The 72,089-nt window shown below is 46.4% G+C and overlaps 1 protein-coding gene across 1 annotated transcript; it reads right to left on the bottom strand.

Moving 5' to 3' along the window:
* Positions 1-23,674: 23,674 nt before the first annotated feature.
* On the bottom strand, positions 23,675-39,837 carry LOC146868251 (keratin, type I cytoskeletal 12-like). The gene is made up of 8 exons (XM_085609567.1): positions 39,138-39,837; positions 35,579-35,661; positions 34,275-34,431; positions 33,613-33,774; positions 33,404-33,529; positions 28,311-28,528; positions 26,284-26,393; positions 23,675-24,285 (listed from the first exon to the last, which is right to left on the bottom strand). Exons 1-8 carry the CDS (start codon positions 39,702-39,704, stop codon positions 24,194-24,196), a joined length of 1,515 nt encoding a protein of 504 aa, XP_085465693.1. The 5' UTR covers positions 39,705-39,837; the 3' UTR covers positions 23,675-24,193.
* Between the last annotated feature and the right edge of the window lie 32,252 nt (positions 39,838-72,089).

The raw sequence follows: 72,089 nt of genomic DNA, 5'->3' as shown, positions 1-72,089 counted from the left end.
TGAGTTGTCATTGTAATGAGAAATACCTTAGGTACAATAGAGATTTCTCCTTAAAATGACCACAAATTCCCTGATAAATTATGACTTTGTCCAAAATGCTGTAACAAAATGCTGTAGAGAAAAAATGTCTATATCAGGCGTTTTATATTTGAAAATGTAGATATAGTACCCTTGAGAAAATGTAGAACATACTGTTCAACACGCTGAATAATATCTGGAGACTGTGCCAAATAACAAAAAGGTGTGCGTGTCACCAACAACTTTAAAGTACTGGATTCCTTTGCCGAATGTGTATTTCTGAAGTTCCACTGAAGTTAAGAAATAAAAGCAAATTCAAAACTAAAATGCTCTTACTGTAAAAAAAAAACACTGTATGAGCTTGACTATGGAAATTTCTATCTGAATGCACTATGTGAACCAAACAGGAAATAGTATCAAATGACAAGATCCAGCAGATTCTTCACTTACTGGTTGCTCAAAGCTGGAAATCCTGTAAAATGTCAAAAGGTGTGCGTGTCACTGGTGCAGAACGTGTAGACAAATTCTACAAACACGCTTTAAATGAAGGAAGCATGATCTACAGATGTGCGTGTTACCGGTGCAAAGCGTGTAGTCAATTCCTCAGACATGCTTTGAATAAAAGAAAAAAAACGGCTATAACAACACTTGACTGGAAAAGAATAGACACAAAACTTTTCGCCGGAGATAATACCCTCAATATGGCGGCACGCTGCAATATGATTATACGTAAATTCTTGGTGTGCGTGTCACCGAAGAATTCACCTTCAAGATGGCGGCACGCTTCATACTTGCGTAACGTGCGTGCTGTGTGAGCGCCAAGACGTCCGCCTGACTTCAAAATGGCAGAACGACTATGGCAGAGTGTTGGCAACAGAACTCCCAGCAGCAATATTCATATGGCAGCAATTCGAGGAGCAAGCGGTGCGCGAGCCTTCCAACAGTTGCTCTCCACAGGTAAGCTTTCCAATTTTTTCAAATAGTCGAAAATTTAGTGGCTGTAATCACGGGCTGGTTGGACACTAGGCGATCCTTCAGTGTCAAACAAAATCTTCTTCCACCAAGGCAAAAGATTTTCCTGGGGTCGTGTACCATCCCACAATGGTTCTAGCGATAATAAAATGTCCTCCTCAGTAGGTCTCCTCTTTTTGTTAAAGGCATCCCACACTCGTCGCCAGTTTTGAAGAGGCAGGACCCTTATAAATGAATTAAAGTGGGTTCAGATACACGAAACGACCCCAGAAAACCCAGCCACTCTCCACAGTAACTGCTATCTCCTCTGCTGTCTACATTCCAGAACAGCATCAGAGAGGACAGGTAGCTAGGGAGCGGACAACATTCCAAGGCAATACATAGAAATGCACAGAAAACATGTTAATTAAATAGAAGAATACAACAACTTCGTTTTCGCTTCCGATCTCGGGTTGAGTTTACCTGCAGGCAAAACAATAACGCTTGTAATAATAAATGCCCCCCGAAACGATAATAACCGTTTGCTTGCGTTCGACCATTACCACCAAGCACTGCAATACTACCCATGAACACACATCACGTGCCTCTCCAGTGAGCTCCGGCATGCTGACCGTCAAAACTAGGTGCTCAATGGGTAAAGGGGAGCAAATACGACCATACTATTCTCCCGGCACCAGACTGCCAGCAACAAGCTAATCAAAATTCACTTCCGGATTCACCGCACCCACACCGGAAGCCATTTCCTAAACCATGGGCGTAACCATTTTAGCGAACAAACAGAAGAGGCCCGGGTTGCTAACCAATCATGCGTGCCCCTGTAGTAATGGTGGAAGTGTCACCCCTAGCCGTTGAAACATCTCATTATTACACTTAAATTTGGAGCATGTCACACATAGCAGTCTGCCTTGGCAGCTGTGTTAAATCATTGTAACTAACACGCAGTACACTCGTTCTGCTCGATGTAAAGCCCTCTGATGCCTTCAGGCCAAGTCCGCGCTATATAAGACTGCAAATAACTTAAATAAATTAAACAATTGTTGTAATGCTTTCCCGGGCACTCCGGAGCAGGACAGAGCAAGTCGAGAAACACTCCTTCAAGGGTAACCACTCAGGTAGTAGTTGCCCAGCTGCAACTGGCGCTAGCAGCGCAGATACGCATTCCGGGTTTTACCGGGCCAGTTTGTGCAGAGAACCTGCGACTAACCTTCTGGACCTCGTCCCCCTGCAAATGCATTGTAACTGGATGGAAGCAAATTCTTGATGTCAGATGACGGAATGCGTTTGAGGTATGCGGGAGTAGTTGTCCATGGACATGGTTAGTTTCAAATTGAAAGGTTACAAGGCCGTGGCCCCAACTAAGCTTACCAGCCCACAAGCGCTTCATGAGCCTGGCCGGGAGCGCTGAACAACGCACCTCTCTCCGAGCCGAGAGCGAGTTCGGGCTGCCTTGGCTGCCGCCCGAGTCTTGGCACCCACCAAGCCCTCCGAGGCCGCGCACCGAAACACGGGCCAAAATTAAACATGAACCAATCTCACCACTATCTCCTCGTAGCACCGACTTTCTGTTCTCTGCATCAAGCAGTGAGATTGTGAACGTCTGGAGGTGAGTCCTGGGCTAGGTGCGAAACACTGGCCTCAGAAAGGCATTCTAACCTTCAACATTAGGAAATATTTCAACCCAGAACACAATGGAGAGAAGCAATTAACCCCAGAAAACCTTGTCGGAACATTTGTGTCCTCTTAGCACCTTTGCCCCACGCACAGTACCCTACGAAGTTCCGAATATGACCCAAATGTGAAATTTACCTTATTTTTTATGTAGGGCATGTAAGTATTCCTATTGTGAGGTACCAATCAAACCGACCTACTCGATCCGATTGACCTGCTCTGGGTGACAAGTTATAGTTCGCAACGTGCAGGGAGAGAGGTGGAGGTATGAAATTAAATAAATAGCCCCGGCCACCCTGACCGCTGCGAGGGTTCTGCCAGGCAAAAGGAGCAGACTTGCTTTAACATTGCTGACGAAGTCTACCGAGGCCTCATCCTACACCATTAACTAGGCCCTGCCTCGGAGATGCCTCTCCCGGGCAACAAGCACACGGCTCGAGTTGTCCCCAGCCACCGCAGACTACGGGCACCGCTCGACAAAGTGCAGCGAGGCCCTACCGAAAAGCTCAATTGTTCGCCCCGATGTTGCCAGGCCCCAAGGAGCCCAGAGGCATAGCCCTCAGCCCCAAAAAGGGGGGGGCGCCAGGAGGCTAAAAGAAATTGCCCCGATGGGCACCGGACTCCCCTCCTAATACACTGACGCTGCCTGCACCTCGAAAGTGCAGTGCCTCGAGGACTGCGTTACCAGGCGGGTGGCGAAGCCTTCACAACCCGCCAATGGGCTCACCTGTACGGCCCTAGAAGCATCACAACCGGAGCACCATAGCCACACAGCAGGGGAGGTGCACAGGCAACACTGCAACATCCCTACCCCAAAACGCCGAGGCAAAAGGTGCGCCTGGCCCGACCACCACAGAATCCCAAGGGGTAGCAATTGCCCGCACACTCCCCAACCAATAGGCAGGCCCCCACAACAGACGCACGCAGCGCACCAAACCAGGCCCAGCCTCGTCCGCTCACCTCCTAGCTATGGTGATTTGCTCAAACTCCTCTGCGGCAAGGATCAAAGAGCGGAGACAAGATCCAAAACCCGTCAAGGCCCCGACAGATCGTGACCACCAAGACGACAGCGAGAAAGTAGGGGGCTGACTCCCCGCAGCCAGAGAGGCCGACCCCGACTGAAATCTGGCCCCTTAGACCGGGGAACCCTACTCCGCTGACTCGTGTGCCTTCCTGTGGCACTAAGCCGGCCGCCCTCTTAGGAGGGTCCCCTTCGTGGACCACGGGCAGCCCACAGAGTCACATGGTGCCGAGTTCCGGCATCACTTGCCCCGGCCGCTGTGCCACACCTCTTCCTTTTTTTTAATTATTTTTTTTATTTGATTAAGGAGATCTCAGACATGGTTTTAACATTGTGATAAATATTTTACAATAAAAGAAAGAAAATTCATTTAGCATGAAAACTTAATACATCACAATCACAATCATAATTGATAATTTATACACATTACCAAGTTTCTGTTTGTCTTTGTAGCCATTGCATTAGTGAGTCCCATATTGTAAGTCCCTTTTTACGTTTATTACGGCCCTTTCCTTTATATATGGCAGTCTCTAAATTATAAATAGCTAATAATCGGGATCTCCACTGTCATTATATATTGCACCATGTATAAAATTGCACTTTACAAGTTAATCTTTGCCTTCTGTGATTATTTCTGAAAGATAAAGGACTCCCCATGCATGTTTAAATTCAAAACAGTGAGGCCTCAGTGTTAATTTTCATTCTCGAAAGTACGAGTTACTACACTGAGTGTGATCGTGGAAAATCTTTCTGAAACTGAGGTTTATTTTTAATGAGGGACCTTCATACATCACTAGTAACCACGAGTCACTCAACAACGTTTTAAAGTTTTAAGTTTAACTCGGATGCCTTGTCAAGCCCTTTATATGTGGAGCACACCGAAAATGAGCGCGCCCCAGGTGACAGATCAGGCCAGCTCAGTTGGACGATATAAGAAATGAGGCCGGCAGCTTTGGTCGATGACGCTGGCAGGGAATTGGGCTTCGGAAAGTACCAGATTTTTGAGTAGCTGCAACGGTTTTGTGGAGGTTGGGAGGGCAAGTTAACCCAACGGTTTCCCACAGCGTCATAGGGTGGAGTCCATGATGCTTATAAACCCCACCCCTTCCCTATGACGACTTTGGGAGGGGTGGGGTGGAAAGGTAATAATGATTGGCATTCAGCCACACCCCGAGCTCATGCTCATGCCGCCCAGGACTCCTGCAAAACGTGACGCTACTGCGCGTCATTTATGGGTGGAAACTAAAGGCCCCAGATAATGGCAGGCCAAGGCTGTAATGACTTAAGCCCTTGGACCTCCACGGTGGCTGGCACATGCTCACAAGCGCATGTGTCATAGTGCCTGCCTGCCTGACCCTAACGTCATGATGCCAGCACCATAAGCAGTCAGCAGTCACTGACAATATGACATCTTGTAGACAACCGACGCCCATAAGTGTTCCTGTTTTATGTGGCATCCACACCAATAATTAAATAATCACAATACACAGCGTGCAATGCGATTATTATTTTACCAATGTGGATGGCACATAAAGCAGCAAAATTAGGAGGGTGCAGCCCCTCAGCCCAAAGGGAGCCGCCGCTGCTGCCTATAAGCGGCTGTGTTGGGTGTACACTGCGACAATGCACCATATAACAACAAATGCACTGTTCCTAGTCTAGGAGTTAACCTGCACCTACCCTGGGTACAGTGCATTAATGAACAGCGGGCTGGCTCTTTGAAGCCTCCGGGATGCATTTCATTGGAGGCAGTAAGCCAGCTTTTATTTTAAAGAGGAACAGAGATCCTTCTGCAGGTGGGTGCAATGAATGACTGCACGTGCCTCCAGGGGTATGCCTATTAGTCCCCGGGACCCATGGGTACAGTTGCAAGAGGTGCTCAGAGGCTGGACACCTCTACGTGGTGCACAATCAGTGCACCTCCTGATGGCCTCTTTACATCTGCGTCCACGTCTCTAATAATGTGCAGATGCAAAGGTTAAGGATTCTCATATTTGCAAGGTGTTGCACCTATAAGGGCTGTGCCTTATGGAATTACGCCAGCATGATCCACGTTACAGAAGGGGCTGTTCAAATGCCTGCAGCCTCTTCTACATTACCTCCTCGTCCTGTCTTCCCGTCCCATTCCTTACCAGTGAGCAGCTGGTCTGCTCCCGAGAACCCTATACCTAGCAGAACGTTTTTAGCACTTCCCCCAATATGGCGCCACCAATCAAGCGAGCATATAGGGGGAAGTGCATCACACAAACTTCCTGAGAATACCAAAGAAAACTCAAAAAGAAAAACAATCACCTCCAAGAAAAAACACCGGGAGGGAGGGAAGGGATCAGGAATGGGATGGGAAGACCAGGACTCGGAGTAATGAATATTACCGGTGAGTAACCGGGCATTACTATAGTACCCCGGGGGAGGAAGAAGCATGCAAAAATGCCCTTTTCACCACCAGGGTACTATGTATAATAATGGCCTCTAGTTCAACTGAACTGGAATTGCTAGTAACACGTCCTACTCCAAGCAGAGTGGAAGGCAATGTCCAGGTCGTTTTTTGGTTAGTAATACGACCGAGAAGAGGCACAGCAACTTAGTCACGACTCACTAGCCGGAACAGGTCAACAGGGGATCCTGATTAATTCTTTAACAGGGCTGCGAGGGCACTTAGCAGCTGGATATTTAAGACACTTAGACCCTTTCAAGGATATAAAGAGATTGGCTCTGTGCCAATAGAAGATACAGGCACTGATTATAAAAGGATAACTTAGATGTGAGAGGTGTCATAATGGTTGCCTCAGATATGATCTTCCGTATGCCTTCATTTATGCAAGTTGAGAGTAAGGACTTTGTGTTTTGTTTGGAGGAGGCCTTTCCAATAATTTCAAATGACACAAAACTGAGACAAAAATCCTGAAGGGAATGAAATTATAAAAGAACATGATGTCTATGAGGATCACCAGTAGATAATTCCTTCTTAGAGTAATAAAAATGGAGCACCTAAATCTGGAATGAAATCTTCGCCTGCAGCGTAGGTAAATTAAAAATGAGTGAGTTAGAATGAGTGTATGAATGGTAGCAGGTGAGTGAGAATGAATGATTAAGAATAAATGTGTGCGAGTGTTAGGTAGTCTGAGTCAGAATGAATAAGAATGAGTGACTAAGTGAGTGTAACTGTGAGTGAGAATGAGTGAGTCATAATGAGCAAGAATAAGTTAAAGGGAATGAGTGTGACTGAATGAGTGAGACTAAATGTGAGTATTTGAGAATAACAGATTGAAAGTGACAGTGAATACAAGATAGGATGAATGAATCAGAAAGAATGATTGAGTCAGAGTAAGAATGAGCTAGAGTTGGTGTGAAAGAGTGAGCTAGTGTAAGAAAGCAAGTGAGAGTGAATGAGTTCATGTGAAGTCAAATAAATGAGTGAGTCTCAGTGAGTGCAAATGAGGGTGAGTGATTGAATGTAAGTTTGAGGAGGTGGTTCGAACCATCTAAGCCGCCCAGATTTTTTGCATTTTGATCTCCTGATTTTTTTCTTTTTACTGTGTGAGAGCCTCATAACCTGGGACTCACCCACGGTAAACTCATGGTAAAATGGACTGCATGTGTTTTCTGCCAGTGTTCGCCTTGTGATATAAGGCCACTGCAATATAGCCAGGGTAAGGAGCACCAGACTGTTTACATGCGGACATGTGTGCACACATGTGTGCACCTGTGTAAGGGCTGTGCAGGGGAGATTCCTGTTGTGCACGACCCAGGAGCTGGGTACAGATAGACTGGCGCAGAAGGGACTATGGGTGGTGGCCTGGAGTAGGCCTTATAAGGTGGGGGTACACATGTAAGGGATAGTCAGTGTTCTTTACTGTATCACTGTAGGAACACACCATTAAACTCTTAAGGAAAAGGAGACCACACAGGGTATTTTCAGTTCCCTTGGGCCTAAAAACTCCAGACATGTATGAAAGTACCCTGTAAGTTGTGTGAAAAGAACCATTCTACTATGTCCAAAAGCATATCGGTACCGCTTGTGGGTCATCAAGAAATGTCATAATTCTCTGACTCAGCTCAGAACCAGAGCCCAGGCCTTGTGTGTCAAGCTGGATTAATTACCTTCCTTCCCAAGCTGAAGCATCAAAAGCCTAGCCATTCACTGCAAGCATTCCCTAGGGTGGAGGTCTTCTCTCCAGGAGCGAGAGATGGGGTGAAGCTGCAGGGCATTAATCAGCAGCTGTAACCCGGTGCCAGGCACCAGGCCTGTTCCAGGCCCTGGCTGTGATGTCAGTGAGTGGGGTAAGTGGGCTTTTCAGAGACATGGGACCCCTGGACGATGCCATATTGAAGTATCCAAGAGGCTGGTGCAAGAAAGTGGGAACAGGGGCAGAGAGGTGATGTGGCACTGCAGGATAGGCTGGGGTGCATTCCTGCCAGCATCCTCCACCCCTCCTTAAAAGGTCTGGTACAGTAAGAAGAGGTCTCTCTTGGATGTGCTTTGGCTGAAGAACACTGGGACTGGTGGCTGACACCATGGGCAGTTGGAAGGTGGACTCCACTGACTGTCCTCAGGACTCTGGACTGTGCCTGAGGGAGTACAGGACCAGTGAGAGAAATCCTGGGTTTCTGCGCAAGGAGAGAAGCCCAGAGGAGGAAAGCAGGTGAGAGGCTGGAGCAGGGAGCCAGTGAAACCTACTCTCTGCTGAGTACATCCTCTGGGAGGCAAGGAGGCAGAAGGAGACTGCTCCTGGTGGCTAGGGCTGGCCACCAGGAGCGAAAAGAAGCCAAGATCCTCAAAATCGGCCCAATGGGGCGAGATATGCCCCCCAGAAGATAGGTGATCTTTGACCTCTACTAAACTGACAACGAAGCTCGTGATGCTCTGCCGCCAGTCTCCAATGGGCCTCTGGGGTGGGACAGGTCATGGGGGGCTGCCCCCAGAAGAAGACAGAGCCGGGAAGAGTCCCAAAGAAAAGTCGGGCGCAACAAAGGTGCCCAAGGGGCCAAGAATCCCATCCCTAGGCCCGACAAAGTGAAGATGGGAAACGCCGTTGCACCCTCCATGAAGGTGCCCAAGGGGTCCTGGATCCCATCCTTGGGCCCCGAAAAACAAAAAGTCAGGGTTCGCAGTCACGACTGCCGTGAAGGTGCCTAAAGGGCCCAGGATCGCATCCATAGGCCCCAGAGAGGTGGAAGAAGCAGGGGAGCCTGGTCGCACTCCCCGCAAAGTAGTCCATGCGGCTGATGACCCGGCTACCCAGCACGTGTCAGAAGAGCAGAGCCCACAGCACGTCTGCCTGCAGGTGCGGTCAGACCGGAGGAGTAGGGGCTGGCTCCCGCTGCAGCAGCAGCACACAGATATGCTGGCTGCCAGGGAAGCCAACGAGAGCAGCCGAGGGTTGGCTCCCCGAGCTGCTCTCCAGTGTCCTACCTGCCTGCGGGGTGTCCGGGTGGGACCGGGCCCCCCGAGAAAACATGTAGCATGGCGCAAGGTCACCAGCAAACCTGGCGCAGCTCTACCCGGAGCAGCGGGGCAGCGGTCTCTCAAGTATGCACGCTCCAGAGGGAGCACCCCATAATGCCCATACCCATAGAGGAAACTGCACTTTTGTGGCCTGTGGTCACCCCTGGAGGAGGTGATCACCACTGATGTGAAGCAAATGTGTGAGGGGAGCTGCAGGAGCAGCACAGAATCCTCCAACAAAGAATTGGAAAATCTCCACACTAAGTCTCTGATGACTGTGAGGAAATAACCCCTTAAGGGTTTTTGGATGGTTACAAGCCTATCTAATGAACAAACGCTTGTTCTATAGCTTGGACAGTTGAAGATTAGGACTACACCCAGATGCGAGAGGCTTAATATGAGTTATCATATTGGTGACATCCTCTAGGGGTTTAAGGAGGTAATTGCAGAGATGTGCATTTACACCAATGATGTCCTTTAGGGACAAAGTTACACATGCTTTGTTTTATACATAATGTGATTATTGAATGTATGTTGCTACCATGCTTGACAGGGTGTCTGATTATAATTGCATAGTCATGTAATTATAATTGTGATGCCCTTTAGGGGCTGGGATTGAATTGCGTTTTTCAGGCCAGCAGTTATTATAAGTACACTGCACTCCCAGTCATGCTTAGACATTTATTCTTGCAAATGCTTTAGTTGAATAAGGAGACTGTCAGACACTGTGATTAAAGTTTGTATGCTTTATTGTCAGTATTCGGTGCTCTCGGTCAGGGTTATATGTAAGTCTTGCAGGTGTTCTCATCATGGAATGCTTGTTGAAATAATGCGGTGGGCAGCTACTTGCTTGGTGCCAGTGGTAAGGGCCCTCACTCCAGGTTATGGTCAACCCATGCATTTAGGGATCGGATAATGTCTATACATGTGAGTTGGTGTACTAGACCCCCTTCCTGTGGACGGAGTGTGACTGCTTATGCAATGTTATCAAGGAGTGTTTCCGTCAGCTTATGTATATTTGTAAATTGTTGCATAGTATTGAGGAGTGTGTGTGTAATAAATGTACTTTTCTTTTTTCTAATAATAAGCACAGACTGGACAGTCATTTATTGAGTGTTATTATTGCATATCTGTGAATGGTGATTACTAGCCCACCTCTATAGATTAGGACTTGGATTGCTCTGCAACACTACCATATGAGAGTCAAGCGTTACAATGTGGTGTTTGGTTCCCAGTGGAGGACAAATGTAGACTCATTACTTGTGCGGGCCACACAACTAATGCCTCATTTTCCAACAGTAAGTTGTTTTTAAAAAAACATTTTTTATTGAGTTTTATCGATTCAGCGAGGACACATTACATTATTGACAGAACGTAATATAAGAAAAAGAAAATATAGAGAGCCAAAATATACACATCTGAGATTGCTCAACAAAATAACAATAATAAAGATTACTAGATAACATTACTGTACCCAGTTTCTTATCGGCTCCCATATCGAGGCCCCTAATTTTTTCTTTGACATACCTTTCAATTTATACAATGCAGATTCCATATTATATATTGAGATAACCTTAGCCCTCCAATTAGCAAAAGACGGGGGCTTCGGATCAAGCCACTGAGACGTTATACATAACCTCAAGACCGACATACAAATAAACTTAAAACCTCTATGAGGTACCGCTTGCCTGCCCACCTCTGTACCAAATTCCATACCAAACAAAACCAGGGTTGTTGTTACAGATATAGGTATACCCAAAGATTGCAACATAAAACGTTCGATATCCAACAAAAGTGGCTGAAGTACAGGACATGAAAAAAACATATGGAGCGAATCTGCCGCATAAAACCCACATCTTGAACAGTTATCCCCCCTCCCCGCCTTCCATTTTGCAATCTTTGCAGGTGTATAGTACAGATTAAACATAGCCATATATGATTGACTTTTAAGACTACCAGAGAGCAAAATAGAGCTGGCGGTTTGCATTACCAGCTGTAAATCCAGGTTAGTTACCAACAGTTTCTCCTCCCATATTGCTTCCTGTCTAGACAAATCATCAGGTTGTGTTAGAATAAGTTCCATATATATTTGCCCTATTTTACAATTCCCTTTTATTAAATCCAGAACTCGAATCTGTCGGACCTGGCATCTCCCCCCCGTAATTGCAGCCTGCAGGACACTTCTCAGCTGTAAGTATTTTAAAAAATCAGCCTTTGCAACCCTAAATCTCCCTTGCAATGCTGAGAAGGAAACCATCTCACCCTGCTCCACCAAGTCCCCGATTAATCTAATACCGTACTGTGACCACCTCCGCATGATCGAGTCCTGAAATACAGCAGTTAATAGGGCAGTCGCATCCAAAGGTGTATACCATGTAATACTAGGGATATGAAGCTGCTTACGTAGCCTCTTCCAGACTGAATATGCTGCCTGGATAATTTTGAACCTAGTCTTTTTGTAGTAGCTTGGCTCCACAACTTTTAAAAGTAACCCTTGCGCCGATTCTCCCAAACACCACTCATATATAGAGGGAGAGAAAGCAGGATCCAAAGCCGCCATCTTACCACAAACCAAAACACCCATGAATTGAAGTAACGTGGCACAGTAATATAAATAAAAGTTTGGAAGAGCCAGGCCTCCCATTCTCTTGGCAAATAGAGCCATTTAATTGCCCTTCTAGAGCGACGGTAGCCCCACAGAAAACGTGAACACATTTGTTCTATTTTATTAAATATAAAGTTAGGAAAAAAGATTGGGATGGCCCGAAACAGATATAAGAACTTTGGGGAAATCGACATTTTCAAGACATTGCCCCTTCCAAATAAAGAAAGGTGCAACCGATTCAATCGCTCCAAGGTTTTATTTGAGGATGCGAGCATCGGCTCCACATTAATCCTTGGAATATTTTGGATTTGGGGTGAGATAATTATGCCTAAATACGTTGCCTCTGTGACTACCTCCACCTCCAATGGTAATCCAACCTCTGTATGCAACACTTGTGTCTTCCCTAAATTTAATTTATAACCAGACACTGCTCCAAAGTTCTTAGTGATAGCCTCGATTCTCTGCAATGCCTTTTTCATATCTATAGACAGAACCGCAAGGTCATCGGCATAAGCTAGAACTTTAACTGAGTATGACTGCGCAGTTACCGGTCGAATTTTCATATCAGTCTCTAGTCTAGCAATAAGAGGATCTATAAATAGGGCAAACAGAAGTGGGGAACGGGGGCACCCCTGCCGGGTGCCCCTGTTAACCAAAAACCTCTGTGACTCTTCTCCCCGCAGCCGAACCACTGCACTCGGGGTGGAATACATTGACTGTATTGCCCGTATAAAGCCATTAGGAAATGACTTCCACCTCAACACTGCCCATAGAAACTCCCAGGAGACCCTGTCGAATGCCTTTTCGGCATCCAACAGGGCCACCCCCACAGGAACACCCATCGCCTGGGCCCAATCAAATACGGAGATGAGTCGCCTAACGTGATCCGTAGTCCCCCTCCCGGCAATAAGCCTGTGTTGTTGTAATGAGACTAGTGGGGTAATAACTCTTCCTAATCTCCTTGCCAGGCATTTCGAGTAGATTTTATTATTAGCATTAATTAGAGAGATTGGTCGGTATGAGGAAAGCTCATAGGGATCCTTTCCCTTTTTTCTAAAAACTACTATTACTGTTTGCGACCAAGAAGCTGGGGGAACCCCATCAAACGCCCCTTGAAATACTGAGGTCATTATCCCCTCTAAGATCTTCCTAAACTTAATATAAAACTCTAAGGGGAGCGAATCCAAGCCCATCGCCTTCCCTGAGGCTAGCGACAGCATAGCAGTTTCGATCTCCTCCCAAGAGACCCCTTCAGACAATGCATCTTTATCCATCTCCTCTAACCCCAAACAAGACATTTCCCCAAGATACCTCTCAGGTCTTGCGACTGGCTCTGCCGTATACAGTTTTTCATAATACTTTTTAAAATAATCTTGGATTAAAGAAGGGGTCTCTACAAGATTCCCCTCCATATCTTTAATCTTAGCTATCCTAGAATGGACCTCTTTTTGGCGTAACCTATTAGCAAGAACGCTCCCGACCCTTTCTCCATATTCATAACATTCACTCCTCTGTACTTGATACTTGGCAGCTGCCACATCTGCATAGCCTTGATATATTTTCGATCGACAGGCAGCGACTTCCGCCTAGACCTCCTTAACCCTCCCCCCATACTTTATTTCTTGAACTAATTTTTGCTCGAGCCGAGAAAGAGCCGCTAAATCGTTTATAGACTTTAGGCGCTCAGTTTTACGCTTCCTTGCAACAAATCTTACTGTCTCACCTCTTACCCCAGCCTTCAGTGCGTCCCAAACAACATCTATCCTGGCCGATCCTATGTTCACCTGGATAAATTCGGGAATCCATTTCTTCATCCAGATACACTAATCTTCATTAAACAGAAGCTTTCTATCAAATGTCCATTTTGTAGTCCTAGCCATTAACCCAGTACACTCAAACTCCAATACCACCGGGTTATGATCCGATATAATTTTGGGAAGTATCTTAATAGAAGCCCTTGATAAAATAACATCGGAGACCAAAAAATAGTCTAACCGTGCCATCTTTCCATGTGGGGCAGAGAAATATGTATAGCCATCTTGACCTGAATTGAGCTCCACCCACACGTCATATAAGCCTTGATCTTGAACTAACGCCTGCAGGCCCCTAAAACCTTGCGGCTTCCTTCCCATATAGGATTCGGCTGATCTTAAATTAAACTGTGATTGAAGATGAATATTTAGATCACCACAAAGTATCATAGGCTGTGAATATAATGATAATTCTGTATTAATCACTTGGAAAATACTTGGGTCATCTAAATTTGGACCATATATTGAGCATAGTGTGATAACTTGCTGGGAGACCACTACCTCCAACATAACCCAGCGTCCCAGCTTATCGGCTTTGTGCTTCTTGACCTCCAATAATCCCTTCTTGGCAAGTATCGCAACTCCTTTGATATTAACTGACTGGGATGTACAGGCTAATAGTTCGAGCCCGAGGGAGCTAAGCCAGGCCCTATTAGACCATGCTATGTGCGTCTCCTGTAAAAAAGGCAGATCCCACGAGCTTGAATATATAATTCTAGCTAACACCCGTCTTTTCCTAAAGTTATTCAGACCACAAATATTAAGAGTGCAACATATTAATTTCCCCATCCAAGATCCTTATCAAATTCCAGATTTTGTCTTGCAGATTTAACATTGTGAGGTTTCTCCCGCCAAGTAGATTTAACCCAGCAGCTTGCTAGCCTTGTATACAACTGATATCTTTTAAAAACTGATCCGGTTTTTCTAATCCTACACTTTATAACTACTCGGTTTATCTGGAGCAGCCTAACATAAAACATGTAATCTTTACTCCTCGCTGAATCTGTTACACCCTCCACCAATACCTCCCCATCCCCACCCTCCCAACCCACCCCAAGCCCCCCCTACACTACCAACCCTTCCCCCCCCATTACACCCTTTACCCCCCTCATAGAGCATTGGGAAAATCTTCCCTAGGGATGGTTCCAACAGTAAGTGAGCGTGATATGAATGTGGTGTTATGCATCTGAATTTGTTTTTTGGCCTCGGTATACTTAAGGTAGTTTTGGGAAAATAGAGGCCCCCACAGAAAAATACTGACACTACCATAATACTGACACTACCATACTTTAGGCAATTCTTATGATCACAGGCACCTGTGACATAATACTGGCATACTGGAGTTTGTTTTAGCATGAAGGGTGCCCATGGTAAAGTACAGCTACTGGCATGAGAAGGAAATTCTAATCATAAGGGAGGACAACTGTAGTACATGTGAGGGTCAACCGTGATAAAATGGTGTCCCTGACATACTAGAGAGATTTTTTTACATAAGGGCAGCTCCTGATATATATGCATGGCATTAATAGCAAAATTCTGGCTCAGGCATATTGTACGTAATTTTGGCATTTGAGAATTCCAGTGAAAAAATGGTAGTCCAGGCACAATGAAGGTAATTTTTGACATTTTGAAAAAATGGTATCAACTCCTGGGGAGTGTCAGGTTTCATTGGCTTGGCACACATAAAAAGACAAATATTTAATGAGTAGACTTTCAAAACATCTAGATTTTTAGAAAATGTATGTCAATGTTGTTCATTATCCCCATATCTGGAAAATATTTTCAGGGGGAAGAGCCTCCGCAAAACTTACGTAAAAGAGCTTTGTCACTATTGCTTTACCCGTGCCCTACAATTCATGCACCACCACTTTCAAAGAACACGTCAGCACCCTAGTATGGGGGCTATCTAAAATAGACATTTGTGATGTGTTATTATCTTATTCATGCAGTGATTATGGAACTTCAGCTGTGTCAGTTAATATTCTCGGGTGTAAGGTAATGTGACATCACTTTCTGGGATGTTTCAAGGAATATTGGTCATATGATGTCACGTCCTATGATGTCATTAAGGTCAAAGTGTGTGTAATGTCACTTCCACTCCCTCTGGCATTTTGGTGAATCAACGTTCATTATCTGCACGCAAATTTAGCCCTAAATAGTGAGCAGATGAAATAGTTCAAGGAATTTTCCTCATTTGTTTTTTTGGACTAGATAATGAATGCTGTAAACAATATTTTAGTATATCATGTGGCATAGTTTCTGCTTAAAAATGTATTTGTGGTACTCAATACCTAGTGTATCTGTGCTTCCACATACAACTAAGCAATATATTTTTCTTATTAATTAGCTGGTTAAAAGTATTATGAATTGTGGTACCTGTACAATAGAGGCAGTAGAACGTTGAAAAAAGCTTCTTGAGTCAATCCCTCAAGAGACTCTATCTTTGGTACTGTTAGATCCCTGTCTCTCAGGGACACAGAGAGACCCTGCAGCTCACTACTAGATCTCTCAGCAGCAGTATCATTGAGACTAAAGGATGCTTCTGATGCAGCAGGTCACTGTGGGTGCGCTAGCAAGGCCTGAGTTACTGGAAGTCTCTCCTAAACTCGATCAGACATCAATGATGAGACAAAGTATAAAGATCTACAACACTATGTTGCTGAAATGGGGAACTGGATGAATGCCAGCTGGTTGTTTCATCCTAAAAATCAAACTCTCCAACACTATAATTAGAGGTACTCCGCCTGAACCGCTTGATCAGGCTCCACGCCTAAGCACAATGTTCACAACTAGGGGGTAAAATTAGATTGTGAATTGAAAATAAAAGTCCAGATAGGTGAAGCAGTACAAAGCTTTTTCTTTCAGCCTCCTTGTCTGCCGGTGATATTTCATACTATCCCCTCTCAGTATCAGCGGATTATAGTCAGTTCAAAGCGCATTATACAAACAGCCTCCATTGCCTGATCAACTGTGGACCCTGCTGAAATATCAGTTTTGGATGAAAATGTCTATGTTTTGCAGCAGTTACTGCATACTCTGCATTTTTCCAAAGGTAAATTTCAGGTCAGGGCTGCTGATGTTCCAACAGAGCCGCTAAAGTCAGCAGTTCTGCATGTCATTCCCCAGTTTCATGTTTAGAGGCAGTTGTTATTATTATTATTATTATTAGCTTTTGCAAAGCGCATAGCTACCCGAGGGCGTCCCAGCACTAACGTCTAGACAGAGGTTGAGGCAAGGGTTTATGAAGCTGATTGCTGGAATAGCCAGGTCTTGAGAAGTTCCCGGAGGGGAAGATGACGAGATTCAGCACGGATGTGTAGGGTCATTGTGTTCCAGAGTCTGGCCACATTGTAAGCAAATGATCTGCCTCCGCTTCTTGCCCTTTTTATTTTCAGTGTGATTGCCAGATGGAGATTAGTAGAGCGGAGGCATTTTTGGGGTGGTATGGGGTACTGAGAAGTCTATTGATCGCTGGCCCAATACCGCAGTAGGTCCTATGGGATATGCACAGAGCCTTAAATTTGATTCTGTGGGAGACAGGTAGCCAGTGAAGCATCTTTAGGGCTGGTTTGGCCGACTTGTTTTTAGGTACCCCCAGCAGTAGTCTAGCCGCACAGTTCTGTACCACTTGGAGTTTCCTTAAAGTTGCTTTGGGTGCTCAAAGGTAAAGAGAGTTTCCATAGTCCAAGCGTGATAGGACCAGGGCCTGTGTCAGAGTCTTCCTTGCACTCATTGGAAGGAGGGAGAGGACCTTGCAAAGCGGTCTAATGACGCCAAAGCATGCTCCGGTTACTCTTACTGCTTGGTTCTCAAACTTAAGGGAGCTGTCCAGCCATATGCCCAGGCTTTTTATCTTGGTCTTTGGAGATGGGACAGGCTCAAAGCAGTTAGGCCAGATCTGTTTGAGGTCTAAGCTGGAGGTGTTACCCAGAAGCATTAGCTCTGTCCTTCCACCATTCAGCTTAAGGCAGGAGTGTTCCATCCATGAAGCCACTTCCCCCAGGCAAGTTTCCAGGTCAGAGGGGTGGTTACATGCGCCATTGAGGGTGATTACCAGCTGGGTATCATCTGCGTAGGTGACAATTTTTATCCCGTAAGGCAGGATGATATCAGCGAGTGGCTGCATATATACATTAAATAACATGGGGCTCAAGGAGGATCCTTGAGGGACTCCGCAACTGTTCGCTAGGGCTACAGAGTTTGATTCCCCTGAGAAGACCTGGAAGGTTCTATTCTCTAAGTAGAATTGAATCCATTTAGGTGCCTCACCTGAGACACCTCTCCCCCTGAGTCTCTCCAATAGGATATTGAAATTCACAGTATCAAAGGCTGAGCTCAGAACTAGGAGGATGATGGCCACTGCTCCCCCTTGATTGAGGATCAATTTAGTTTCCTCCACTACTGCGAGCAAGGCAGTTTCAGTGCTGTGTAGAGGCCGGAAGCCTGTTTGTGAAGGATGTGAAAGGTCTTGGGTTTCCAGAAATTCTGAGATGTTTGAGTTCACATGCTTTTCTAGGGCCTTGATGATCACTGGGAGCAAGGATATTGGGCGGTAATTACCCAGGTCGTCCTGGTCCAGGGTTTTTTTTTTTAGGAGATACCTCACCATGGCATGCTTCCAGAGTGCTGGGGCTTAACCGATAGCCATAGACTGATTCATTATTTCGAGCATGTGGGGAAATATCACTTTTCCTGCGTTGCATAGTACGTGGGAGGGAGCTGGATCAAGAGGGGAGCCTGATTTTATTTGCAGGAGAATTTCAGGGGAGACCACAAGAGAGGCTTCTGGTCATGAGAGTTCTAAAGGGTCCTTTGCGACGCGGTAAATCTCTCTTGGGGTGTTAGCTGCTTAATTAATTCTCTCTTCATAGTACGCTGCCTGGGCGATTAGTTAGAAGTAATTATCACACTTGGTAATGTCTGAACTACGAGGTAATGGTTCTCACCCTTTTCGATCATTATTCTAAACACATCCTATCTATATATGTGTAGATATATGCATATATAAGATATATAGATGCATAAAGGAAGGTAGTATATGCATGAAGGAAGGTAGTATATGTAGATTAAAGATGCATTAATTAATCTCCGGCTTTCAAGTGTTGTACTTAAAATGACATATATATATAAATCGACATTCATGCCCATGATGCCCAAGGATGGATTGGACATTTTTGCTGAAAATGTCACCAAAGATCTCAAGGAACTGGCATACAGTAGTAGCAGAGACTTTGTGAGCAGTAATCACAATAAAATGACAAAGTACAACGAGTTAATCAACATAATCAAACAGAGACAAGATGTGGTGGTCCGTTGGTCAGATAAGGGAGGAAATGTTGTCCTTTAGCCCCTGGAGCAGTATAACAAAGAAGCCCTTAAACAATTATCAGACAAAGATTGTTACAGTCGTGTGAGCCCGAATATCATCGTAGGAATCAAAGAAAGATTTCACAAAGCTCTCTACAACTGAAAGAGTGCAGGTCTGCTCACAAAACAAGAGCTTGAATATCTCAAATGTGACTACCCCGTACTACCCCAACTCTACCTCATCCCTAAAATCCATAAAAACCCTGTGGAACCTCCAGGGAGACCCATAATTGCTGCAATAGGGGGACTTTTGGAAAACACCTCGAGATTCATAGACCACTTCTTACAGCCATCCGTCCGTTGTCTTCCAGCTTACATCAAAGACACGGGGGACTTCCTCAGAAAAATTTATGATGTAACATGGGAGAGTGATTTTCTGCTAATGACCCTAGATGTTAACACACATTACACAAGCATCAGACACACAGATGGGCTCAACGCATTACACTACTTCTTGGGCAAAAGACCTATATCTATGTTTCAGCATTCAATGAGGATTGTGCAGATGGCCGAGATGTGTCTTGACAACAATGTGTTTATTTTTGACAGTTTAACATACAAACAACTGCAAGGTACTGCCATGGGTACTTGCTTCGCCCCCAGCTATGCTAATTTGCATATGGGGTTGTGGGAGGAGCAAGTACTCATGGTAGTACATAGTGCCACTTTTTCGGAAAAAGTACGAATGTATGTCAGGTATATCGACGACATTTTTATATTGTGGAAAGGCTCTTCAGAGAGTGCTAAAACCTTCTCTGAAGAAATCAACAACAATACACTTAATCTCAGCTTTACCTGCAACATGAGTAGAGGTGTATGTTGAAGGAGGCAAACTGCAGTCCAAAACATTCAGAAAACCCACTGCAGGGAACGCTATATTACACGCACACAGCTTCCACCCCACTTCTCTGAAAGAAAGTATACCCTACGTCGAATGCCTCCGCATGAAGCGTAACTGCAGCACCATTAATAGCCTTGACAAAGCAACAGGAGAACTATGCGACAGACTGGCCCTCAGGGGTTACAGCCAAGAAACACTTACCAAAGCGAGAATAAAAGCAGCAACTAAAACCTGTAAAGAGCTTTTAGCCTCTGAGACAGGTACTACAGCTAAAACCACAGAGTGGAATGCCATCAACACTCCCAGACTAATTACAGGCTTCAATGCATATCATGCCCAAGTAAGGAAAATAGTATACAGACACTGGAACTCAGTCAGGAACGACCCTGTTATTGGAGCCATCTCAAGTAAAAAAAACCTCCAATCAACTTTAGGAGAGCTAAATCTATGAGGCAGGAGATAGTGAACAACGCTCCATGTAAAACCAAGAGTGGGGGCTCATGGCTTAAGTCACCCAAAGGTTTTTACAAATGTGCCAACTGTAAGGCTTGTAAGCACGGCATTAACACCAAAGAGGTCATATTACCATTTAGACAATCCCCCTACATCATTAGAGGATACTACACATGCAAATCAGATTTTGCTGTGTATGTCTTATCTTGCACATGTGGGAAAACATACGTGGGTAGCACCATCCACCCAGTGCACATACGCATCTTACAACACTTAAGAGCTATTACCAACAACGACCCTGCCTACCCTGTTGCTTCACATATTAACATGGCTCACAATGGCAAGGCGCAAGATCTTTCCTTCTATGTGGTGGACACCATCCCCCAAAACCCAAGGGGAGGCAATAGACAACTTGCCCTCAGGAGGCTTGAATCACGCTATATCTTCCTCTACAATTCCAAAATCCCCTATGGAATGAATGCGGATGAAGCGTTAACTGTACACCTTTGATTGGTCCCCCGCTGCTTGTCCGGTTTCTCTTTTTCCAAACCCTGCATCGTTTAGGACACATTACTTTTATCTTTGGCCATTTTCTAGCCTTTTTTTTACCTTCTTTTTACTCACGTCTTAGCAACTTCTTTTTTCACATTGACGCCCTATTCTTACCATGATCGACAACGCCCCCGGGGGCTCCCTCTGTAGTATATCTCTTACGTTTTCTACATAATTAGTAACCGGTTTTTCACCCTCAGCCCACTCGGGCAATATTTTCTACGTGTATTATTTTATTACATTACTGAGGCTTATTATTGTAGGGAATTCCCATCTTCTTTATTTCTACATCAGTCTGACAGACCTGCGTTTAGGTCGTTAATTAACACAATCTATTTCTGCATTTCTCCCCTTTGTCTATTTTTGGCCCAACCGCTTGCTTACTTAAGCAGCAAGATATACACTGGCTGTTGACGTGAGGCACATTTTTGCATCTTGGTTGTTATTTTTCAATTGTACATCATTTTACAGCACCATCGGTTCCGACGTACTCTAACCTGTGTTTACGTCTGGGCGGTAGTTACTTTCCAGTCTGTATCTACTATTCAGGGCAACTTCCACAGTAATCCCTACGTTAGATTTACATCACTCTTTAGGTTACTTTTCAACATCATGGTCTCACGTGTTCTCTCTATGTCTATACATGTGAATATGACGTTTTCATACACGGGCAATTGCCGGCCCCCTGTGTCATTTGTTTATTTTATTTTATCACACTACAATCAGGTAAATGTATGCCATTAATATATTTACATTATGCTTGTTCTTTATAATTTATCTCCTGTCTGACATTTACTTTTCACCTGTATATTTGTTTTCGCATTGTCATGATGAAACTAACACAGTAATTCTTTATGTCTATGATCGTCTCGGTGAGGTTGCCGTGACAACAAAGTGAAGTGTATATATGTGTCAAATCAGTGTTTACTAGACGTAGTGACCAAGGCGGTACGCCGCCGAAACGCGTCTAGCTTTTGTTGGATTAAATACCTTTTTGCCACGATTTCATGGAGACTGTGCCTGACTGTTCGCCGCCGCCAGGATTGGAGCTATATATATATATATATATATATATATATAAAATTAATTTTAAGTACAACATTTGAAAGCCGGAGTTTAATTAATGCATCTTTAATCTACATATACTACCTTCCTTTATGCATCTATATACCTTCCATGTACTATGGACCTATATATAACTTTTCTTCTAATTCAGCATGTCAAATGCACTACCCTATTTCTCAACCTATACCTCTCTCAATATATTCTCTACCTCAACTTTCTGACTCATCTCAAACCTTGTTTAAATTACTCTTTCAAATGCACTGTCCTATTTCTCACCCTATACCTCTAGCCCTATATCCTCTATCTTAACTCTCTCATTCACCCCAAGCCCCATACCACTACTATGATCACCAAAATACCCCTTTCTAGACTCTTCCTCACTCTACCCCTCCTTGCATCATCTCATACCTCTTTTACTATTCCAATCCTTCAAAACAAGCCTTTCTAAACCGTTTCCCCTGACTCTTTCCCCTACACCTCCCTTTTACTCATCTTTACTAATCCTTTATGGGTTCGGAAGTAGCGAGCTACTTGCTGAAAAAGCGATTCAACACCTCATCAGGGGTGACAAACTCTATATGAATGCAAACCTTTCCCCCTCTTCTATCTCTCTGCTATCCTTCTCAATCCAAATAACTAACTAACATATCCACCACTCAAATGACTTTCTCATCTCACTTCTTATTCATCACTAATACTGTATGGGTTCCGGAGTAGCGTGCTACTCACCGAAAAAACGCTTAAACACCACATCAGGGGTAACATGCGCTATTTAAATGCAAACCTTTTTTCCTCTATCCCTCCACTATCCTTCTCAATCCAAATAACTGACTAACATAACCACCACTCAAATTACTTTCATATGTCACTATACTAATTCACCACTAATACTTTATGGGTTCCAGCGTAGTGTGCTACTCGCCCAATAAGCGCTTCAACACAGCATCAGGGGTAGCAAGTGCTATTTATAAACAAACCTTTTTCCCTCTTCGATCCCTCCACTATCCTTCTTAATCTAAATAACTGACCAACATATCCACCACTCAAATTACTTTCATATTTCACTTTACTAATTCTCCACTAATCCTTTATAGGTTCCGGAGTAGCATGCCACTCGCCTAAAAAGTGCTTCAACGCCTCATCAGGCAATTACAATACAATACAATCTTGGCTACTCATAACGAGCACCTTCACAGAGATCTGTGTGCAAGACTCAAAATCTGGTGGTAAGGTTCATCCTTGCAATCCAAGGTGTCTGGAAGTTTGATCAAAATTTAAAAAAAGCAGAGGTCAGTCCTAGGTTCAAAATCCTATTTCTGAGACAAAAAATATGAGAAAAGAAGGGGCCAAGATTTATGATTCCCAAAATTCACCCTGTGGTCTATACCAGACAACTGCACTCTTGCTGAATAAAGTGTACAATTCACAATTAAGTGCCAGTGACGGAGAAAGGGAAGAAGGGCTTCCTCCTATGTAAGCCCCAGATACTGGAATAACTTTCTAAGGGATATTAGGCAGGAGGCCAACTATCTCACATCCCACTCTATCATCAAATCCCTCCTTTTAAAATAAATACTAGCATAATGAACTATTACACTTTCTGCTTTCTGGCTGCTATACAATAATGCACATCAGCACAGAGAGACACAATATTTATTGTGTGCTATATAAATGTATCCCAATCCCCCATCCATTTATTTATCCCTCCAAATGATCTCCTTATAACCCCGTCTGCCTCTGAAGCGAGAGATGGTCTAAATGTCCGACTTTGTTCATTGGTAAAGACGTTTGGAGCAAGAAATCTCAGACACCTGAAAAGAAGCTGGTAAAAGCAACACAAATACATGAAAAGACGTTGTGCATGTTGCATCAAAGAGAAAGTTTAATGAAATGAACAAACGAGGGAGCAGGTTTAAGAAGGAAAACTGTTCCCCCACCCTGAAAAAGAAATGTTCAGTAGTGGATAGAAAAGTAGCCACACAGCAAATATTTCAAGATTGAAGGCCCTTGAAACCTCTTTCACAATATGTTCCAGTGAAGTCACTGTACTTTCAAATGATATTACATTACACAGTAACTCTGTGTGTTTGACTATAAAACTTAATGGCATCCATGAACAGAGCGCCCTCTTTAGCAGCAAATGCTCATAATCCGTGATGCCACCAGCTCTGCACCATGCTCTTTTTCAAGCTGAAAATTGAAAAGAGCGCTCTAATTCAGAGAGTTGTATTCAAGGGCTCTGCAATGGTGTGTGGATGAAGGGCCAAGTAGTCCCGGGAAGTGTAGTATTTCTGACGCGCTCCATTGGCTGGAATCCTTTCCTCGCGTGTTCTATTGGCTGGGTCCGCAACCTTCCGCTCCTCCTCAAAATTCATTACACTTCATGTACCTGTCGTTTCGAACTGACCGTTTTGCCATCAACTATGTCCTCTGTAAACGTTATGACCCGTGTTTTCCTGATAGGGTCTGAAAAACAAAATATGGAACAAATAAAAGCTGTTCAATCTGAGCAGGGGCATTTGAAGGATTTTGGGGGCCCTGTCCAAACCTATATTGGGGGCCCCTGATAAAAACAGCTATGAATTTATGATCCAATTTCAGCTTTTTCATGCCCTCGTTGGCCAGGTGACTGACACTGCAGAGGCACTAAATTCCAAATTCTAAATGTGTGTCCTTCAAATATCATGGGGCAGAGATTTGTCTTTCCAATATTGTAATATCGCGGCAGCTGACTAATAATGCAAATAAACTCTGCGTCCCACTGCCATTTTTAATATGTGAGGTCCTGTTTTTATCTAAAAGATACATTTTTTAATATATGTTGCATGGCACTCAAAAACAAACACAACATTTCGCTATATTAAAAATAAATAAAATGACAATGGTATTTAAAACAATCTGTGTTTTAAAATACATCAAGGTCATAAGGGCAGGACTGTGTGGAGAACAAAGCCAGATCTATCAGGGACCCCCTTGAAATGCTGGGGCCCTGGGCCACAGCCCACTTTGCCCATGCCTTAAAAAGTCTCTGATTCTGAGATGCAGCGACCATAGTGTATGCGTCACACATGGGTTCAAATGTGACGTCTATTAGGGTTTGCTTCCTGTAATTTAAAGGGACCCGCCCTGCTGCCAGTGGGTTAGCTTTGCCTATTGTACTAACACGGCCTTGGGTAACGGAAAATGATGCCAGTAAAGTTTCCAAATTTTACGTTATGTGAAATCCCCCCAAATTCCTGAAGTTTGCATTGTGAGATTTTGTTAAGTTTTTTCCTTGCAAAAAAACGATTCCTGCAGAAAATGTCTGGTGTCAGCATCTCGACTTGCTTTTATTTATGTGAAAATAGTCCAACAACATGTTTCGCACTTAAAGCATATTTTTTTTAAAAAATTGACATGAACTGGAATGTTGGGACAAAGTTATGCAAATTCTCACTCTCCTAGAATGAATGTCCCCAAGTCACAGTTTGTGGCACTACTTGAAAAGTGAATTGAGTCTTGTACCTCAATGAGATGCGATCTGCCCTCTCGCTTGTCATTCCCAGGTCTTCAAAACAAAGAAATTAAAGCAAAGTAAAAGCTAACAAGACTTATTTTGACGTAGGCCAAATTTCCAGTGGATTGTTTAGCACTATCCAGTTTACTCTGTACAGAGCGGTCTCTTTGGGGGACGCCAACTAAAGCAGAGTCGTCACGAGGGGCAGCGGTCTACATGCCCTTCTGGCGATCAGTACCAGAGCATAAGAAGAATGGCTCAAATAAAACCATAACAATGCCTGCAGTGAAAGTGTGTTTCCAACTAATCACCTTGACGTTTCTATGTAAGAACAGATCATGACGGAGGTGTTTCGTGCGAACCGTGTGTCGGTTCTATGTGTGACAGAGTAGGGCTGCTGTAGGCAGCAGCGGCCCCTGCAGGTAAGAGCGGTGGGCCGGGTTGGGTGGAGTGGGGGAGGGTTTCGACAGAGGACGACAAGGGAAAATTAGTTATGTATTTAATTTTCCCTCGGGTCGTCTGTGGAATCGACCCCCCCCCCCCCCAATCCGGCCCCACCGTTCTTACCTGCAGGGGCCTCACCTGGCTGTAGGTCAGCACTTGGGTGCCTTTGCAGAGTTCAGAATTGTAATAGGGCTGCTGCAGGGCAGGGTTGATCTCCATTGGTAGAGTCAAGTGCGGGTCACACTACGGAGAGTGCAGCCGTCGAGAGCCGAGCTTCACATGTACAGCTGTTCAGTGCTTTAGAAATACAAGAGCTGTAGCTAAGAGCTCGGGTGCACTTGCAGAGCTGTTTGCAGATTTCAGCATCTGATAAGATAAGACAACAATTGCACTGCTGGATCTAGCCCAGCGCTGAGGCTGTTATGGCATAGACTACGTGGGATGCAGGTGATGGCGTCAGAGCCTGTTATTGTGACTGTGGGGTTCAAATGTATAGGCGCTGGGCGTCGCAAGAGAGCAGTTACCTTTGGAAGAGGAGCCGGTGCCAGAGCCGTAGCCTGTAGCCGCGGTGGACGCGCTGGTGCCGCCTGAGCGAGAGTCTTGCTGAGGTTTAGTTTGTGGGACCTGTGAGGACCTGAATCCAGAAACACAATTCATTCTATTATCCTGAGTAAAGAGCCTTATGACTGAATGAACGAGTTCTTTACTGCTTGATTAACATAAATCATTGCAATTAAAACATCTTAGTAATAGGACAGTATACAAAAACATTATCACATTCCTGAAGTTAATAAATACCTGTATAAGAGTAAAGAGCCTTATAACAATGTATTTCTTGAGGATAGAAGGAATGGCACATTTCACCACAGTGAGTAATGGCAAAAGGTTCCAAATTAGGTTGCGTGGTAGAAAAATGCTCCTGCAATGTCACTGACATAGCACAAAACACTTAGGGGACTGTTACAAGTACGGCGGTCATTAACCACCGTACTCGCGTTGGCACAGCAGTGGCGGTCCGGCATCCACCTCATTATGAGGCAGCTTTTAGGACTGGCCACCGCTACCCCAGGGAAGTGCCGTTCCCTGGCTGTGGTGCAGCGCATAGGGCCTATATATTATGAAAGCTGGACCGCCGCGGTCCGGCGAGCATATTATGAGTTTCCCCTCCGCTGCCCTTTTCATGGCAGGCTCACCACCATGAAAAAGCTGGCAGAGGGGAAACAAAGGATGCCCTACAGGGCCCCAGACCCCCGCCATCATGGGGGTGCATTTAGGGGGGCACTACATGTGCTTCCCTGTTTGCATGCACCCCAAGTTCCAGGGCGGCATGGACTTCACAGTACATACTGTTCTGGAACTTCTTTTGCGTTCCCATTGCGGCACCCGTTTTCAGGTCACTGCCATGGGAACAGCAAATGAAAAGACAGGGAAAGCCTTCCAGACATCTGGCAGGCAGTCCCTGCACGGCTTTGGCGGTGCTGAGCTGGCGCAGCACCGCCAAAGTCGGAATCAGTCCCTTGAACACTTCCATGACTTTAAAATCACTGTATACAAAATCACAAGATACTTTTCTTCTATTATGTGTGCATGTATACTAGTATGAAAATGATGAAATGCAATACGTCCTTAGCAAACATTTAACTCCCTAGCCATATATCGCACTTAACAAACTCACTAATGGGACAACAGGCACTAAGTTAGCCATAATTTAAAAAGATCACTTAAAAAGTCCTTCATTTCATCTATTAGCATTGTACCTGAGATGCTGTGTTGACCTCAATCAAGACAGTGATTTAAGCACTAATTATCTCCCACCTAGCCAATGCGAACACCTTATATTTTAGGCACCCCCAATACCTTGTACAGCTTCTTCAGGCATAAAATAGCAGCTAAGCTACTGCTCCGAATCCTAAAAACAATATCCATCAGCATCCTCTAAAAAAATGCACATTTGTTGGCAGTGCCTAAGTACATCATGTTTAAAGCAATCGGTCTAACACACAAACGTCAGACAAATGTAGGGTCAAGCTATATACGGAAAAAGTGACCTTCTACGCTCCTCACGCTTCATCTTCTTGGAATAACCAGAATCAAATGATCTAGACAAGGTAGAAAGGCTTTCTCTTGCAAGTCAGCTAAGATGTGTACCTCCCTCCCTCTGCAGATTAGGGAAAACCTCAATCACAATCTTTTAAGGAAACAACTTAAAGCCTGGCTCTATAATCTTCCATAATTCTTGGCAAGTTGCCACCTCTCCCTTATGCTATAATCGTTTTTTAGTGCCAGGACACACTTTGGGTAGTTGTTCACGCTCTAGAAATTGTCATTGATTCATTCACCTAGGAGCCTTTATTCAGGGACTTAGGGCCTGATTTACAGTTTGGCAGATGAGTTACTCCATCACAAATGTGACGGATATAACATACTCCTTCATAAAAGTGCATTATATCCTAAGGTACTTGTAATAATGCATATGGACTATCCGTTACTTTTGTGCTTAGCTAAGGGCAAAGAAGAAATTCTGTGGTGGAGCTTGCTGCCACCTCCTTACCCTCCTGAGCCTTCGAGCAGACGCTTGTAGGTCGCAATCTCCTGCTCCAGCCGGCTCTTGATGTCCAGCAGTTGGTTGTACTCATCACTCTGGTGCTCTGTCTGTGCCCTGAGCTCGACCAGCTGCTCCTCTACGATGCTGATCTTGGCTTGCAGCTCTGCCAGCTGAGAACAATAGCGTCCCTCTGTCTCGGCCAAGTCCATCTCCAGGGAACTTTTCTGTCAAATCAACAAAACACTGCACCGTTAGTAACTAGAAAACAATTCTCTGAACTAAGTCAACAAACATTGCTTTTTTTTGTTATTGCATATCATTGCTGGTTAGCCTACCCCTGACTTTGCCTTTTGCACCAGCTTTTTATAGTGAATTATCCCTGAAGCTGATGACATTTGGTGAATTGGAGTTGGGTTAATCCATTTCTTGGGTCTGTAGAAGCAATTTTGGAGAGTTTCAAAGGATAGTGATCCAACTACCATCCAATAGAATATGGTCAATGGACATTGACCTTGGCCTGGAAGAGATCCAACAAGAAGAAGGAGGAATAAAGGGAAAGATGGAGACCACAATGATACAAAAGTGCCTAAAAATGGAGGACAGGAGTTTGGATTAATGTTGGCTGTTGTTCTTATGTTCTCTATTCTTCTAAACACACTGGGCACAATTATTAAAGCCAAGTGTGTGTACAAACGGCAACATTTATTATTTAAAGGAATTCACAAAAGTGAGCTGGCACTCGAAAATCAATTAACCCAGGTATATGGTTACACCATTATGGTGCAATATTACACATGGATAAAGCTTATTCTTTGGGTGGGGAGTGATTTCAGATTATGGATACCATGTACAATTTGAGAACACTGACTAGCTGGCGAGTTTTGGATATTTGCACACTTTTCCCCCAGCCCATTCCCACCCTGAAAATGATTGTAGATGTATTTCTGTCAAGGGCAGAAGTTAATCCTTCTACAGAGTAGGAAAGGGGTGGTGAATAACAATTGATGGAGAAATAAATGTACAATTGCATCAATCAATATTTTGATTACATAACTGGAAATAGATTCCTATTGAGTTATCACACAACAATATTTGGGGGCATATTAACAAGGAACAGGGAAAATTAACGCTAAGGGCGCTTAGCGTTAATTTTTTTAACGCCCGCTATCGCTGTATAATATCTCCTGGTTATCGCGTTAGTAACAACGCTAACCGCCTAGGCGATAAAAAATCCAGCGATATCGGAATTTTAGGAGGTTATCGCTGGTAATGCAGCGATAAACCTACAAGGATAGGGATATCCCTGTTGATAGCCCATGGTGGATTTAGCAATGTAATCCACCTCCCATTGGATTACATGGCTTAGTCTGAAAATTAGCAGACGTAAAAAAGCAGCGTTAACCGTAGTTAGCGCTGCTTTTTTTGTCTCTAACAGGGTTAGCGTGAAGCTTGATAATAGGAGAAATGTCGCTTAGCGACATTTCTCCTATTATTTTGGTCTGGAACGCCCACTTTGCATCTCATTAGAGATGCAAAGGGAAGCGTAGTGAAAAAGGGTGCTAACATGCGATTTTGCATGTTAGCACCCTGTTGTTGATAGGGCGATATTTTTATCTCCTAATATGCCCCAAGGTTTCTTAAGAGTGGAGATTTGATTTTAATCTTTGTGACTTTGTGCAGTGTCCACTAATCTTTTACAAATCTGCTTTGCTCACCTGTTGGTCGCATTCTCTCCCCGTTCCACCGCAACTTGTGCTGTTTGTAAAGAGAGAGCCTTGTTATGACCAAGTTCTTCGCTCTTCCTCGCTTCCGGCGGCATACTTAGTGGTAGCCATCTTGGTGGAGTGCTGGGCTAGTCTTTCCCCTGTTCTTACGCAAATTAGTATAAAAATGGTAATGGGACCGATGGCTTGCCTTTGGCGTGCCGCCGGCCCGCCCGTCTGCTCCCGTCCGCCCCAGTTCGCCGCCAGACGCCAGACATGCTGTCCCTTGCACGAAAGATAGGCTAACTTACACGCGGAACGATCTGCTTAAAACTAGGAATGCGGTGAGCAGCTGCAGACAGGTCTGTGGGGACGCTGTGGAGGGCCCATTTTGTTGCCGACAGTGTGGCTTTGAGGCAGCACATATTCTGTCTCCACGTCGCTATTTCTCCCGGTCCAGGAAGCATATTATCATACTTAGTCTTAACTGTCGCTCCTTAGCTAAACACTATGCCGACGTCTACGACCTTTTAGAGGACACCTCTCCGGACGCCCTCTTTCTTACCGAGACGTGGCTCTCTGATGCCATGACAGCTGAGCCAGGCCTTGCGCTTCCTGCGGGCTATTGTATCCTCTCTCTTAACAGGGCGTCTAGAGGCGGGGGCATAGCGGTTATTTTTAAATCCTGCTACCCTCGTACCTTCATAAAACAGGTGGTAACCGGTTGTGAATGTGCATATTTTAAGATCTCACTGAGCCCAAATTATACGATCTCAGGGCTCTTAGTATACCGGCCCCCTGGGCCATCCTCAGATTCCAGGGAAGCCCTCGTGGAAACGGTTAGCACATTGGCGGTTAACACCGCCAATTTTACAGTCATGGGGGATTTGAACCTTCATCTGGACAATCTCGATGATACTGACATGGCGAATTTTGTAGCTGACCTTGCAGCATGCCAGCTGATGCAATTGGTCTCGGGTCCAACACATATTGCTGGGCACCTGTTAGACCCAGTTTTTACCAACATACCCTCGATTACAGTGCTAGCGCCCTTCCCTATGGGATGGATGGACCACTTCTTGGTCTCGATGTCACTACAGGGCTTAGCCTCCGCTCAGACTGAGGATCGGACCACCTCCCTCAAACGCCCCTGGCACAAATTGAACTGGGAGCAATTTGATGCCTGCCTCTCGGCTACCTGTCCGAGCTTGCCGGAGGACCCAAACGATGCATATAAGGCGTTTTCCGAGTGGATCAGCCAGCCGTTACTCAGCCTTATCCCCAAGAAATGGTCTGCTAACCGTAAAACTAAAACGCCACCATGGTATAAGAGGGAACTTGCCGATGTGCGCAAGGGCTGTAAGAGGCTGGAGCGGATATGGAGAAGGAACTTCAGTCCTGCTGCAAAGGATATCTATCGGGCGGCAATTAAGAGGTATCATAAGGCCATTCATTTGGCACAAGCTGCATTTTATATCAATCAAATCCGCGAGAGTGATAATCCAGCTAAGAGCATTTTCTCAATACTCTCCAGCCTGCAATCCCGGCAGACCATCAGTGGGTCGACTATTAAGTCCAATGAGCACTGTGAGGTCCTCGCCACCTTTTTTGATAAAATGGTGTCTGACATCTACAGGTCCTTTCTGACTGCACATAGTAACATGCAGGCGGCACGGTGCTGCAAAAAGGCTAATACTCTTGATACCTTTCAGCCAATCCCGGTCGCTCAGTTGCTAGCGCTTTGTAGTAGGATTAAGTCAGGATCCCCTGCAGATCTGCTTAAACCAGACCAATTTAGGAAAGTACGTCCCACAATCTTTCCCACCCTGAGTCAGGTGATAAACGGGTCCCTTGCCATGGCTACCGTGCCCAGTGCATGGAAACAGGCTAAGGTAATTCCCCTGCTTAAAAAACCTGCGCTCGATCTGGCTAAACCAGAGAACTACCGCCCTATTTCTTTGCTCCCTTGGACGGCAAAGATCACGGAGACATATGTGAACTCCCTTCTGACGGATTTCCTGACCTTGAATAACACACTGGACCCCTCCCAGAATGGCTTTTGACCAGGTCACAGCACGGAGTCTGGTCTCCTGGCCGTGACAGAACATCTATGGTCAGCACTGGATGCTGGGCGAACGTTGGCCCTGATCCCATTGGATCTAAGTGCCTCGTTTGACACTGTGTCTCGTGCCATACTACTGAGACGCCTGGAGGAAGTGGGAATTACTGGCTCGGTCCTGGAGTGGCTTGCCTCATTCCTCCATGAGAGGTCATTCATGGTAACAGCACCCCCGTTCACCTCTGGTGAACACTCTGTCAAACAAGGGGTGTCACAGGGTTCCTCCCGCAGTACCCTGCTATTTAATATCTATGTTCAACCTTTGGCTGCAGTAGCCTTGAGCAGAGGTCTGACCATGGTCTCCTACGCTGCCGATACACAGTTGGTGGTGGCACTCTCGAAAAACACCGAGCGGGACGCCCTTAAGTTTCAGGGCGACCTAGCGGTGTTTGCCGGGTGGATGTCTCCAGCTGAATGCTAGCAAGTCGGAGGTACTGTTAGTGGGAAAGGACCATGGTCAGTGGAGTGAACTCTCGTGGCCAGCTAGCCTTGGCAGCCCCCCCCCCCAAGTAGGTAGTGAAAAATCTGGGGGTATGGCTGGACTCATCCCTCAACTTTCGAGTTCAAACCAAAAAGGTGGCAGGGACCTGTTTTGGACTCCTACGGGGGCTTAGACCCCTGCTGGGCTTCTATGATGCATCCACGCATCAGGTTATCATTCAGGCATCTGTATTGTCTAGACTAGATTATGCCTGCTCTTTATATCTGGGGTCCAATAAGGCAGAGGTTTTGAGGCTGCAAAGGCCACAGAACGCGGCAGCAAGAACCCTTTTAGGGTTGCGCAGGTCTTGTTGCGTATCCAAGGCCATCTGTGGTCTCCACTGGTTGCCCGTGGCCAGGCAAATTAAATTTAAAGCCTTATGTATTTCCTTCAAAGCCTTGAAATTGACCACCCCCACTATTATAGCTAATCTCCTTTCGCCATATGTCCCCTCACAACATCTCCGCTCACAGGGTCAGCACCTGGTGGTGGTCCCCCGGACATGAAGAGTTCGTGCTGGAGGCCGCTCTTTTCGTATTTTCATAGTAGAGTGGCCATCCTTTGGAATGCTCTTCCTGCACATATCCGTGGCCTCAGTAATTATTTAGAATTCAGGAAGGCCACCAAGACTCACCTTTTCCCTGCACCATAGTCCTTCTGTCTGGTCCATCTGCATGTGTCAGTTTCTCTTGGTGTCAGCGCCGGGATGCCCCTTTGCTGGGGCAGCTGTAGCGCTTTATAAGTCGCAGTAACATAACATAACATGATGCCTTTTGAGAGGTGAATCTTTTCTTACCATTGTCATTTGTGACTGCAGCTCTATCTCTAGCGATTGCAAGGACCGTCGCAGTTCTGACACCTCGCTTTTGCTTGATTGCACTTGCTCTACCCCAGTTGAGATCTGTTGTTTCAGCTCAGAACTCTGAAAGACAAATGAGGGAGAGTTGATGGGGTCTTCTTGGTTTTGTTTTTTGCAATCATCATAGTGGATAGATGAGTCCTCACCCTTTGGTTGAATCCTTCTTCTGCCCTCTTACGGTTCTCTTCTGCCAATTTTTCATATTGCTCCCTTGTCTTGGTCAGGAGGTCAAGGAGGTTTATGCCTGGAGCAGCTTTCATCTCAACATTGACATCTCCTTGAGTATCACGTTGGTGACCCTTCAACTCCTGCAAAGAGTAAACAAGACACCTCCTTAATTTTCATGCAAGAGATGTAAACAAATGGAAGATCAACATTAGAAATTGATCCATGTTGAGAAATATTTTAATTCTTATACTGCAATTTCAAAAGGTGTTGTTCCTGATTGTCAAGAAAAGTAGTGTAAGTCGCTCAACTACTAAGTAATTTTCAACATTTTAGCGTAAACCAAACAGTTTACAACTGGAGTATCCAACATTGATCTATGATCTATGCCAGATTGCAGCATATCCTCATAACACAAATTAGCGTACAATGAATCTAAATAGCCATTGGATAGTCTATAAACCTGTCATGGACTCAGCTGTAGTGCACCACAATTTAGACAGTGTTGACCGCCTATAGTATATGTAAACATTTGGTGCCTTTCACTGGCCTCTAAAAGGTTGGTACTGAAAATATTGGTGTTATGGGTTTAAACCATATTCATCACTTCCAGGACCATCTGAAACACATTTCTATCTCTTACTTCTTCGTGGTTCTTCTTGAGTGCTGCCAGCTCCTCAGTCAGGCTCTCCACTTGCGACTCGAGGTCAGATTTGGACAGGGTGAGCTCGTCCCTAACCCGACGCAGTCCATTGGTGTCAGTCTCCACACTCTGGCGAAGCATCAGCTCAGTCTCATACCTAGGAACAAATTAAGCTTTAGGTCTTTTGTTCAAATATGTTCTATCTATTCTCTTAGCTATTGCCTGATCATATTCACGCTAGTGGTGAAGATACATGTGGTGCAACAAGCCTTACCCGTCTCAGCCAAATATGGTATCAGCTACAATAGAATACACATAGAACGAGCCTTAGTGTAAGAGAGCTGAACATCCATTGAGTGTCATTTGGGTCAGAAAACCCAAGACTTTCTCAAGGAACACTTTAGAAACTTTACTCGGAGTGGCCCCTAAATCTCTAATTGGCCACAAGCAGGAGTTACCTGCCTAATAGTGTATTATGACATATACCATAATTTCTTAAACCAAATAATTTTTTCTTACAACAGTATTTTGTGTTCAATTGTTTTTACTGGTACTGGTTTAAATTTGTCATGACAGCGGCACCAACATTATGATTGCCGAATATCTGTTTTCTCACTGGTCAGTGATTTAAAATGTTGTTTTTGCACTTAAGATGTACTGCAAACATTGGTGCCAAACTGCACCAGCACAATTGCAAACTATTCAGCCTAGAAATATAGCTACACTGGTGCCAGTGCAAACACATCACTCCCCTACTAGAGTTACATTATTTTCTCCCAAGTGTAGGGCATATACACCTGTCCCACTTCCTTTCCCTCATTGCAGTAATTAAACTCCTTCAAAAACCTCCTAAAACATGCTGCACTTTAAGGAGGTATGTTCATCTCATTGGCCATTAAAGGCTTTGTGTAAGGAGTGGACATGTTGGAAGGGAGTTCCCATGGATCCACGCTCTGCTGATGTCACCAGCAGCTTATACTGTGTTAAAGTAATAGGCACATTGCGTGGGCAATTTCTCTACATTAAAATGATCTTTCTAAATTTAAGGCCTTTAGCGAGAAGCTAAAACTGCCAATGCTCACTTTCTTAAGGACATTGTCAGTAAAGTGAAGAAATTGCCATAGCTGTTCATCTGTGCCTTCCATGCAGCGAGAGAAGCTGCCTGTATTCGGTCCCTAGTAACAGTGAGTTATCTGCTATAGGGGGTCCACGGCTTTGAGTGTGCTAGGAGGCATCAATGTTTCTTTACTACCCACGTAGCCTGAGTTGGAAGTGTGCTGAGGTCAACCATATGTTTTACTCACTTGAGTTTGAAGTCATCAGCAGCCAGCCTTGCGTTATCGACCTGCAGGACGATGGTGGCATTGGCCACTTGGGCAGCTAAGATCTGCAAGCACAAGATGATTAAGGAATAGTCAAGGTCTACTCGTTCATAGGATATTGCATGTAACGTGGGGTGCAGGCTGGGCTATGTTATTTACAATGGGAATTACAATATTACATTTTCCTGTTGATTTGTCTTTCAGATCTGTAAGTGCTTAGCTACTGAGAAAGCCTACTGCTTAAAATGCTGAAAGTCACACTGAACTAGAAACATGAAAACAACAGCATCTGAATACGCTAACAATATAACCTATCGTTATAGTGAAAATTGCCAGAAAACTAAATATCACTTCAGTTTTCTCAAGTCTAGTCCACACGAAGTCCCATTCTGGTTCCCTTTTAGAAAAATCATATTTCATGTTTCTGCAGGGGGTACTTAGATCTCTGTATTACATTTGGTAACCACAGATTTCTGATTCCTTCCTCTGCTGCTCATCACCTGTAAATGAGTTTGGAATTTAGCATAGTAAAATCAGCTGCAAAGTTCGGTACACACAGGCACTTCCTTGTTCTAGAGGAAAAGAAAAATAAGTGCCACATAAGGAATTTTGGGCTCAGAGTTTAAAGCCTTTTTTCAGTCAAACCAGGCTGTTTGCGAACATAAAAGGGCTTTTTCTATTGTATCAAATGCAACTTACGACCCTATAACACATTACAGAATCACAATTTGGGTTTGCAACGTAATAACGATTCGGTAATTTGAAGGGGCATGTTTAGGGCGTTCCTTCCAAATACCAAATCGTACTGGTATACACTAATGTTTTGCGATTGAAATGTGGTCGCAAAACATTTATACTTTACCACCATCTCAAAATTGGTGGTAACTCATTTGCAATTGGGAAGGGGTCCCTTGGTGACTCCTTCCCCTTTTAGAATGTTTAAAACAATATTTTTTAACAGCAGGCAGTGTTCCCATAGACCACTGCCTACACTTAAAAAATAAAAATGAAACATTTAATTTTTTTCGGTCGAGCCTAACGCAGCGTGCATGCGGTGCCCTATGGGAGGCTTCATGTAAGCACTCCAAACTTCCCCTAGACTTCTCCGTGTGAGTCTGGCAAATCCCACACATTCCATTGGCCTTTGCATGTGGCTTTCAATAATGAAAGCACGCAATTGGCCAAAGACGGGTGCATGTCCCGCCTTTTCTCTAAACGTTCACTCCCACGGCGTTTGAATCTCGGGAGCGAGCAGGGGCACGCTGTGTGAGATCTGCATTCCTCCCTCGTCATGGATAATTAAACACAGCGAGGTCGCTTTCACTTTAGCGGCTGCGCTTGTTTTCCTTTGCTGCTTTGCTTGTTGTAGGTTTGTTTACTTTCATTTACAAACGCTCATAAATTCTACCCGATAGTCACATTCTTCACTCCTTCATGTTTATCGTGTAGTCTCTCTTCGCTGGTCTTTAGAGCACTCCTTGTGTTCAACTTGTCTCTCTGTTGAGCAGGTTCTCTCATCACTTCTCTGTCGAGATCGCTGCTTGTTGCCTTGTTTCTCCCTCCACTCCTTTTCTCTCTCTCCGGCAGTGCTTCATTTCATGTTCTTCCTTCTCTTCCCTCTCGGTGGATGATGAAGCGGTGGATGATGAAGCGCAGTGGGCTGAAATCATGGCACTATGTGAAGGGCGCGTCACACCACCATCCATTGTAGAACAGGGCTTTTCCACCATCAGAGTTTGGCCCAGAGTAAGAGAGACAAGCATTGGCATAGCCAATAGGTCTCGCTTTTGGGACCTTATAAGTATTTACTTATGCAGCACACTATCCTTGGTGCAACAACATCAACTGTTTCATGGCTAAACACTTATCGGGTCCCAAGGGCGAGACCTATTGGCTATGCCAATGCTTGTATTTTTAAATGCATTCTATTTTCCTTTAAGGTAAACGGGCTTCATTTGAAAAAAATATTATTTTATTTAAAAGCAATCACACACCTGGCGGTTTGCTGACCCCCAGTGATGAGAGCAAATTCTAGTAGGTCACAGATTGTGACCTACCTCATTTATATTCATGAGGTATGTCGAATTGCGATCCACTACAAATCGGTAATTTGCAAAACGACCTATTAGTACATAGGCTTAACAAATTACCACACTGGTCACAAATAAGCTGGTAGGAAATGGCAGCCAGTTGTACGTAAATCTAGCCCTGACTTCGAAGATTTATTAAAAAACTACTAACACAATTGTTTAAACTGATTTTGAATGAAAGCTGCTGAGATTAATTTACATTCATTTTGTATTTCAAAGTAATCACCTAATGTATTTAGATTGCAATTTCATACATGTAAACAAGTTTAATTTCCTTCTAAATGCTTCTACAAACTAAAGGAGTCTCATTGCAAAAGGCAAGTAAATGTTACCAGCTGCCTAAGAAGGTCTGCTGACCTAACTCTGTCTCTGGCCTTGATGATTAAACTAATTTTCTGAGTCACCTTTTCAGTTTTCATGCCACAATAAACATTCGAGTGTGCGAAGCTGCTGCAGGAACAGTTCTCCCGAAGACTATCACTTAGGAGCCCGGGATTGGGAACAAAGGAGGTTGTGAAACCTAGGATTATAATTCCACAGAAACAGCTTTCTGTCTTGATGGGTTGTTTTTGGTCTCACTAATTAGTCATGTTTGGAGTCATGGGGAGATGTTCTTAGGTTTTGGGTTACTCTCTATAACTACATCTAGTCATTCTCAGAAAATGCTTCCTGTGCTTCACAGACGCCTTTTCGTATTCCCATACCAGGAAATAAATTGATGTTTTCTGCCTTAACTTATCTCTAGTATCATACTTTTCTCTCATGATACGAATTTCTATCTGCTTAACTGCATGACCCATATTCTACGGCTTCTATACTATTTTTATGCTCTTTCCTGCATAAAGTATGTCTATTACTTGATTGTAGTGTATGACCTGCATAGAGCAATTTGCAACAATTAGTGACTTATACTTAAGAAATGTAGAACAAAAAAATACCACGACCATCGCTTTAGCTTTAAATATTTACTTTCAAACTTTGTGTTTTTTTTAGAGCCCAGATATATTTACTAGATTGCATCCTGCAGTTCAGAGAAGAACGTTAGGGAGCAAAATGTTTAGGCACAATTTTAGGAACTGGGAGCCACACATAGGAACCCGGGTATAGTTTGGGTTATTGCCTCCAAGATAGGGTACACACATGGTAGCGAAAGTTTGCCTAATTACTTGTGATATCGACAGTTGTTTATGTTTAAACCTCTTTTTACACGTCGGTATGTCTGTCGATAATGATAATGATACATTATGTTTACTTTTTATAAATTGGTTAGGTTAGAAATAGTAAAAACATCTGTGAGAAAAAGAGGTACATAGAGAAACTGATCGAAGGTACACAAGTCACACTACGAAAGATGGAGAAGGAGAAAAAGAAGTACCTTTAAGTAATTATTGTTGATTGGCGAGATCACTGTTTAAAACAAGGAATTAATTGAACCTGGTATGATACTTTACCTTAGTTTGCAGATCTGTGATTTGTGTGAAATATTTGCTGTAGTCCTTTCCTCCCGCAGCTGGTCTTTGCATTGCGTACCACTCTTTGATTTTACGCTCAAGCTCGGCGTTGGCATTCTCCAATTCCTTGACCTTGTCCAAGTAGGAAGCTAAGCGGTTGTTGAGGTTCTGCATGGTCTCCTTCTCCCCGGCAGAGAGAAGGCCCTCGCCATGTCCATGACTAGCATGGCTCCATTGGTCCCCATGGCCAGCCTGGCCCCATTGGCCCCACTGGCCCCCATGGTCGCTGCCAACAAAACCACCACCAACACCACTACCAATGCTACCTCCGACACCACCAGCCAAGCCACTTCCAGCAACACCAGCAAAGCTGCCACCAGCATAGCCCCCGAAAGAACCCCCAGCATGGCTACCCTGACTAGCACCCAGTCTACCACCAGTATTCTGAGAAGAAACACTATGAGAGGATATGGCCCCAATACCCTGGCTAGCACCCTGTCTACCACCAGTTTTCTGGGAAGAAACACCATAAGAGGATAAGCCCCCAAAGCTGCGTAAACTTGCCATGCTGTACTATTGCAGATGCACCAGCTCAAGAAAGGCAGCAGAGGTGGTGACTGGCTACTGGGGAAATGGTTACTCTTTATATACAAATTGGAGAGGGTGTGCCCGCTCACTAAGTATTATTTCAGTCTGCAGTGTTTACCAACGTATTCTCTCTGACTCTTGAAAAGAACAATTATACTCAATATTAATCATCCTTGTTTCTTCTCCTTGTACACCGCCGCCCTAGGGCTGTTTGTTATGTCAGGATGGGAGAAGGGCGGAGCACGGGATCCTTTTCAGAGATCTGTACCTTTCAGGTTTTGATGAAAGAGCTAAAAAAGGGTGCATTGCTCTTCTGGCTCTCGAGCTGTTGCGTGCCCCTGTGCTCCTTTCTGCAGCCACCCAACCTTCCGCACATCCGGGCAGGTCAGGGTGACCAGATTTTGATAACTAAATACATGTACATGCCAAAGAAATAGCAGAAGGACTACTCACTAATATTGAATTCAAATGTTAAATGCAACTTTGACCATGGGTGTTGATTCAACAAATTGCTAAGGGTAGCAGAAGTGACATCATATGCCCACCATTCGATCCTTTAACATCATAGAAAGTGACATTATATAAACTTTAGTGTAGTAAGAACTGTAGGAGTAACCCATATACCAATGTGGGACCAGGGTATACTTGAAAACAATTGACAATGTCCCATAGGAATTACCTAAAAGAACAACTGCATACAATACATCAAATCCGAATCACAAAAAAACAATATAACCATATGAATAGAAATCAAACAATATTGATTCAGACTGAATATACAAAATAAGACAGCATCAAATATACATTATGAAAGTGCTCAATGAAGTGGAGAGTGAGAAAATGGGGCTTAAGATATATAAGAAAAGGGCACAAAGTGAAACACAAACAGAGAAAAAACAAGAGTGAAAAGGAATACACCCAAAATTGTTGTGCACGAATTAAGTCAATCTATTGTTAAATTATCATGGTAAAATAGTTATCTATTTCTCTGCCGGTATATGTCGATGGCGTTTCGACCATTCTTAATTTAAGGTAATTCATTCATCAGGATTGGAAAAGCACTACAAATGTGATTGCTGCCTGAGAAACAAATGAACAATGTTTCATTAATAGTAAAGCCCAAAGTTAATTAAGCTACACATTTATGTGGCCACATTAGAAATACCTGTGATAGTTCTAGGATGTCTGCAAAACTGAATAAAAAAGGGGTGGATTCAACAAATTATCCGGATACAGGAGTAAAATCTAAGGTTGTACCCTAACGTAACTATAACTTACGCCCTCTCCATCACTGCTTTTACACTGTCATATTAAGTCACACATGACATATTGATTGACTACATTTATAACATCCCTAATCACATCTGAAATGCAGTCATTGTTGATAATACTATGCATGGTGGGGTTGTGAGTTGTAGTTACTTTAGGGTATGAGTTATAGTTAATTGGGATAACTGTAACTGATGAATTTTGGTGGTTATGTTAGTTTTGAATGGTGTGTTCTATGGGACATTTTATACTAACTATACTATCCCTTCAACCTTTGGTTATTCCACAAAGTCATCCAGAAACTCTGTAGAATTCTACGGAATTCTGCAGAGTTCTGCGAGTGGGCAGAGTTCCCCTCTATACAATTCCAAGATCATATTTGGTTGTAAAGTGATATCCATAAACGTGGAATGCGACGTTGGTGACACAAGATAGTCTAGCAACCTTACTGTAGAAAAAGATGTGACAACCGACTGCACCTCACAGCTTTACTATAGCAAGTCACGTGACATGTATCTGAGTGATAACGTCACACTTGTGACCCACGCAATGTGTGATGTCACGGAACCACTCGCTCACGTTCTTGTATATGTTGATATCTATATCCTCCAGTGCTACCCTGGCTGCCAGAGGAGGGTGTGTGGTGGACGAAGCTGTGGAGTACCAGTGGGTGGTGGCAGGAGGGAGAGGGGAGTGGAACCCCACCCCTCAGGAGCTCAGAAGCCACAGCACAATGACCATTACTAATAGCATGGGTCACCTCAAAGCTGGAACTGAAAGTATAGAGCCCGGCACACTTCCAGAGCGAGGCTTGAAACGCACGCGGCTTTCGGCCCAGTGCATTAGCGGAATGAAGAAGTTGACCAGCGTGATGGGGGGAATATAAGCCCCAGGAGCAGCATCATAAGGAAATCTTCCAAATATGGTCACCCATGATTATCAGGTCTTTAAAATACCAGGCTTTTTTAGAGTAAGTGGCTGCCCTTCCCCATTCCACCATACATTGAGTAGGGGTGAGCGTGTGCCGGTGAACTCCGCCTTGCGGGCGTAGTTTTTTTCCAAACTGCGTGTTCCAGGCGGAGCACGTAGTGACAAAAACTCCATGAATTCCGTCAGCAGAGCGCAGTTCACTGGTAACACACACACACACACACGCATACACACACACACACACACACACACACACACACATTTGTTTTGTTCTTTAACCTACTGGCAATTGCCAATAGGTCTTTATAATTTGGACCTAGTTTCCATAGGAAAAGCATTTTTTATTTTGCTAATACCTGGTGCAATTTGATGAATCTTTATGAAAATGTTAAAACAAGTTTGCCAATTACTTCAGCAACTGTCTTGAATATTTAGGGGTAATTTGTCAATGAGGGCTGAGTAAAAGGTTGCCTTCTTCACAGAGACCTGGACCAACCCTTCCTCTGCCCACGACATCAACACCGCCATCCTGAACGGATACAAGATCCAGAGGAAGGACCGCCCCAACCACCCGGGATGGGGCCTCGCCATCGCCCACAAGAGCAACCTCCGCCTCACCACCACCAGTGAACCTTCCCCTCTGCCAAACACCTGCACTTCCAGATCCAGACCAGCCCCAATGCCACACTCTTAGGAACCCTCGTCTACAGACCCCCCCGGACCCCAGACACCCTTTGCCACCACCATCACCGACTTCATCGCACCACACGCCATCGCCTCAATGAACTACATACTCATTGGAGACCTGTACTTCCACCTCGACAACCCCACCGACCCTAACTCCACTATCCTTCGTGACAACCTCGCCAACATCGGACTTAAACAACTCATCACCATACCAACCCACAGAGCAGGACACACTCTCGACCCCATCTTCGCTGCTGGAAACAGCGTCCACTTCAGCCACACAACACAACCGCCATGGACCGACCACCACTACGTACACTTTGCCGTCGACAAACCCAAGGCACCCAAACCAGCCCCAGGCCCACCTCGAAAGAACTGGAGCAAGGTTACCAATGAGCAACTCAACTCCACCCTCACCCGAGACAACCACACCTGGACATCCGACGCCAATGTCGCAGCCAGTGAGCTCCACACCTGGATCTCCAACTGCGCAGACGAGCTCGCCCTGCTATGCAACGTCGACAAACAGTACCCAGGAAAGCTGCTTGGTTCACCATCGATCTCCAAAAAGCCAGACGCACCTGCAGATGCCTAGATAAGAACTGGAGAAACACCAAAACAACCGAAAACTACACCACTTATGGCAGACTACCGCAACCAAATCAGAACCACCAAGAGGAACTTCATCCAAAACAAAATTCACACCAACTCCAAGGAACTCTTCAGTGCCATTAAGGAATTCACCAACCCACGCAGCAAAGCCACAGACATCACCCCGTCCCAAGACATCTGTGACAAGCTTGGAACCTATTTCCACCTCAAGATCAAAAACCTCTACGACAACTTCATCGACCACCCACCAGACGCCACAACCACCCGGGATGGGGCCTCGCCATCGCCCACAAGAGCAACCTCCGCCTCACCACCGCCAGTGAACCTTCCCCTCTGCCAAACACCGGCACTTCCAGATCCAGACCAGCCCCAATGCCACACTCTTAGGAACCCTCGTCTACAGACCCCCCGGACCCCAGACACCCTTTGCCACCACCATCACCGACTTCATCGCACCACACGCCATCGCCTCAATGAACTACATACTCATTGGAGACCTGAACTTCCACCTCGACAACCCCACCGACCCTAACTCCACCATCCTTCGTGACAACCTCGCCAACATCGGACTTAAACAATTCATCACCACACCAACCCACAGAGCAGGACACACTCTCGACCCCATCTTTGCTGCTGGAAACAGCGTCCACTTCAGCCACACAACACAACCGCCATGGACCGACCACCACTACGTACACTTTGCCGTCGACAAACCTCAAGGCACCCAAACCAGCCCCAGGCCCACCTCGAAAGAACTGGAGCAAGGTTACCAATGAGCAACTCAACTCCACCCTCACCCGAGACAACCACACCTGGACATCCGACGCCAATGTCGCAGCCAGTGAGCTCCACACCTGGATCTCCAACTGCGCAGACGAGCTCGCCCTGCTATGCAACCTCGACAAACAGTGCCCAGGAAAGCTGCTTGGTTCACCATCGATCTCCAAAAAGCCAGACGCACCTGCAGATGCCTAGATAAGAACTGGAGAAACACCAAAACAACCGAAAACTACACCACTTACAGGGACACCATGGCAGACTACCACAACCAAATCAGAACCACCAAGAGGAACTTCATCCAAAACAAAATTCACACCAACTCCACCAACTCCAAGGAACTCTTCAGTGCCATTAAGGAATTCACCAACCCACGCAGCAAAGCCACAGACATCACCCCGTCCCAAGACATCTGTGACAAGCTTGGAACCTATTTCCACCTCAAGATCAAAAACCTCTACGACAACTTCATCGACCACCCACCAGACGCCACAGCCGGCCCCCTGCACCCCAGACACACCAGCCAGCCCAACATCCTCGCCTCGACACCGGTCACTGCTGAAGACGCCACCTCAACAATGAAAGGCATCCACTCAGGGGCACCTACCAACCACTGCCCTCCTCACATCTACCACAGAGCCGCGGCCGCTATTGCACCCAAACTACAACGCACCATCAACACCACCTTCAAAACATGCTCCTTCCCAGATGACTGGAAGCGTGCAGAAGTCAGGCCCCTGCTCAAGAAGCCAAAAGCTGACCCCACTGACCTCAAGAACTACTGGCCCATCTCCCTCCTTCCCTTTACGGCCAAAGTGGCAGAGAAAACAGTCAACAGGGATCTGACACGAATCATCGAAGACAACGCCGTCCTCGATCCGTCCCAATCCGGATTCCGGAGCAACCACAGCACCGAGACCACCGTACTCGCCGCGACAGACGACATCCGCACCCTCCTGGACCAAGGCCACTCCGCAGCCCTTATCCTACTCGACCTGTCAGTGACCTTCGACCCCGTCTCCCACTGCACACTAGTCACCAGACTACACGACACGGGCATACAAGGAACAGCCCTGGACTGGATCCGATCATTCCTCACCAGAATAAGCCAAAGGATCAGACTGCCACCCTTCCTCTCCCGCCCCACGAAAATCACCTGCGGAGTCCCACAGGGGTCATCACTGAGCCCTCTTCAACATCTACATGGCCCCCCTTGCAGCCATCGTTCGACAACAATTCCTCAACATCGTATCCTACACTGACGACACCCAGCTCATCCTCTCCCTCACCAAAGGCCCCGCCACAGCCAGACTCAACTTCTAAAAAGGAATGTAAGACCTCACAGTCTGGATGACCAACAGTTGCCTGAAGCTCAACACCGAGAAGACAGAAGTCCTCATCCTTGGAACCATTCCTTCAGCATGGGACAACACCTGGTGTCCGACCGCCCTCAGAAGCCTACCTACCCCCTCGGACCACACCAAAAAACCTCGGCATCGTACTCGACTCATCCCACACCGTGAACCGACAGGTCAACGCCGTCACCTCCAGCTGCTTCAACACCCTCTGCATCCTCTGCAAGACCTTTAAATGGATCCCCCCTAAGTCAAGGAAGAAAGTCACCCACGCACTCATCACCAGCAGACTTAACTATGGAAACGCACTCTATGCCGGCATCAATAAGTCCCTACTCTGCAAACTCCAGACAATACAGAACACCGCTGCCAGACTCGTCCTCGGCATCCCCCGGCACAAACACATCAGCCAACACCTACGAAGACTCCACTGGCTCCCCGTGGAGAAAAGAGTCACCCTCAAAATCCTCACTCACGCCTACAAATGCCTACAAAACGACAAACCCAAATACCTCAAAGACAGAATCAACTTCCACGTACCCAATAGAAACCTCTGATCTTCCAACCTCGCACTGGCCGAAACCCGGCGCATCCACAGAGCCAGAACAGGCGGATGATCCTTCTCTCACATTACTGCCAGGACCTAGAACAAGTTACAGGCAGACATCAGCGTGCCCCCTCCCTTAACGCCATCAGGAAGACTCTCAAGACCTGGCTCTTCGGCTAAACAGATCTGCAGACCCCACCCCCCCTCACCACCTTGAGACCCTCCGGAGTGAGTAGGGCGCTTTCAATCCCCTGATTGATTGATTGATTGATTGATTGATTGATTGATTGATTGATTGATTGATTGATTGATTGATTGAGATAACTATAACTGTGGTATTTCTATGGTTTTGTGTGTGTAAAATCTGAACCTAACTTTAACGTCCATGTAACCTTTGTTTTTTAGTGAATTTCTAAGGGTTTTTTTTCATTCTATTTCCTAACTATAACATCTCTGTAACCTTTGAGTTTTTTCTGAGAATAAGAAGGAACAGCACAGATGAGAGACATTCCTAGCCCACAGGCTGAAGCTTCAAAGTACTGCGGAGAATTCTGGGATTTTAAAGACAGATTTTACATCATGCAAAGGCATTGCTTTTTCCACACGAATAACGCTTCATACTCCACTTGACTGGTTCCTGAGTACTGTAAATGACAGGCCCTGCTGTAACCAAATAGAATGCTACCCTATTTGCCTAACTTTTATGAAGGAAGGGTGAGTTCGCATTGACAAGATTTTAACTAAAAACCTGCAGATCATAGCAGATGTCAGGAGCAAACATTAACTCACTGGATTATCCGTCTGACAATCGCTTATACAACAGTACACTGCACCATGCTGAAACATGCTTGTTCTGCAGAGGCACAGGTGATTCAGAAATAATTAAATGGAATGATACCTAGAGGACTTCCCAGTGATAAAAATGTGTTTTTTCCTCAGTGAGTTCCAGGCCCGGCTCCAGGAATTTTTATTTGGGTGGGCCAAGGGTGCATTTGGGTGGGCCACTGCAGGCTCGATTTGTCGCATATATGTCTAGGCAGGCCTGCTTCAGGGCCCTCCTTTATCTCTTCTTAGTCTTACAAGGCCCAGTAAAACGCACTCATCTGAAAGAAACACGTTAGTTAGATTCCTCACCTTAGAATATCCCCAGGCGTCAGGCTGGATCCGGAAAGATTTTTCGTCAGCAATACCCTTGCGCGTCACTAGGCGTCGTCGGAGTACTTAGACGCCGCCTTCGCGCGCTGAAGTCAGTTCTTCTTTTTTTCCGCACCAGTAAGTGCCGATTCGGGAAGAGCATACCCTTTTAGTCACTTTTTGACTAAAACTTTTTGAACTCTTCTGGTTCTATTCTCATCGACATCGACTCTGGTGCCGGTAGGGATGCCTGGCTTCAAGGTTTGTGACTCCTGTCACCGACTGATGTCGGTCACGGACCACCACCGCCGGTGCCTCTATTGCCTTGGGGCCAACCACGATGCCGAGTCGTGCCTCGACTGCCGGGCCTTGACTTCGAAAGCTAGGCGGGAGCGGTCCCGCAAGCTACTCGAGTTCTGGCAGTCAGCTCCGCGCCGTTCAACGTCCCGGTCGAGGAGGAGGTTGAGGGACCGGTCGCGGAGCCACAGCCACCACCGCTCGTCGGGGTCCAAGTCTTCAAGATCCTGTAAGTCGAAGCACAGCAAGAAGTCGAAGAAGCAACATCGCTCTTCTGGCTCCCCTCACTGGTTGCATGACGCGGCTGAGGGTTTGGGTGGCATCACCCGCACGGCTCCGTCGGAGCCGCGTGGGTCCCGTCCGTTCCCATACCCTCCGGTCCCTGGGACTGACGCGACTCAGGCGGAGGTCAGTGCCTTCCTCATGGCCATGAGGAACCTGGCTCCGCCGTCGACGCCTGCCGGCGCGCCTTTGGGCCCTGCAGGCTCGACTTGGAGGCCTAGCAAGCCGGCGGCTCCGGCCCCGGTGCCGTCGTCGACTCCGGTCCCTATGCTGCAGGTCCCCGAGGGATCTAGGCCTGGATCCCTGTCGGCACTGGCCGACCTCACGACCCCTCCGCCGGCGCCGACTCCTCCGGTGCCACCCCTGGCACCGCCCTCGGACGACGCCGTTCCCCGGTTTAGTCCCGGTCCGGGTCCGGCGTCGGAGCGGCGCTGTCCAGCGCCGCACCCGACGCTGATGGGTGGCAATATCATCTTCCGCCCGGCTCCGATCATTCCACCTATATATCAGGAATCAGAAGTCAGTGGCGACTGGGAGGGGTCTGAGGACCCTCTGGCACGGCAGGGCCAGTTATCTCAGGACTGGGCAGATGAACTGGGGGATGCCAGTGATCTTGACACCTCCCCTGACACTGGCTTCATCTCTCCTCCGACCGTGGCTTTGGAGGAAGGTGCTGCATTTTCTGTGGTGCTGCGCAAGGCAGCCGAAGCCCTTGGGCTGGAGCTGCCTGCTGTGGCCATGAGGACGAACCTCCTCACCGAAGTGCTTCAACCGTCAGCAAGCTCCTTGGAGTCTCTGCTGCAGTTCAATGAAGCACTCATTGACATTCTGAAGGGCACCTGGTCCAAGCCCTCCACAGTTCCTCCTGTGGACCGGAACGTGGCCTGGCACCAACGCCCTGCACCGGGCCACCCCAGTTTTCTGTCCCTCCACCCCACGCCTGAGAGCCTGGTTATCCAGGCCTCTACTTCCCAGACCTCCTTCCCGTCCGCTCCCCTGGATCGGGAATCCAAAAGGCTAGAACAGTTTGGGAAGAAACTGTTCTCCTCCCTTAGTTTAGGGTTGCAGTCTATAAACACCGCATGCCTTTTGGACCATTACTCCCACTTCCTCTGGGATACGGTGGAGGACGTGCTGCCCCAGTGTCCGGAGGAGGCCCGGACATGGCTCACCCAGGCTCTTGCCAAGGGGCGGGATGCGGCACGGCATGCAATCCGATGTGGACTGGACACAACGGACTCGCTGGGCAGGGCAATGTCGACCACTGTGGCGCTTCGTCGCCACGCCTGGCTGCGGTCCACGAGTTTTTCCGGGGATGTCCAGAGCACCCTCATGGACATGCCCTTCGATGGCAGTCACCTTTTTGGCGACAAAGCGGATAGTGCGCTGGAGCGCTTTAAGGACTCCAGGGCTACGGCCAAGTCCTTGGGCCTTTCGGGCCACCCTTGCACCCTTGAAATTGCATGCGCAATTTGTGAGTACCTATTTGGTACTCGCAAATTGTGCATGCAATTAGGCCCATAGGAATGAATGAATAGCTATTCCTTAATTGCGACTCGCAATTTGCGAGTCGCAATTAAGGAATATGTAGGAGTAGCAATTTTTTTGGGCGATTCCTACATGCATAGGGATTTGCAAGTCTTAAATAGCGATTTCTTAAAATTCGCTATTTAGGATTCGTAAATCCTGAGTTTGATGCTTGTGATCCTTAGTCCTTTGGCTTATGTAACATTTCCTATACACTAATATACTCGTATGATTGATTATCTCTGTGCAATGTGTGTGTGATGAAAAGTGCTCGGACACCCTACACTGGTATGAGTGGCGCTATATTACTAATTTAATGCATCTGATAGCGAGTGGTTTGCAGACTTGGTCACTGTTAAAGGGTGCTAGTGAGAGAGTCCGTGGTGGAGGTGGTCATTGGGGGGGCGCCAACAAACATTGTCACACAGGGCGCCACCAGCGCTAAAGCCGGCCCTGGGGGTCAGGAAAGGTGCATAGGAATAAACAAACTTCTTTTCTCCTGCGCTGCATAGGAAAATAAATATCCACGCAGCAGAACAGTAGGCAAAGGTTACCTTTGTCAAAGAAAGGATTTTGCCTTTCGCCATGTGGAGATGAAGGGGTGAAAAAATAAACAAAGCCTTGTTAACATGTTAATGGTCTTATAAAGACCTGTAAAGTACTCGGGTGCGGCTGCGATAATCTCTAAAACTGACTGTGTGTGTGCGCCCGGGAAGCTGTCTCGGCCCGGGCTGACACACACGAAGGGGGTGGGGAGGGTTGAAGCACTTTGAGCCCAATGGTGTTGCCCGCCTGCCTTCACGCCCATACTGCGAGGGCCAAAGGTCCTGTTTGGGTGGGCCAGGCTTATGTTTGGGTGGGCCTGGTGAGTTCAGACAGCTATGCCCTGGATCCCTTGCTCACCATGATAATACTTGGATTTGTATAGTGCAGCTAATTACCCGCGAGGGTCTCTAGGCGATGTCCGTATGCACAGGGAGATTAAGTGATTTGCCCAGATTCACAGAATGTTGAGCCAACGTCGAGACTTGAACTTGGATCTCCAGATCTAATTCAACACCCTCTTCCCTAAGGAACCTGGCTTCGTTGTTTGACAATGAACTCATTCCTTCGGCTGCATGATGCATCTTTGATGCAGAATCTTGCAACACACCACAAACCAGGATTTAAGGTACTCTGTTCTGCGGACCTAACTGGGTGCCTGTAGCCAGTCCCGAAAATACACGATAAGCAGCAAGGCAAATATAACCAACACCGTGGAACTGCAATTCCTATTACTCTGTGGGAATACATTTCCCATTATTCCCTCATGCGGAGTCAATACGTCACGTGGCCAGACGCAAAGCAACGTAACCAGTGCAGGAGACACCGGAAGTTACACAATTAAAAATTTGCAAACATTCGTGACAAGAATTTTCAATTCTATTAAGGACAAGGAGGCGAGGATTATGCTTTCTCATTTCTTTATTAGAAATGCCCAGCAGCCAATCAGAAGAACCGTTGTGAAACGAAAAACTACAGTACCCATGAGCACCAGGGTACCACGTGACCAACCATAGAGTCTCACATATAAAAGATAATGTAGGAGAAAGTACGTCCTCTTTCTTTGGTGAGGAACAGTTCACAGGAAACAGGAAGTCCAATGAAAAAACGATGAATGCCAGGTAAAAGAGTCCATCAGCAACAGCCAGTGATCACCCTGACGATAGAAAACACAGCAATCGCCGAACACAGGAGGCAGCAGACCATCCAAGCGGAGTAAGCAGGAGGAACAGAAGGGCCACTATTTCGGGTCAGAACCTGAAAAGAAAGTACAGCCGTAATATTCATCCCATAAAGAGAGTGAAGTCAACAAAAGGGGTGGGTAAAAAAGAGAGTAAACCAATGCATCAGCATAAATCAAATGCAAATATAACATTGAAAACATGAGAACAAATCATGACTTTGGGTGGGATAATCCTCGCCTCCTTGTCCTTAATAGAATTGAAAATTCTTGTCACGAATGTTTGCAAATTTTTCATTCTATGTCAGGACAGGAGGCTCCGATTATGCTTGTTCAAAGCTGATCCACCACTACAGAAGCAATATGCTCAATAGGTTTGTAATAAAAAGTTTTGAACACAGAGTCAGAAGACCAATCGGCGGTTTTCATGATGTCCAATAATGAAACACCCATCGAGACCGCTTTAGAGGCCATAGCCCCACGAGCCGAATGAGCACCAAAAATGGAAACATCAATTCCAGCCTCAGACAAGAGCCATCTAACCCAGCGAGCTAAAGTAGCAGGAGTAACAGGACGAAAAGGTTTCTGCAAGGCAATAAGTAGTTGACCCTGTGTATCAGAACGTAAAGGGGCAGTACATACCTCATAATCCTTGACACATTGAACAACGCAAAGGTTGGGATGATGAGGAAAGGAAGGATAGGTAACCGAAGAGGTAGCCGTTTTGGTGCGTTTAGAAATAAGAAAAGTGACACCCTCGGGTGTAAAACTGCGACCTGCCAAGTCTAACGCACGCACATCAGAAACTCGTTTGCAAGAAACAAGACATAACAGCATAGTCAGTTTGGCAGAGAGTTGCTTGCGGGAAAGCAATGAATTAGAAGGCCAAGCCTCCAAAAATTTCAAAACAATGGAGACATCCCAAAGCGAGACATATTTAGGACACGGAGGATTCGACAAATGAATGCCCTTAAGCAGTTTGGAAATTAAGGGATGCTCACCCGCAGGTTTACCATTGATAGGAACATGAGCCGCGGAGATGGCGGAGCGGAAGTTGTTGACCGTGCGATAAGCCAAACCCGAGGAAGCGAGAGAGGCTAGAAAATTAATAATCATAGCCATATCCGCTGAAGCGGGATCAACTTCCCGCTGAACACACCAGTCACACCATCGTTTCCATGAGGCTCTATATCGCTTGTGAGTACTGGGAGACCAGGCGTCACTGATGAATTTGGAAGCGTCGCATGAAAGGCCTGGGAGCGACCAACGATCCCCGAAATTCGCCACGCCAACAGAAGGAGATTGCCGGATAGAACAAGGGGATGCGTATTGCCGAGGGGATCCAACAACAGATTCCACTTCTGGGGAAGAAGGAACGGGACCGCACAGCACATCTCCAGAAGAACCGGGAACCACGCTTGAGCTCTCCACAGCGGAGCAATGAGAATTAACTCTGTTTGAAAGCGTTTCGAGTAGGACAGAACCCTGGGAATCATCATGAACGGGGGAAAGGCGTAACACAGAGTCGACGGCCAAGTCTGAAGGAACGCGTCCGTGGCTAGGGCTTTCGGATCCGGCCTCCAGCTGAAAAACAGGGGGAGCTGAGTGTTTAGGCGAGAAGCGAACAGAACTAGGTGACATTGACCCCAAGTCCGACGGAGAATTCGAAAAATGCAAGGATGAAGGCGCCAATCGCTGAAGTCGCGAAGATGGCGAGAGTTCCAGTCCGCAATCTGATTGTGACAGCCAAGAAGATATTCGGCAATAACTGTGATCTTCTGTTGAAGACAGAAGTGCCAAAAATCCTTGGCGATGTCCGCCAAAATCTTGGATCGTGTTCCCCCTAACTTGTTGACATACCGGACCGCTGAAACATTGTCCATGCGGAGAAGAATACAACAATTGGACTGAAGAGGAGAAAAACACCGGATCGCAAAGGAACCCGCTAGGAGTTCCAGGCATTTTATGTGAAGAGACAGTCCCTGAGGGGACCAACGACCCCCTGTCGAGATGGGACTGCACCGGGCTCCCCAACCCCATAGACTGGCATCGGATTCTATCACCAGATCCGGAGAGGAGCCGAACAGGGCTCGTCCATTCCAGGCCTCCATGTGGTCTAACCACCATTGCATCTCGCTCTTCGCATCCTCGGAAAGAGGAATCAGATCGGAATAGCGAAGACCTTTTTGGAGATGACGAATTTTCAACCTTTGAAGTGCCCTGTAGTGCAGAGGGCCCGGGAATATCGCCTGAATGGAGGACGCCAATAGACCGACAACACGTGCTAACGATCTCAACGACACAGTCTGTCTGGAAAGAACCGACCTCAATTCCCTCTTGATGTACCAAATCTTTTGGTTTGGTAGTAGAAGTTGACAGGAAAGGGAATTCACCTGGAAACCCAGAAACTCTATCACCTGTGTAGGGTTCAAGATAGATTTCTGAGGATTGACTAGAAAACCCAGAGATTGTAAAAGGTCGATAGACCACTCCAGGTGCGTTAAGACTGTGAGGGGACTGTCCGCCATGATAAGAATGTCGTCGAGATATATTATTAAGCGGACACCCCGAGCATGCAGACACTCCACTACAGGCCTCAGAAGTTTCGTGAAGCACCAAGGTGCTGACGAGAGGCCGAATGGAAGAACTGTGTATTCGTACCAAGTCCCCTGCCAACTGAATTGAAGAAAGCGGCGATGAGGCTCGAAAATGGGAATCAAAAGATACGCATCCTTGAGGTCGAGCCGAACCATCCAGTCCCCTTCGCGAAGAAGATCGCGCAATAGATGGATCCCCTCCATTTTGAAGTGTCTGTAAACGACACTTCCGTTGAAATCTTTCAAATTGAGGACCAGACGATTGCCACCCCCTTTTTTCTGAACCAGGAAAATAGTGCTGATGAACCCCTGTGGGTGGGGAATAGTTGGAATGATTGCCCCTTGTTTGAGAAGGGATTCGATCTCCGCCGAGATAAACCCTTGGTCCTGAAGAGAAAAATTTAGGGGGTTTGGAGGGAGGGATCGATGTTGGGACTGATAAAATTCTATTTTGAAACCCTGAACAGTTTGCAGAACCCAAGCATCGTTGGAGATTTGACGCCAGTTCTGGAGAAAAAATCGTATTCTGCCCCCCAGAACCACCTCGGAAAAAGGAATCAAACTCACCTGAGGTGTTAGAGTCGTGGTAGGCACCTTGGTTTCCACCGGAACGGCCTTTCCGAAATTGACCTCTCCCTTTGCGGGAAGGATAGAAGTTTGAGCGGGAGTTGTATCCTGACTCCTGACCACTGCCTCTCTGGGACTGATAACCCCTCTGGGATGGATTATGAGAGCCACGGCCGAACGAGCGTCCCCTATGTCGTCCGGCCCTGGCAAAAACCGGACGAAGTGCACGCTTGATGGAAGCTTGAGCCTTATCCAGACCACTGAAGGTCGCAACAAACTTTGTTAGTTCCTTAAGAAAAGGCTGGCCGAATAAAAGACCCTGAGCCACTGGACCAGATTCGGAAGTAGAGAGTTCCGCCAACTTTGGATCAATTTTCAGAAGAATAGAGCGACGGCGCTCGCTCGAAATCGCACAATTTGCATTGCCTAACTGGCAAATAGCCCTCTGAGCCCATTCTATCAGGTCATCAGGATCCACAAGGGAAGAAGATTCCTTGGCTTGAAATCCAAGATCAAGAATCTTGGTGAGTGGGCCCAATAAATCCAGCATTTTATCCTGACAGGAGCGTCAGGATCTGTCAAGACCCTTCTTCGGATCCCTTGCGAATTTTTTAAGGTACGAAAGCATTGTGGGATCAATCTCAGGAGTGTCTGCCAGGTGATCAGCGAGATCCGGGCGAGGGCACTCGGAGCGGAGGCGAGCCCTAACATCCTTCTCAACGGGCTGTCAAATGTGCGTCTGAACATAGTCCGCCACCGCAGGAGAAGGTAGCCAGGAAGATGAATGGGGGTGATAAAGTTCAGAAGGTTCAAAGGTAAGGACCTGAGGATGAGTAGGAGCATCGACGTAATGCTCCTTACGAGACTTCTTGCGTGGTGGCGGAACATCCTGGTCCGAAGGAGAGGAAGGAGGACCTTCAGTGTCCGTCAGACATCCAGCTGAGGCAGAAGCGCCCACCGATGGCAAGGAGGAAGCTTTTTCTGAGGCTAAAGATTTAGCCAGTCTTTAAAAATCCGACCTATGCGGATTGGCTGGAGACTTAGAAGAACGTGAAGAAGGCAACCAACCCTGTTGTTTGGCGCAGTTCGTCAAAAGACGTTTCAGAGGATTGATAGCTTGGACAAGGGCTTTATTAACGGAGTGTTGAACCCCTTGGTCCAGAGCCTCCACCAAATCCTGCTCTAGGAAACTAGAGTCATCATCCTCAAAGGAGTAATCATCATCATCAAAATAATCTTCCATTTTTGTGTCACAGTATTGTGAAAGTAATGCCCACAAAATGATACTCCAATTTCAATATATATATATCTGCCAAAGCCACAATTCAGGGGGAGTGAAGAACCCCACAGCAAGCCAGAAGGAAAGGTAGAAAAACCTGACCAAAGATATAAATAAATAAATTGTGGAGGGAGGGCTTGCTGAAAATCACTCTAGGCAGTGCCTATGCGTTATTATACAGCCCCAAGCCTTGAATAAGCAAAGGGCGTCGACGGGGATGGAGAAAATCTGAGGCTGTGGGCAGCGGTGTATAAAAACAACCTATTCAGTCAATCTCTGTGTGGAAACACGAAAGTAAACAAACAAAATGGCCGCCGCGCATGCGCGGTAACGGCCGCCTCGAGATCAATGCAAAAGAGGAGCTCGCGCGCTAGCACGAGTTCCTCAGCCCCAGAACTCCCACTCCACCTTAAAAATTTACACAGACGCTCCGACGAGCGTCTGGAACTCAGGAGGTGCGACCACGCTCCCAGAATGTGCACCGCGCGATGCAAAACACCGAGCGGAGACCCAAAGCAGCGTTTGACAGCGCGCAACAAAGTAGCAATGCAAGTTAGCAACCAAGCAATCAAAGGACAAGCAAGCGCGTCAAAGCGGTATCGCAACAAAGTGTCAATTCAACAAAGTAGCTAGAGAAGTAAATAAAAGGCACTTAACTGGCTGCGGAGCAGCAAAGAAAGAGGACGTACTTTCTCCTACATTATCTTTTATATGTGAGACTCTATGCTTGGTCACGTGGTACCCTGGTGCTCATGGGTACTGTAGTTTTTCGTTTCACAACGGTTCTTCTGATTGGCTGCTGGGCATTTCTAATAAAGAAATGAGAAAGCATAATCGGAGCCTCCTGTCCTGACATAGAATTATGAAACAACTCCTCGTGGTGCATTGTACCTTGTACATTTGATGCGGCTGAGGCTAGCAATGTAGGTTATGACTGGTGACGCTGTACACTTGAAGTAGAAAGAGACGCAAGACTTCTTTGCCCGCAATGATATTGGGTATCTCAATTTCCTGTGTCAGGAGCAGTACATATCTGATATGTTTAAAAAATACATTCCTCCCAGGTTGCTTAGCTTGACCTCCGCCTGTCTCATCATGGTACCTATATAAGGGAGAGCAAGATTGGGACGATGGACTTTTTCTGTGGCTACAGCTCAGGCATACAGCTCAGGACTGCCATCGGAGGTACGCCTAGTGCCAAATATCTTAAAATTGTGCAGGGCTCTAAATGCCCATTTGTTGACATAGGCTTTGCCTGAAGCCATTGAGTATGCGAGTTGCTGTATTGAGTGTATTTTTTGCTAGCATCAGGACACCCTCAGGTAATTGCACACTCTATAAAACTAATAAATAAATAAATACATTTTCTCTAATAACCGAATTCGGGACCATAAAATTGAGTCTCTAAAAATTCAAATCTGAGACGGTTTGAACCAAAATTGTTCTTTCTTTTATTGCATCCATCATTTTAGACACAGGAACTTAAACGGCCTAGTACTGTAACTGCTTAACAAACCAGGCACGCCTTGAAATAAGCTATTCTTGCCTTTGGTAAGGTGTGTGATATTTTCTTTTCCACCCACAAACTTTTGCAAAGTTCTTGATTTTCATCAATGGCGGTGGTTGCAGAATGTCCTAGTTTACCTTACCCTGCCTCAGTTTTCTGCACTGTGGGAGCTCATCTTCACTCCATTGCTTGGTAATTTCCCTTCTAATCGAACCCAACCAAGGTCAATCAAGTAGGTAGATTTTCTCTCCTTATGTTTACCTTTTCAAAAACGTTTCTATGCAGACTGCCATTACACAGAAAAACATATTTTCTAACAAATATAATCCATGCAGAACTGTTTTGCTAATATTTACCAAGGATATGTGTGATAAAAATGGTTGCCAAGGTCACGATTTCAATACAAAAGATACAATTTGAAACAATTGTGAAGTCGCAAAATTTTCCATTGAACTTCGTGAAGGTTAAAAAATATCCTTCGACAGAGGAAAATACTTCCTCACTCACTGCAATACTAACATCTATGATCATTTCCTCAAACGCCAACTATCGATGGCCTGATTTTGTTGTCACGTGAATTATCATAATGTGTCTAAAAACAATAATAGTCAGTAGTGCTAAAGCGCCTCGTACATTGCGCAGCACAGATGCAGTCAGTAGGACTAGTAGGAGGAAAAAACAGTGCAAAGCCAGCTGATTGTCCAGACTAATAATATCAGCATCCCAATTCTAAAAATGGACATTAATTTAGTATAGGTCTCTCATTCAATCTTTAGCAATAAAACTGAAGATAGCAGTTCATGGTTGAAGCTGCTCCTTTCCTAAAGAGAACAACAATCAACCTGTGTCCTTGATCGAGGAGCATATTTCAGTTCATCTATTGCTTTAATGAATGGAAAAATAAGGGCTGCTACCTTACTGAATCACGTCTGGTAATATCTAAGGTGTGAGAAAGTCACCCCTTTTGCACTTATCACCCCATTTTCTTTCTTGGTACTGGTGGTAACTGACTCTGCCTGATCCTGGGCTCTGCTTACCAGGCCCAGTGCTTTGATTATAAGGATATGCAAATTAGGTGTAATTATAATTGGTACAGACAGCCTAGCTGTAAGTCCATAGTATATAATAGGGCATATAGGTTTAGAGGCCCAGTAGACTTAATGCAAAGTGTGCACTACAGTGGTGCTGTCATTTTAAAGGCAGCACTGCTTTTCAGGCTGCCTTTACCTTAATTTTACATGCAAATTTGACTTTGGATGTAAAGGTACTTCCAAAGTCTCAAACTACATTATGTGTACATATAAGACACCGCTAAGGTCTCTGCTATGTGCTCCAGAGGTAGGGTGCCTTGTATATGTAAGCAGGGATATTATAAAAGATGTTTTATAAGCCCTGGTGAGGGACAAAATGACAATTCTGTTTCCCCCATTGTAGTGAATGGCTCCATAGGCTAACATGGAGATATTTTATTTAAGTATAGATATTGACTGGAGCCACCTAAAAATATACTTCAAGGTAGCTAATTAATAATTAAGATAAATCTAACACCTTGCCACTGTTAGATTTATAATAACTTTTACAGAAAAGAGAACTAGCTTTTCTGTGACCCAAAGTCCAGCTTTCCAGCTTCCCTCTCCTGATTGGCCATCCTTTCCCAGGCTGAGCCAGAGCTGCTTGATGAGGTGTGAAGTGTCCTGTTAGAGTAGACAATGGATTTCCTGTGAGTTGAGCACTTTAGTTTCAAAAGGCAACAAGGGGGTGGGGGAGCCAAACTGGTCTTCAAAGGGAGAATTGACAGTTTGGGACAAGCACAGGCTGACCCTCACATCCAGCACCCCGTGCCACACAGAAGTTTCAGTAATAAGATTAGTCATTAGGTTGGAAGGGGTGTGTTAGTGAAACTTAGCCACACCAGTCTGTTGGCCTAGCCAGATCTAACCCCAAAGGAGAGACTTTCTTCATCTTGGATTTTGAGAGAATAGTGCTTTCGGGACAAGAATATGCCAAACTTTGGAGGAAGGAGTCGTACACCTGTGTGGCACGCTGCATCCCAGCTTTACGCCCAGAAACTGTGAATACATTTGGGAGAGCTATATAGCTCCTCATATCTGCTGCCTGAAACTACAAGGAGAAGAAGGACTTCCCTGCTGGAATCTAGATCTGCACCCAAAGGACTGCACTCTGAAGGGCTGCACCTGCAGCATGATATAGTACTACATCCCTAAGGACTTTGCCTTGCTTTAAGAAGGTTTAAGGAGTGGACTTCCTGCAAGCTACAGGTTAACAGAGCCCACCTGCATCATCTCCATCCAGAGACTCCACCCTGTAGTAAGTCCAGTGGACTTTTAAGGATTTGGCCAGGTGCATTGTGGGAATTGTAGTCCTGACATCCCAAGGACCATATTGGAGATTCCAGACCCTTGGATATGTGTTTTTGTCACTTTGAAACCTCAAGGAACATCTGGAGGAAGTTCCAGAAGTTTGGTGAAGTATGGGAACTTTTTGTCAAAAAGCTCTATAAGGTGACCGACTCGACATTGAGAGTCAAGCCGCCTACCTTCAACTGCGACCCAGCCTGGATTACAGGTTTGTCCAACTGAAAACTTCAGAACTCCAGACTTCCAGGATTTGACCGAGGCCTCGTGGAGAAGCAATCCGATGGCGTTGCATAGAAATCGGCCTGCTGGAGGGACATGCTCGATTTCAAGAGAAAAATCCTCCAGAAAAGTTTCTAAGTCCACAGGTAAATTTTTGACCAAGGCCTCCCGTTTAGAATATCTGACCAAGGCTCCATCTCGGATGGCCTCAAACTTTGACTTTGTCCCGGTCAAGCGTGACCAGATGTCCCAAAGTGGAGCTAAATGTTTTTAAGCACTAGAAAGTGTTTTTTCTTTAAAAATTCATATAATAATAATAATAATAATACTGCCATTTGTAGAGTGCAAACAGCTACCTCCGAAGAGGTGTCCCGGCGCTATAGCAACAGGTGGCGCGTAAGAAAGCAAGCAACGTAACAAGAGTTCAGGGAGAAAAATATTGATTAAAAAGCCATGTTTTGGCTGCTTTCCTAAATTGCATTTCAGCGGTAATCTGGCGGAGGGCATTGGGCAAGGTGTTCCAAATCAAGGATGCCCTGAGCATGAAAGATCTGCCTCCCATCCATGCTTTCCTGACTCGAGGGGTAGAGGTTCTGTGAACTAGACCTAAGTAGACGATCCTGCTTGTATGCACCTAGCCTATGCTTCAAATAGCGGGGGCGAGTGCCATGGAATGCCCCAAAGGCTAGGGTTAATGCCTTGAATTTAATTATATTAGCGCCAGGCAGCCAATGCAGTTCTTTCAAATGCGGAGAGATATGTTGTCTGAATGGGAGACGTTTGATCAATCTCGCAGCCGCATTCTGAACCATTTGCAATTTCTTTATCTGGTATGCCAGTAGGCCCAGATAAAGGCCATTCGCGTAGTCCAAGCGAGATGTTACTGTGGCCTGGACCATGACCCGCCGGTAGTTTTCAGGCAAAAGGTGTAAGACTTTTCGCAGGTTTCTCAGCCTGCTAAAGCACTCTCCTGTCACCTGCTGAATTTGGGCTGAAAAGGATAAATCCGTCTGCCATTTACCTCCCAGATTTTTTGCACACCCTGCAGGGGCGGGAGGACAGCCCATTTCCTTCGGCCACCAGAGATCTGCATCGGGGGCGGATTTTTACCAAAAAACAACACCTCCGTTTTATCTGCATTCAGCTTGAGTTTGTTGTTATTCATCCATTGAGCTATATCCTTTAAGCAGCTTTTAAAATTCTCAAAAGAATCACTCGACCGGTCTTTAAAAGGAAATACCAACTGGGTATCGTCAGCGTAGGAGATCGCCTTCACCCCCCAGTTGGCAATCAGTGAGAACAGAGGGGCCAGATAAATGTTATAAAGCAAAGGGCTCAGGGCCGACCCTTGCGAAACCCCACACCATAAGTGCTTGCGATTGGACTGATGGGGATGAAGCGCCACCCCCTGCGTGCACTTATGGAGGAACGATTTTAGCCACTCCAGGACTGTACCCTGTATCCCCATGTCTGAGAGGCACTGGACCAGTATGAGATGGTCCACCGTATCAAAAGCGGCTGAAAGATCTAGCAGCACCAGCATAGCTGATGCCCCTGAGTCCAGTGCCATCCTGACTGAATCTGCCACCTCTATCAGTGCTGTTTCAGTGCTGAAACCAGCACAGAAGCCAGATTGGGTGTTGTGCAGGAGACCATGGCTCTCAATAAAATTAGATAGTTGTCTCTGCACCATCTTTTCAAGCATCTTGGCTGGCGCAGGCAGCAGCGAAATCAGTCTGTAATTATTCAATTCGCCTGCATCAGCATTGGGTTTCTTCTTGAAGCGGAGGAGAGTGGCGTGCTTCCATAAGTCAGGAAAGATGCTGGTAGTAAGTGAAGTGTTCCATATTTCCGACAACACCTGGATGGAAGAGTTAGCCAGCTCTTTCCACAATTTCGGTGGACAGTGGTCCTCCGGTGAGCCTGACTTTCAGCCCAGGATTGCCACCAGTGCCTCCTTCTGTGCGATCTGAGTGAATTCTGAGACTGAGGACCTGGGTACTATCCTTTTAATTATGTCTGGTTTGACCGTTTCAACTATTGCCAAAAAGGAATTGTAGACCTTACGGATTTTGGTGTAAAAAAAATCCGATATTTACTCACATAATTCCACCGAAGGTTGTGCGTCAGTCATCAGCTCGCGAGGTTTAAGGAAAGCGTTTATCACCTTAAAAACAGCCTTGCCAGGTTCATCGGCGTTCTCAATACATTTAGCTATATAATTTCTCCTCGCTTCGTTATTTCATTTATAAATTTCTTTAAGCGATTTTTTTATATAAAGTTTTATCTGCGCTATCATAGTCCACTCTCCACTGTCGCTCAAGACGCTTGCATCTGCTTTTTATAGTCCTTAGCTGCTCTGAAAACCAAGGGGCAGAAGGTGGTTTCCTACAGGATTTCATAATTTTTGCTGGAGCAGTGGATTCTACTGCAACCGTAATCCAATTATGAAGAGTCATGGAGTCCACATTAGGGTTCTTAGAAAGTGCAGGTTGGCTGGCCAGCAGCACCGGGCTTAAAAACTCAGCTGTCAGCCGTTTCCAATTTCTTTTCATGAAATATCGTGAGATTTCCATTAGATGGAGTTTAGCCAAACTAAAGGAGAAAGGCACTAGGTAATGGTCAGACCACACCAGCTGGCATGGGGCTTTGATTTCCAAGGAAGGGATATTGGAAAAAAAAACAGATCCAGGGTATGCCCTGCTATGTGGGTAGGATGTTTAACGAGTTGGGGTAAATTTGCTCCTTCAAGAGAAGAGACTACCTGCATAGCTTGCACGCAGGAGAGGTCATTAACGTGTAGATTAAAGTCCCCAAGTACTATAAAATTGGAGAATGAAAGGGATTTCAGCACGTTATAATATAAAAGTTCAAGGTGAATATTCGGCATGCAGTCAGGAGGTCTATATATTAAGAAGCCTGCGAAAGAGGTCGTAGGATTGGTCTTAATACAGAAATTAAGGCCCTCAATCACATCCTTATTCTCCAATGCTGAGCAAGCTATCTCCCAGGCATCCTTCAAGATAATTGCTACTCCACCTCCTCTTTTTTCTCTTTCCCAATTTGCGCAACATATTTTAAAGCCAGATGGAATAGCAAGTGCCACGGCAGCAAGAGTATCATCCTTCAACCCGGTTTCTGTCAAAAACATGATCTCATACTCCCTCTCTGCCAGAAGTAGCCACAAGTCTTCCGCATGCTTTGGCAGGGATCTTCAGTTAATTAGGCATGCCCTGATCCATTCAACTGGCACATTCAGCTCTCTATTTGCCTTTGTTAAGCCCCTATAGGCTGCCACACCTGCCGGCGCCCAGTTGCACACCGTGCACTTGCTGAGTGATAGATCAGATGCCGGATTACAGCCATTTGCTTTGGTGCAGGTTTTAACATTCAGGGCTTGGAGTTTGTGTTTGGACCACTGGATTACCTCTTTTTTAAATACACGGGCAGCATGGCTGGCGCTGGTCGCGATCCGGGTGCAGACGGGCTTGCCTTAGGCGCGCCTTCAGTGCGCCAGCGGCACACCCGCTGCGCGGCCGGACACACATGCAAAATAAGTACTGCCCCCACACGGAAGTGTTGGAATTGTAGGTGGAGCCACGTCCCTCCACGCAATCAGCACTCAGCTGTGGTGGAACGGGGACCTGTCAGAGGAAAGTGCAAAAGCAGGTAAAAAAACTATTTTAAAAGTTTAAGAGCAGGATTAAAATGACATTAAGAACACACCAGGGAACACCACCGCAATCGCACAGTGCCGCCCTGAACTCTGATGGCCTATCTCCGGTACCCTACATTGGATTTTTGACGTTTTGGTGGAGTTAAACTTTTATTGTGTATTGCGTATTATTTATTTAATGTATCAGTGTTTTTAGATGTTTTACACACCTGCCTGGTCATTGCAAGCTACCAAGGGTTGAGGAAGGGAATCATGTATTGAGACCCTAACTGAACCTTTTATTGTGCTTGTTGCCTTATTACTCGTGGTAAGTCACTACTTATCACTACTAATAATCCACTTTCCAATATAAGATGTTGTGTTCATGCAAGTGAGGATCACTGATTTATTTTTAACCATATTTTATTGGCATTTAATCCTTATTATAACATACACTACTTCAGGATGAACAGGTCTTTAGCATGTATGAGAGATGGTTCTGTGAACATTCCCAAATTCTTTTAATACAACTTCCTAAAACAAATAGAACAGTTCCCCCCCTCCCTCTCCTGGGTTGCAATGGAACACTGACTACATAGGGGCAGCTTGTAAGCAGCTGCTCGTAAATGTGGGACTCCTCAGTCGTGTATGGTGGAGGCCGGGGTCGCGTGTGTTAAATTCGATGTCCTCCCAGGCCATTGCCTTGAGCCACGTCAGCTGCCCTAGGGGAGCCCACCTCTTCAATGTCTTCCTGTCCAGAGGCTATTAGTTCATCTACTTGGGTTTCCCAGGCTTTGGCCCTGTCCATCGTACCAATCCTCCGACTGGCTTCCCAAAACAGCAGCCTGCTTTCTGCACCCGCCCATCTCTCTAATTCGCTTCTCCAGGTAGCAATTTGCAGACCTCTTGGGGCCTTCCGGTTTCTAGCTATCTCCCTCTTGGCTAGGACGTAAGCAAGGTCCTGAAACTTCCCCATCACCTTGTTCTTGGCCGTGTGTGGAAACCATTCCAAGAGGAAGTGCTCTGGCGTCTGTGGCAATTCTTAATCAATTAAGTCACCTATTATCTGCCGTATGTCTCCCAAGAAAGCCTGCAGTAGGGGGCAGTCCCAAAACTTGTGGAGTATGTGTGCCTCCCTCTACCCGCATATCGGGCAGGCCGCTGATTCCACACCGAAGTACCTCCTAATGCGGACCAGCGTTAGATACGCTCTGTGCAGTACATAATAGTTAATTATTTTAAAACGTGCGTTCCTGGACGCCTTTGGTATGCTTTCTAGTATTTTTTCCCAGTCCCTCTCTGGTATTTGCTTACCAAGGTCTTCTTCCTGTTGTAGTTTCAGGCGTTCTAATGGCCGCCGTGCGTCTGTCTTTATGTCCTTGTATAAACAGGACACCGTTTTAATTCTGCCCGCTGAGAGCGCCACATATCTGCACCCCGCCAGTGCTCGTGGCTCTGTGCCCCCTCCCCTCCAATGCTTCCTAATCTTGCGGGTCAAGGCCCGATGCTTCAGGAAGTGTCCCCCAGGAATGTCATATGTAGCCTGCAGGTCCTCAAAGGGTATGAGTGCCGAGTCTCTGCATAAGTCTCCCATTTCCCTCAGTCCCGCCTCTACCCATTCCTTTAGCCCTGCACAGTGCTGTCTCTGTGGGAGATACCACAACATTGTCAGTGGTATGGCAGGTGAATAGGGAGTCGCAGCGCCCACCTTCCTCAGGTATCTGGATCAACATCGCATTACCACCTTGGCAGCATGTGTGTCTGCTGGCGTGGTGCGGCTGAATCGTAAAAGGATTTTTGCTAAGTTGGCAGTATCTGGTGCATCCGGGCAGCGTTCCCTGTCAGGATTGCGGTCTGCCGCTAGCCATTGGATCAACCACTATAGCTGCGGATCTAGATAATAGCTCTCAAGGTCAGGCACCGCTAGCTCCCCTCTGCTGTAGGGCGTCGCAATGATGACAGTGCTGCTCTCCGTCTGCTTGTGCCCCAGATAGTGACCATCGAGTCCAATTCTTTAAGCATCGCCCGTGGGATCCACACTGACAGTGTCCCAAAATAATCCAGGAGACGTGGCACCGTTATCATCTTTAGGACCGCCACCCTTCCAGCTACGGAGAGTGGGAGTTTGCTCCAGAAATCCATTGCTGCTTTCGCCACCTTCACTGCCTTGCCTACATCACCCTCCAAGAGGTCCAAGGGATCATGATAAACTTTAACACCCGGGTATTGTAGGCATCTAGGTTCCCGCCGCAGCCGCTCCAAAGTAAGCAGTGAAGGGGTATCCGGGGTTAGCGGAAACAAACTGGATTTTTGCCTGTTAACCAGGAGTCCAGACACAGTGCCAAATTGGGCCAGCATAGTGCGTGCCCCATGGAGTTCGCCCGCAGTACCACGCAAGAAGATCAGTAGATCATCCGCATATAATGCTATCAGATGTCAGCCCGTTGATGTCTCTAGTCCCCTGTAATGCTGGCCGCTCCTGCCTCTGCATGCCAGTGGTTCCATGGCCAGAGCAAACAGGAGGGGGCAAAGGGTGTATCCCTGTCTCGTCTCTCTCTCCACCCTCTGCTTAGGTGAAATGACTCTACCAGTGCGCACCCGGGCTGAAGAGGCTGTGTACAGGAGCTGCACCCATTTCAGGAGTCCCTCCCCCAGACCCATCCCAACCAGGACTACATACAAATATTGCCACTCCAGGCTGTCAAATGCCTTCTCTATGTCCACCGCAATCACTGCTGCTTCCTGCTTATTTCACCCTTCAGAGTCCATTACCGCTAGAAGACGTCTGATGTTTGTGGAAGTGTTCCGCCCTGGGATAATTCCCGCCTGGTCAGGGTGAACAAGATGAGGCATATGTGGCACCAAACGGGTCGCGAGAACCTTACTCAAGATTTTCTAGTCCATGTTCAACATGGACAACGGTCTGTAGGCCGTGTAGTCATGGGGTTCCTTCCCTGGTTTAGGATTGGGGATGATAAGGGCCTCCCCGGTGCTGTCAGGCAACCGCCCCAGTTTGCGGGCATTCTGGTACATTGTGGCCAGGTGGGGGGTCAACTCTTCCACATATGTTGCGGAAAATTCGGCTGGCAGGCCATCTGTGCCAAGCGTTTTATTACGCGCCATTCCCTTGATGGCCACCCAAATCTCCCGTTGTGTGATATCCGCCCCTAATAGCTCCACAATTTCAGGGGTCAGGCGTGTCAGTGGTAGATCAGTCAGGTAGTCCCCCATTGCTGCCAATTCACATGTATACGTATTGGTATAAAGTGAGGTGCAGTAGCGTGCAAAACCCTTGTTGATCTTACCCTGAGCAAAGTGTCTGATCCCCCATTCGTCCTCTATTTCCACTAGGGAAGAGCCCCGGCTCACCGTATTTGTCAGCCATGCCAGGAGAGATCCAGACTTGTCCCTTTCAGCATGGGTGCGCTCCAGATATTTTTGATAGTCGAAGCTTGTGAGCCTCTCCGTTTGTCTCGCTGTCTCCTCTTTAGCGTCCAGGAGCGCCCTTTGGAGCTTCGGACTTCCCTGCCGCCTGCGTTACACTTCCTGGAGAGCTGACTCTGCCCACTCTACTTCCCTCATAAGGACCTTCCTGACTCCTGTGGCACGTGTAATGCACTGGCCCCTCAAGACAACCTTAAAAGCGTCTCATTCTGTGGTTAGGGATGCCGTAGTCCCAGTGTTGAGTCGGAAATAATCCGCTATCTCACCCCTGATCTCCTCTCTAAAGACCTGATCCTCCAGTGTGTCTGGTCGAAGTCGCCACGTGGGAATCGCCGCTGGCGGGTATGCCCATTTCAGGGACATAATCATCGGATTATGGTCCGAAATGGTGCGTGCTAGATATTCAGCTGAGCACAATAAGGCATCTAGTCGCACGTGCACCTTGTGGACCGCCGAAAAATCGGAGTAGCCTTTGGTTTACGGGTTCAGGGTTCGCCATGTGTCCAGCAGTCCCCAGCTCTGTCTCCAGGTGCTGAATGCATGGGAAGCACACGCTGCCTGGTAGGTTGGCAGCGGGGGTGAGATCGGTCCAGAAATATGTTGTCTATACTTTTGAAGTCGCCCCCATTATCACAGTACCTGCGAAATATTGTGCTTATTTGTGACTTAGTGCCACTAAGTATGCAGGCTGATCTACGTTAGCGGCGTACAGACTAATCATGGTAATGTCTCAGCCCTCCAGTCTTCCCTTGATGGCCACATACCGGCCCTCCGGATCGATTACTGAATAGAGCAACTGGAACGGGACTCCCGCCTGGACCCACACTAACGCCCCTCGTGCATAGGCCGTGTAAGTAGTGTAGAAGAGCTGCCCTCTCCACCTCCTGTGTAATGCCTGCCCCTCCTTTTGTGTTAGGTGCGTTTCTTGTAAAAGAGCTATTTGGGCTCCTCGTCGTTCAATATATGAGAGGACTTTATGGCGTTTAGACATAGTGTGCATGCCCCTGATATTCCAGGTCATGTATTTGTAATGTCGGCTGTTAGCCATTGTCGAGTATTACCATGTTTTGAGCCCCTGCAGGGCTGGGCAGCACCCACCGCGCCCATCTCTCATTTGAGCCCACATGACATCCAACATTCTGCAACCCAATGCTTCCCCTCGAACCCAACCACAAACTTGCCCTTGAACTCCCACTCCCCGGTATAAGTAGGAAAAAACTACCCCCTATCCACACCAGTTTATAAAGTCTACAAGTGACTGCTTGTAGGTTGGTCAGTCTGTCCCAGAGGGTGGCCAGCCGTTGAAGCTCCCCCAGTCTTGGCGGCAGCCATCGTTCTCCGCACCTTTGGGGGTCTACCCCGCAGTGCTTCCCCCTTAATTACCCCAGTACCTGTATGCCACAGCAGGGGCGCCCCGCCATGTTCATGTTCTGCATGACCTAGTCCGCCGGGTCTCACCGTCAGATAATGAAATCTGCCATCTGTGGTGTGACAATCGGAAGTTGCTCACTCTGTGTCTCAGAATCGCCGGACCCCCCCCTCAGAGCCGGTGCCTCCCGCATGGTCGCTGTCTTCAGGTAGGCCTTGGCTCCGCACCCCGCCGCTGATCTAGGCTACCACTTGCATCGCGTTCAGTCGCTCAAGTTATGCCTCTTCCTGCGATTGCGCCAGAGAGTCCGATCTAGCCCTCTGTGTCCTGGAACGTGGTCCTCGCCGTCCTCTTTTTGCCAGGGTCTGTGGTGGTCCAGCTCCTTCATGACGGTCCAGCCAGTCAGACGTCTCCTGCGGGGTTTTGAAGAACTCTGTGCCCCCCGCTGTTACGACCCGAGCGTAGCTGGGTATTGCATCACATATTTGTAGTCCAGCTGGCGTAGTCTCTGCTTCACGTCTCTGTAGGATCCCCTTCGTCATTGCACCTCCCGCAAAAAATCTGGGAAGATGCGCACCGTCAAATTGTGTATTTGTGTGTATCCCTTGAGCCGTGCCTGGGTCAGAATGTGGTCCCTGTCTTTATAATGCAGGAGTTTCGCGATCACTACTCTTAGTGGAGCTCCTGGGAGGGGCGGCCCCGCAGGGAGGCGGTGCGCCTGCTCCAGAGCGAAGAAGTTCGACAATCCCTCAGGCGCTATCTCTTCTTTGAGCCACTTCTCAAGGTAGGCCGTCATGTCGTGGCCTTCGATTTTTTCTGGTAGGCCCACGATCCGCAGGTTACTTCTGCGTGATCTGTTTTCAGCATCCTCAGCCCTGTCCTCCAGTATCCGCACTTTCGCTTCCATTTGAGACATACGTTGTTGCATTGCATTGATCGCCGGTGCAGCTTCCGCGAGCTCCCCTTCATTCGTTATGACCCTGTCTTCTTCTAGTTTTCTATGGTCTTCTCGGAGCAGCCCCATATCTAAGCTCAACAAGTCAATTTTACTTTCCAGGCTCTCACTGGAGGTGGTGATAGCTTGTAGGATATCCTGTAGTGTGGGGACTACAGGGTGCACTCCCTGTTGCGAGGTTTGCCCACTCTCTTCCGCAGGGGCAGTCATGGTGGGGTCTTCTCTTTCCTTCTTTTTGAGGGGTTTCCCCATGTTATCCTCACGTCCTATTGTGCTCCTGGTAATGCACGTGCTCATGGGACGCCACAAATCGCCTCCGCCTGTTATGTGTCTATTTCTTCCAGCAAGTGGTTGCCCGGGTGTCCCGTCTCTCACCCGTCTTCCAGATCAATGATAGTGCTAGTCGCTGTGAGACGCACCCAAGGCCATAGGCCTAGTCGCCGTTCACCGCTCCATGTCGGCCTAGTCGCCGTTCACCGCTCCATGTCCCTCCTGCTCCTCATCTGCAGCAACCATTGCCTCAGGCGGAGGCCATGTAATACTGCGCATTAGGCAAGGTCCCCCTCGCAGACCTACACTTCCCCCGGCCCTGCTCCCCAATGTCTTATTGGGGGGGAGGCAATGCGGTCTTCCGCTCTCGATTCATTTGCACACTCAGGGGGGGCCCGATGACTCTCCTTGCTTTGTCCCCATCTGGGCCCACCGATCCGCTGCTCCACACGCTGCCTCACACAGGGCCCGATTCACAGAACTAACTTAAGACAAAATCCTAAACTTACTACCATTTTGGTATTCACAGAAGGCACTTACTCATTTTGGTATTCGCAGAAGGCACATACTCATTTCGGTATTCACAGAAGTTAGGAGTCCTAACCTTAGGACTCCTAAATGCCTTTTGTGAATACCGAAAGTCTTAAAATTAGGATTTTTCTCAGTTTAGTAGTAGTATAGTTAGGACTCCTAACTTTAGGACTCCTAAATGCCTTCTGTGAATACCGAAAGCCTTAAAATTAGGATTTTTCTCAGTTTAGTAGTAGTATAGTTAGGACTCCTAACTTTAGGACTCCTAAATGCCTTCTGTGAATACCGAAAGTCTTAAAATTAGGATTTTTCTCAATTTAATAGTAGTAAAGTTAGGACTCCTAACTTTAGGACTCCTAAATGCCTTCTGTGAATACCGAAAGCCTTAAAATTAGGATTTTTCTCAGTTTAGGAGTAGTATAGTTAGGACTCCTAACTTTAGGACTCCTAAACTGAGAAAAATCCTAACTTTAAGACTTTCTGTATTCACAGAAGGCATTTAGGAGTACTAAAGTTAGGACTCCTAACTTCTGTGAATACTGAAATGAGTAAGTGCCTTCTGTGAATACCAAAATGAGTAAGTGCCTACTGTGAATACCAAAATGAGTAAGTGCCTTCTGTGAATACCAAAATGGTAGTAAGTTTAGGATTTTGTCTTAAATTAGTTCTGTGAATCGGGCCCCGAAAGTCTTAAAGTTAGGATTTTTCTCAGTTTAGGAGTCCTAAAGTTAGGACTCCTAACTTTACTACTCCTAAACTGAGAAAAATCCTAATTTTAAGGCTATTGGTATTCACAGAAGGCATTTAGGAGTCCTAAAGTTAGGAGTCCTAACTTTACTACTACTAAATTGAGAAAAATCCTAATTTTAAGACTTTCGGTATTCACAGAAGGCATTTAGGAGTCCTAAAGTTAGGAGTCCTAACCATACTACTACTAAACTGAGAAAAATCCTAATTTTAAGGCTTTCGGTATTCACAGATGGCATTTAGGAGTCCTAAAGTTAGGAGTCCTAACTTTACTACTACTAAATTGAGAAAAATCCTAATTTTAAGACTTTCGGTATTCACAGAAGGCATTTAGGAGTCCTTAAGTTAGGAGTCCTAACTATACTACTACTAAACTGAGAAAAATCCTAATTTTAAGACTTTCGGTATTCACAGAAGGCATTTAGGAGTCCTAAAGTTAGGACTCCTAACTTCTGTGAATACCGAAATGAGTAAGTGCTTTCTGTGAATACCAACATGAGTAAGTGCCTTTTGTGAATACCAAAATGGTAGTAAGTTTAGGATGTTGTCTTAAGTTAGTTCTGTGAATCGGGCCCACTGTCTTTGCACTCCAGGCATACATTCTAAAGGGGCCCCACTAAGAGCCGCCGTTCTCCCGCCAGCCACGCACTTTGCGGTGCCGTCCCAGGGCCTGCAGATGACGGGTCACTCTCACCGTATTCCTACGCAGGAATCCTCCAAGCCCGGCGCCCTATCTTGCGTCGGAGGCGGGAAGGAGAAGGCACCTCAGGTCTCCGGTGGGTTTGCACCAACTGGGCAGTTCAGGGCACGGCTATCGCCGCTTAGCAACACCGCTGATCTCCATGGCAGTTGGCGGGCTCAACACCTCAGGTATGCTAATGATAGGAGTTTATCTGGGCGCCCCCAGCCCGTTGTGCCGCTCCCTGCAGGGGGAGGAAAGGCGGGCACCCCATTATTGGAGCTTATCTTGCGACGAGGGTGGGAAGGAGGGAGCACCCCAGGCCTCTGGTAAGGTTGCATCAGCTAGGCAGTTCAGGGCGCGTCTATCATTGCTAAATGTTCACGCTGCCATCTTACCGCTGAGCTCCATTGCGGTCGGCGGATTCGGCGCCCCAGGTGCATTGTTGATGGGGGACTGTCCGGGAGCCCCCGGCCAAAGCCATTGTTAAAGATGAATATGAGGCAAGCACGTTGCAAGACTCCACCGATGAGTCATTAAAAGTGAATCACGAGGACCCACCCGCGGTGTCATTAAGTTTCAGACTTGTCTACAAGCTCCTGCGTTCCTGAACCACCACCACCTTTGGATACTGCCAAAAACTAAATATTGGCGTAAGATGGGGGCGGGTGGGAGTCGGGGAGATTGTCCTTTCCCCATCCACCGATCCCATTTTCTCAAGCACCATCCGTCTTTACCCTTTCCTGGCCCACTGGTTCACCTTCTCGTAGTGGAGATACCGTGCTCACCCCCTTTTGTGAGTCCAATGTCTTCCGTGTGAGAGCACATAACTCACTCTTCACTCCCAGACTCCCACCCCCTGTCGTCTGTTCCCTCTCTGGATTTTCCCAGTTCGCCAGCACTTCTTTCTAAAGGTCTGCTATCGGTTGTCTCCGGATACCCCTCACTTCCTCCCAACTCAGGGCTCTGCCCTTTCCTCCTGCCCAATCAATAACCTCTCTGTTCCAACTGGCCACTTGTGGCCCAA

Source organism: Triturus cristatus, chromosome 1_2 (assembly GCF_964204655.1).
Source record: "Triturus cristatus chromosome 1_2, aTriCri1.1, whole genome shotgun sequence".
NCBI classification, from domain to species: domain Eukaryota; kingdom Metazoa; phylum Chordata; class Amphibia; order Caudata; family Salamandridae; genus Triturus; species Triturus cristatus.
Note: the sequence above shows the minus strand (reverse complement) of the source record. Positions and strands in the feature narration are given on the sequence as shown.

Bases quoted from the DNA above. Each gene is read 5' to 3' on its own strand.
- LOC146868251 (XM_085609567.1), bottom strand. From the start codon at position 39,704: ATGGCAAGTTTACGCAGCTTTGGGGGCTTATCCTCTTATGGTGTTTCT. The intron at 34,432-35,578 runs GTGAGTAAAACA...ATTTGTTCCTAG, and splicing joins GCTGATGACTTCAAACTCAA to GTATGAGACTGAGCTGATGC. The intron at 33,775-34,274 runs GTAAGAGATAGA...TACTCTTTGCAG, and splicing joins TCAAGAAGAACCACGAAGAA to GAGTTGAAGGGTCACCAACG.